At 49.0% G+C, this 71,937-nt stretch overlaps 1 long non-coding RNA gene across 1 annotated transcript; it reads left to right on the forward strand.

Moving 5' to 3' along the window:
* Positions 1-30,045: 30,045 nt before the first annotated feature.
* On the forward strand, positions 30,046-48,551 carry LOC133248294 (uncharacterized). The gene is made up of 3 exons (XR_009736659.1): positions 30,046-30,180; positions 32,553-32,628; positions 48,046-48,551. It is a non-coding gene; the product is annotated as an uncharacterized LOC133248294 (long non-coding RNA).
* The last annotated feature ends 23,386 nt before the right edge of the window (positions 48,552-71,937 follow it).

The raw sequence follows: 71,937 nt of genomic DNA on the forward strand, positions 1-71,937 counted from the left end.
TGCCTGTCTGATTTATGTTGGTCTATGGCAGAAACCAACACAACATTTGGTGAGGGTAATATTTGGTAAGGATAATTTGTAAAGCAATTATCCTTCAATGACAGTAAATGAATTTTTCAAAATAAAATAAACATAAGCTCACAGGGAAAAAAAAGATATTGCATCCTTGTTTGACTTTCATCTAGAATCAGTGAGAACTGGATGCATCCCAAAGGCCAGAGGGAGTCAAAGAAATTCATTATTCTCAAGTCCTATACTGCCAGTCCTGGAATCAGAAGTATTTTTGTCCCTCCCTTCCACCTCTTCAGATCCTATTCATCCAATCCGGCAATTCCACTATTGGGCATATACCATATGAGAAAACCATAATTCAAAAAGACATATGCACTGCAGTGTTCATTGCAGCAATATTTACAATAGCCAGGACTTGGAAGCAACCTAGATGTCCAGGGACAGATGAGTGGATTACGAAAATGTAGTACATATCTACAATGGAATATTACTCAGCCATAAAAAGGAATGAAACTGGGTCATTTGAAGAGATGTGGATGAACCTAGAGTCTGTTATACAGAGTGAAGTAAGTCAGACAGAGAAATACAAATATCGTATATTAAAGTATATATGAGGAATCTAGAAAAATGGTACTGATTAACCTATTTGCAGGGCGGGAGTGGAGATGCAGACATAGAGAACAGATTTAGAGACACAGTGGGGAAAGAGGGGCTGAGACAAATGAAGAGTGTAGCATTGACATATATACTCTGTCATGTGTAAAATAGAGAGCTGGTGGGAACCTGCTATAAGGCACAGGAAACTCAGCTCAGCTCGGTGCTTTGGGTGATCTAGATGAGTGGGGTGGGGGTGGGGAGGAAGGGAGGCCCAAAAGGGAGAGGATATATGTATACATGTAGCTGATTCACATTATTGTACAGCAGAAACTCACACAACATTGTAAAGCAAAAATACTACAATTAAAAAAAAAATACCCTACTCATCCTTCAAAGTCTAGCTCAAGACCGACTTCCTGGTGTAACTCACGGCGTCCTCTGAACTCCCGTCATCATCTTGATCCCCACTTTGGCATGTGATTGCTGACGCATCACATTGTAAAGGCTTGCAGGTCCCGCCCTAGCCTTGTTTCTTTCCCGGAAACAGGGCACTCTGCCTTAGATCCTTTCATAAGCTGCATCTAGTATTCTGCTGGGCTTAGTAAATCCTCACGAAATGGAGACAGTCATCGAGTGATATTGACATTCTCAATGGCCCAGATGCTTCACCAAACTTGGGTGCTGCCTGTCTGGCTCCATGCAAATAAACAAATGTCTGTGAATGGAAAGATTTTCCTAACATGTGTCAACTGGTAGAGGCTAAACGTAGTGCCAGTAGGAGAGACACACCGTGGAGCTTTCCAACTGAAGCAGCAAGTTAGGCAAAATCGATAGTTCTCAACCTTGAATTCCCTTTGGAATCACCTTTGAACTCTCAAAAGCTCCATTCTGGTTTAATTGATCCAGGATGGAGCCCAACCATGAGTGTGTTTTACAAGCTCCCCGGATAATTCTTACAGACAGCTGGGACTGAAAACTTTGTTTCATATTCTAAATCTTTTCTAGTGTTTTTCCTACTCTCGTGTCCAATCCCATCTGATCAAGTTCATTCATCCGAATGTCTAGCTTGTGTTTTCTACCCTTTTTGTAGAATTTATTTATCAGGTACTTAGTATATGGTGTGCCAGGCAGAAACAAAGAGAAATCTGGTGTCTGCCCACAAGAAGCCCACTGTCGAGTGAGAGACACTTTTACGAAAATAAGCAAAGGTGTAAGCAAACGTTGCCACCCAAAATTAAGAGCTTATGAGATTCAGATGAATTTTTAGATCTTACCTTGCTGCCTGGATTCTCACTACCTGCTACTTGAAATTCAGAAACAAAATAGATTAAGATAATGTAGGACTCCTCTGTACACAGATTTACTGTCCAACCTCTTGTTAAGACTCAAGAATTAATAGACTAAGAAAGCACACTCTTGTGAGTGCTGTGGAGGAGAATGAGTTGCAAATGAGCAGGAAGAAATGACCACCAAGAGGAATAAGGGTTCCCGGCCGTGGATTTTACAGTTCCCAGAGTCAAGCTATGTAAAAAGGAAGTTTTCTGAGTGAAAAGTCTCAATGCTGTGCTGAATCTCTGCTGGAGGCTTTTGGTTTGGTTTTTTTTTTTTTTTTTTTTTGAGATTTTGTTGTCTCCAGTAGTGCCTGAATGTGGTTTCAAAGAAAAGGCCAAGAATCTCCCCTGTCTGGTTCAGTTGAGTCCTGCAGCTTGATGGTGACTGGTCAGAAAAATTGAGGATATTTGGGAGAAGTAGGGATAGGTGAGAGGGCAATCAAGGGATGATGCTTAGCACTGTCCAAAAGACCGAAGAGAGGGACTTCCCTGGTGATCCAGTGGGTGGGAGTCTGCCTACTAATTCAGAGGACATGGGTTCGATCCCTAGTCCGGGAGATCCTATATGTCGTGGAGCAGCTAAGCCCCTGCGACACAAGTGCTGAAGCCTGGGCACCCTAGAGCCTGTGCTCCACAAGAAGAGAATCCACCATAATGAGAAATCCTTGAACCAGAACTAGAGAAAGACCCCGCGCAACAACACAAATCCAGCACGGCCAATTGAAAAAAAAGACCAAAGAGAAAGCTTGAATCAAGAAGCCAATGGTGGTCCCTCTTGAGTCCAGAAGCACACGGTCCTGATACCGTGCTCCACAGTCTCAGTTGTCTGGCATGCCTCTTCCTGAGACACCTGGATGCTTTCTGCAGCTGCTCATCTGCACATCATCTATTCTCTTAACCTTGACTTTGATATACTTGCAGGTACATCTGGGATTACTGATACTGTGAACGTGTCCATCACTCGCTCACCTCATGGTCTTGGGATAAACGTGTTGCAGGAAGGGGCTTCAGAAGTTATCTCCTTTGTGTCCTACCCAACAATGAGCAGTGGGAAGACTTGCCCTTGCTTTGTGAAATCTGTGGGGGTCTCACCCCATGTCCTCCTCCAATACTGCTGCTGAAGTTGGGCCCCCGGTTCTGGACTCCTAATATGTCTGCATTTCCCGAGGCATGGCTGACTCTGCCCCTCTCCACTCTCATCTCCAATTTCCACTGGCCTCCCTCCTGCTGTAATTTTTTAAATTTTTTTGGCCCCAACCTCCTGGTTGATGTTTATAGACTTTATTGTTTAGAGCAGTTTGTGTGTGTATGTGTGTTAGTCACTCAGTTGTGTCTGATTCTTTGTGGCCCATTGACTGTAGCCCACTAGGCTCCTCTGACCATAGGATTTTCCAGGCAAGAATACTGGAGTGGGTTGCCATTTCCTTCTCCAAGGGATCTTCCCAACCCAGGGATTAAATCTGTGTCTCCTGAATTAGCAGGCAGATTCTTTACCACTGCACCACCTGACCATAAATTTGATTAATGTGTATGCTTAGCTGCTCAGTCTGTCCAACTCTTTTCAACCCCATGAACTGCAGCCCCCCAGGCTCCTCTGTCCATGGGGAGTCTCCAGGCAAGAATACTGGAGTGGGTTGCCATGCCCTCCTCAGGGGATCTTCCCAACCCAGGGATTGAACCCAGGTCTCTTGCAATGCAGGCAGATTCTTTACTGACTGAGCCACCAGGGAAGCCCCCAAATTTTATTAATACTTTGTTAAAATAATGATAAAGGCAACAGTAATAATGAATGGCAGAGATTGTGCCTACCCAGCCAAGTGACTATCTTGGAGACTTTCAATTTTTTTTATAACCAACCTTTGGGAGGTTTAGTAACTATTAAACACCTACCAAGAAATCCTCAAGAGGACCTAGAAATTAAAAAAAAAAAAAAAAAACACGGATATTTGGGATTTCTATCTGATGGAGTTCACAGCATCTGAAAAGGGCCTCCGCCTGGTACCAATGTAAGAATGTGCTCCCTGAGTTATGTCCCTCAAAATGATTTCCCAGGCCCTTCATATGTTGGCCCACAAAGGGGGATCGATAAGAGAGTTCAAGGGAGCCGAAAGCCAGGAGCATTCCGCAGGCTGGGCCGAGGAAAGGTTGAAGCAGGCCAGGCACGAACGCTTCAGCTCCTTGTCAGCAGCCTTTGATCTGCGTGGCAGCTGACACGAAAGTAGAATTTGGCCCTCCAACTCTACAGGACGAGACTTGACAAGGAAATCAGTTTCTCTGACAATTTCAAAAGCCCCGACACTTTCGTCACTTGGCACTTGGCCCTGGGGAATGGTGCTGTGGACACAGAGGCACCCACCAGCAGAGCCACTTCCCCGGAAGGACTGACATTTCAAGTGCAGGCAGGTCCGTGAGGAATGAAGGACATACTCTTCCCTGCCCTTCGTGGAGGGCAGGTGTTGCAGGAAGCCGGAAGATTTGGGTTGGAGAACAGAAGGAACTTCCCACCTGTCCATCTGGGTGGAAAGGCACGAACAAGCGTGGCCAGGGAGTCAGAGGAAGCTACTGAAGTCTAAAGAATAGATATAGCTGCTCCTGGGATTGTAGGCTTAAGCAGATGATGCTGGAGCTGGTCCGTGGAGGATCGGTCTGCATTTGCCAGGGTACGTGGGATTTAGATGTGCATTTTCATCCTAAAGAAAATCAACCCTGAATATTCGTGGGAAGGACTGATGCTGAAGCAGAAGCTCCAATACTTTGGCCACCTGATATGAAAAGCCGACTCACTGGAAAAGACCCTGATACTCGGAAAGATTGAAGGCAAAAGAAGAAGCGGGCAACAGAAGATGAGATAGTTTGATAGCCTCACCGACTCAATGGACATGAATCTGAGCGAACTCCAAGAGATAATGGAGAACAGAGGAGGCTGGTGGGCTACAGTCCATGAGGTCAAAAAGAGTTGGATACAACTTCAACAACAACAACAAAAAGTTTACTCCTAGATAAGCAAGCCAAAATACACTGTATTTGGCCTTTTATTCTAATTGCATCTTACAATTTGGCTGCCTGAATGTTCTTATCAGTGGGCTTAACCTCTCTAAGCTGCTCTGCTTGGGATTAATGACAGATGCGAAAATGCCAGGATTGGTTCAGGACCCATGCTGGGCAGTGAGTCAAGATGACATCTGGACTATTCTTGATTCTTTTAATTAAAAAAATTTTAATTAAATTTTATTGGAGTATAGTTAGTTTATAATGTTGTATAGCAAAGTGAATCAACCATACACATACATTGATTTTTCTTGATTTAAAAGCCAAATAAAGTACAGCTACTTTTCAAGGATGCCCAGGACAACTCCTGTGACAGTGAGAAGTGGATGAAACATCCTCAGAAACTGACAGCCGAATCTTGCTTTGGTGATGGCTCAGAGCATCACTGAGTCCCAGAGGGTTCTGGAAGCAGGCTTGACAGGCAGCACCAATTATTGCCCCAAAGAATGAGTCTGCAACTGAGTTCACTGGGGAGATACATTGAGCATAGGAGACGCATTCCTCTTCCTTGGTGAAGGAGGGGACCGTGGTCCCAGCTGGCTGTGGAGTAAGAGGGCTTGGAGATCCAATAGCACATGCTTATCTGTTAAGGTGCAAACTCAACTCACAGTTGGTGTGTAGAGCTGCAGATGTGATGTCAGCCCACCCATGCAGGGAACCAAGTGCAAGAGTAGACATGGATCCTGAAAGTCACCTGGCAGCGGAAAGGTGAGTGTAGACCGCCCGGCAGTGGACGGGTCGTGAGTGTAGACTGCCTGGCAGTGGCTGAGCAGCAAATGTAGACCACCTGCTGGTGGATGGGTAGCAAGGGTGTTACACACCAACACAAAGTCACCTGGTTGTCAAGAAGGGGACCCCCTGTTGAAGGTCAGACTTCCCAGGAAGCAGATTCTGAAATGAAGAGTAGTGTGAAGGACATTCATTAGGAAGTGCTCTTCAGATCAACTCCTACGAGGTAAGAGAAGGAAACAGGTAGGAGCAGACGGTGGGCTGGGCTGCAATGCAGTCCCAAAGTCTCAGCCAGTCCATCAGTTACAGCAGACACGTCCTTCAAGGTTGACTTGGGCTGGGTCACGGGGCCACATCTTATATTCTTGTTGCCTCAGAAGGGAGCCTGTCCATGGAAGAGGCATCTCTCCTCAGCAAGGACAAGTTTGGAGATGGCTGCATCCCCTGCCGGGGATGGGAATTAATCCTTTAGTCTAGAACAGATAGCGGAGCAGTGCAATACAGCATCTCCTGCACTGGCCCGTCAGGCACTTCAAAGCTCATCTAGAGTCTGCTCTTGGGCTGGCCTTGGGAAACCTGGCAAGATTTTCCCATGGTGCCCCTCACATTCCTCCCCAGCATCCTATACATACCCTTCTCCTTCTAGCATTATGGAGCTGTGGTATCTCAGGATGAATCCATACTAAGGGCTCAGAACTCACTAGGTTGCCATCTTCTAAATGTCAAGGAGAATTTTCAAGGTGTTTCTGAGGGAAGGCGTGTTTAATACAAAGGAAAGGGCCATTAGTGGTGCAATTTCCCTATCAGTGTTGGAGGTCTCTTTGCCCAGGGAAGACTAGATTGTTAGAGAGACATCCAAGCCAGAATACTTTCCCTCAAAGGGAAAGTCTGGGGGGACTTTCTGGTATGAAAGCATGCTGTTTGGGGGGATTTTCTTTCCCTGGAAGACATGTTGCCTGAACTCCGAGTGGGATCCAAAGCTAGGAGAAGTTTCCTCCCCCCGGGTAAGTTCCCAAAAGGGTAATGACAGACTTGAGATGCTTGGCAGACATGGAGACAGGGCTGCCAGAGGGTGGGCCCTGGGCTTCTGAATTCCTCCCTTCAACACCATGTAAATGGCCAGCCTCCCAGCAGCACTGGCAGCATCCTCCCTAGTACCACCAGAACCACAGCAAGAGCCAAGAGAGGGCTTCCTTAATTAAAGCAACTATCTTGCCTAACCATCAGTGCAATTAGAGTTTAATGAACCCGGCCACTTCTTTCAAGGGTTCAAATTATAGCTGATCTTAATATTCACGTGCTGGCGGCGGGGGTGGGGGGAGCCACCATCCATTCTGAAAGCCTAAGAAGTGGCAGGGTGATTAGAATGAAAAAGATGGAGTTGTTCCATGCTGCAGAGAAGAACCAGGGGAGACGGCTTGAGAGGGACCAGAGGAAAGGTGATCACTTCCTTTTCTGCACGGCTGACTTCCTGGCATGGGGGCGGGGCAGGCATATTAATCAATTAGTCCATTAATAAGCATTTATGCAACACTACTTCGGGCATGCCCTGTATTAAGTCCCTGGGAGACTTAACAGGAAAGAAAACACAGAGATGAAAACACAGGACCTGATTTCAAGGAACTCACAGACTGCTTTGAATGCTGCTTCAGGCATGCGCACTGAAATGTCCGCTTAAAAGGCAAGAAAGTCAAGGACGATGTGAAGTTCCCAGGAGTTCCGAGAAACTGTGCTGTTTTGGAAGATGCAGAACCCTAAGAAGTGAGGAGGAAGTGGAACGGCTTCCAAGAGAGGAAATTTAAGTCGTTAAGTGCTCACAACAACCTTACGTTGAGGTTGGCCTCATTCTTACCCCCATTTTCCAGATGGGGAAATTGAAGCCCACGGGGATTCGTGAACTTGCCCGAGGTCACACATACAGGATGTGGCAGAGTGGAGTCTCAAACGCAGGTGGTTTTATTTCAGGCCTGAGAAATATAATGTGAGCTACAGATGTCAGCCACGCACATAATTTTAAATCTTGAATTTGAAGCAGGAAACCTAAAAAGGAATAAAAGGGGAACAGTTTAATAATATTTTATTTAATCCACATTTCTAAAGTATAATCATTTCAACATGTCGTCAACATACAAATTATGAATGTGCTATTAGATATTTTTTATTAGTGAGTCTTTGAAATCTGATGAGTGCTTTATACTTAGAGCACATTCTCAATTCGAATAAACCACAGTGGTCAGAGGCAGCCAAGATGGAGAAGATGAGCTGGAGCAGATTGGGGAAGGTTCCTTGGGAAGGTGAACGAGTATATGGCTTCTAGAGACTCCTCTGGACCGGAGATAACAAATGCTGCGCCTTATATGTGAAGCTAGCCTGCACCCCTCTTGTGTGATCCACTCGTTGGCACAAAGAAATACTGTGACTTGTGGTTTGCAAGAGGTCACGTGGTCTGCCCAAGGAAAGTCTTGATGTCGGAGCCTGGGGCGTGTCCCTGCCTGCACCACACGCCGGTTCTGTGATCTTGGGCAAGTTATTTAATCTCTTTAAGCCTCAGAGCGTACATCTATAGCTGTAAACTGGGAAGAAGCATGTTGACATCATCCTGCTATCATGAGGATTAAGCCATGTAATAGAGTCAAAGTTCTTAGGGCAGTGCTTGGCACATCCTAAATGTTCAAGAAAATGTGTTATGAGGAAGCCCCAGGTTATACAATTACCAAGCTCCAAGTCATTTAGCAAGCTGGTCCCTGGGTTGTCACCCAAGTTCCTGCACACTGCCTTTCAATATGGTACCAGGTAGCAGCTCATCAGACTGGAAATGAACTAAGAGAATCCACGTGGTGTCCTAGGAGGGGTGTGGTGGGAAGACCCAGAGGGCTCACTAAGAGCCTGTCAGCTTGAGAAAAGCATCCAAAAGACAGACGGGAGGGGTGAGTAACAAGAATACCTCCTGGACACGGATTCTCACTCAGCGAAGTAAAGCCATTTAAGACGCTTGAACAGGAGAGAGCTGGGAGGAGACCGAGAGATGCTTTGTTTTACAAAGGAAGGAACTGGAATCTGATGAGGTGTGGTTGCCCGTGCCAGGCAGCTCCTTAGGGGCAGAGGCCAGGAATTTCAGTTCCTTGTCTGGGAGTTCACAACTAACGAATCTCTTGGGACCGTGTTGCTCCAAATGAGTCCTAGCTTGGTGTCAGGATTACCTGGGAAGCTTTTTTTATTTTTTTAATGGCTCTATTTTTAATTGAAGGATAATTGCTTTACAATATTGTGTTGGTTTCTGCCACACACAACACGAGTCAGCCATAGACATCCTAGATGCGTGGGATGGGGTGGGAGGTGGGAGGGAGGGGACATATGTAAACCTGGGAAGCTTTTCAAACCTACAACTGTTGGGCTTCCCTGGTGGCTCAGTGGTAAAGGCTCTGCCTGCCAATGCAGGAGACATGGGTTCGATCCCTGGTTCAGGAAGATCCCCCATGTCGCAGAACAACTAAGCCTGTGCGCCACAACTATTGAGCCTGTGCTCCACAATAAGAGGAAGCCGCCACAATGAGGAGCCTGCACGCTACAATCAGAGAGTAGCCCCCAGTTGCCGCAGCTAGAGAAAAGCCCACACAGCAACAAAGACCCAGCACAGCCAAAAATAAATAAAGGAATAAGACCTAAGCTGTTGGCTTTCTCTAAGGAGGGTCATATGGACGTTCCACATGACACTGACCACTTCCCTGATCCCTCCCTAGTGGGCTCCCCATCCCCACCTTCAAAACCCAGTTCATGGCATGTCTCTTCTGTGAGGCTCTTCCAGTTATCTGTGATAATAACAGCAGCAATATTAATAATCATAATAGGAAATATTACCAGGGCTCAGAAATACCAGCCAGTGTGCCTGCCAGCATCTTATATGGATCAGGTTACTTAATCCTCCCGAGAACGATTCCATTTTTAAAAGCCTTGCTGTATTAGAAGGGGAAAGTAAGACTCTGTCAACGGTGAAGGAGTCAGCCCAGCTGTCGTCAGGGTTGGAGCCAGAATGTGAACCCGTCACCAGGCTTGAACTTCAGAGCCCTTGATCTTCATCCCAGTTCTCTATAATCAGCTTTATTCGAACTGATTGATCTGCTTTGAACCCCTGCCTTTTTCTTGCATCTCTAGCCGTCCTCTGTCTTCAATACACCGTAGGTCTCCGCATCTAGGAAGATTTCTTCTTCCGAGGAGTCTCTGCTCTTTGTGTAAGCCAGGGTCAGTGAGTCAGAGAGGTAAGGGGAGCAGACAGGACTTCCTGGTGGTCCAATGTTTAAGAATCCACCTGCCAATGTGGGGGACACAGATTCCACACCTGATCCAGGAAGATCCCACATGCCACGAAGAAACTAAGCCTGTTCACCACAGCTACTGAGCCTGCCCTCTGGAGCTGGGGAGCTGCAGCTACCGAGCCCACGTGCTGCAACTGCTAAAGCCTGAACGCCCAGAGCTCATGCTCCACAACACGAAGACCTGAGAAGCCTGAGCACCGCAACTAGAGAAAGCCCACTCAGAGCAACCGAGACCCGCGCAGTCAAAAACAAATAAAGAGCTGGGGGACAGAGGGTCACCGAGAAGGGGCTGCTATAGGTTATCCTGGAAGCAGCTCTAGAAACTCAATCAGCTACTTGCTAGGCATTTTTGAAACAGAAAAGTCATAAAAGCAGGAAGCTTATGTAATCACAGAGTTGGAATGAACGAAGAGCTCTAACTCTGTTTACAGACAGGTAAACTGAAGCCATTGAAAACTACACAACATCTTAAACATCATCTACATAGTTGGTGGCAGGGAGAACACCAGAGTCTTAGGAAATAAACAGAAGCACTCTCATCATCATGTAGTATCAGAGGGCTTCCCTGGTGGCTCAGAAAGCAAAGCATCTGCCTGCAATGCTGGAGACCTGGGTTCCATCCATGGGTGGGGAAGATCCCCTAGAGAAGGGAATGGCAACCCTTCCCAGTATTCTTGCCTGGGAAATCCCATGAACAGAGGAGCCTGCTGGGCCATGACATGGGGTGGCAAAAAGTCAGATATGACTGAGCAGACTAACCCTTCACTTTTCACTGTCATGTAGTAGCTACCTGACATGGCTCATCCTCTTCATACACATTATCTAATTTGGCCACATAATGAGGTAGATATTTTACCCACATTTTATGGATGAGGAGACCAAGGCATTGAAAGGTTAACTTATCCTGGCCCACAGAGCTGGAAAGTGACAGAGCCAGCTTTAGACTTGTGCATATTTCAACACCAGGTCTCCCATCTCCTGGTCTGTCCATTACGTAATATTCATAGAATTCATTGAGAGCTTATTGCAAGGTAGGTACTGAACATGTATTTTAACAATCATCTCAGCCATTCTTTGTAGCCAAGAATGCCTCCTCATTTTTTAACTTTTTATTTTGTATCGGGGTACAGCCAATTAGTAATGTTGTGACAGTCTCAGGTGACCAGCGAAGGAACTCAGCTGGACATACACACGTATCCATTCTCCCCCAAACCCCCCTCCCATCCAGGCTGCCACATAGCATTGAGCAGAGTTCTCTGTGCTATACAGTAGGTCCTTGTTGATTATTTATTTTAAATATAGCAATCTGTACATGTCTATTCCAAACGCCCTAACTACACCCTCCCATTCTTCCCCCTACCCCTGGCAACCATCATAAGTTCGTTCTCTAAGTCTGTAAGTATCTGTTTTGTAAGTAAAAACAAATCTCCTCATTTTTAAATTGAAGTCACTTAGAGAAGGCCGTAATGTGCTCAGGTTTGCTCAGTCAGTAAGTGGTGGAGCTGAAATTCATACACAGGTCTGTTTGACTCAAGGTCTAAAACTCTTCAGTACAGGTGGCTCAGTGGTAAAGAATCTGCCTGCCAGTTCAGGAGTAACAGGACATTTGGGCTCGACCCCTGGGTCGGGAAGGTCCCCTGGAGGAGGAAATGGCAACCCGTTCCAGTATTCTTGCCTGGAGAATGCTATGGACAGAGGAGCCTGGCAGACTACAATCCATGGGGTTGCCAAGACTTGGATACAACTGAGCGACTGAGCACACACATACACACACACACACACACACACACACGAAGTCACTTCTCTTTTGGGGCTGAAGACCAGACAATTTCATTTCCCTCTATTAGAAAAAATATATTAAAGGAAGCATCCATTTAAAAAGAAAAAGAACAGGGAAAGGAAATTTCCATCTCTACTTTTTCATTTCTCAAAACACATACCTCTTCTGTCCCATTGCTCTGAAAAAAAATTTTGCATTTTTCTATATATTTTTTTCATTTTTTTTTCTCATAGGTAGTCGAGGTCGCCTTTCCCCTCCTTTATGCTTTAATTCAGGTTCCTGCATCTTGGGCATCGTTTTGTCTACTCCCCCCAAATAACTCATCGCATCTCTTCTCTCCGTGTGTTTTTAATTGGAGGAGTCTCTTCAAGCTGTAAGACAACTCACCCCCTTGTCCGTTCTCCACTCTTTCCCTTTCAGCTGCTTTCCTGAATGGCTGTTGCACCAATTCTGTTTTCCTGACCACAATTGGTGCAGCTGGGACAGAGAAGGACCAACTGAAAAGGAAATGCTAATCAGACCTTTTTAGAGAGTACAGTAAACACACACACACACATGCATGCACGCACCCACTCACACACATGCACACAGATTAAAAGGGGGCTCTGATTTAAGGAGAAACATCTCTTTTCTCAGCATCCTACATCACTAGTAGGTCTTGGGGTTTCCTCCAATGACTTGAGGAGCCCCCAGGGGATAGCCATGCATCGCTTGTCTTCTCTGCAGCTCTCTCTTTCATTGCGTAGTTTCAGACAGAGCTTGAACATTCAGAGGGGGAGAAGGGCATGTACATTGGAAGACACGTTCGCCAGCTCCAAGTCTGGCCAGGGGCTGCCATAGGAACTGGAAAGGGCGTGGGGGGAGGCACCCAGGTAGCCCTGGAGCCATGAGCTCGTTCCGGGTGGGGAACACACAGAGAAAGTTCAGGCGGACCTTTGCCCTGAGACCTGTGATTTGAACCATATTTTGCAGAGGGTTTTGGGGTGGTTATTGGGTTTTTGCTTTTTAATGTGGGAGAGAGGAAGAGCAAGTGGCAAGGCCATAGCTGAGGCTTCATGTCCCGTGTGGCCAGATGTCCAAGGTGCCTCACTCACTGAATGTCTTGGAAGACATTGTCCAGTTCCTAGCTGAGAACACAGCCAAGGAGGGAGGAAAATCGAGAGAGAAGATGAGCAAACTGGAGAAAGTTTGTTGGAAAGGAAAGACCCCAGGTTTACAAACAACTTACATGTGGCTCTCACCAGGGGTGGGACATGTCGTGTACTCCCTCTGGGTGCTGGTATCTTCCTCTGCAGAAACAGGCTTACATGGATGACTTTCAAAGTGACTTTCCAGCTCTGATATTTACATTACTGAATAGTAGAAACAAAAGCTTCCCACCATCAAGGATCTATTGTATAGCACAGGGACCTACACTCAGTGTTTTTTTTAATAAGCTATAAGGGAAAGGAAGGGCTTGCCTGGTGGCTCAGTCGGTGAAGAATTTGCCTGCAGTGTAAGAGACAGGGTTCAATCCCTGGGTCGGGAAGATCCCCTGGAGAAAGGAATGGCAACACACTCCAGTATGCTTGCTGGAGAATCCCACGGACAGAGGAGCCTGGCGAGCTACAGTCCATGGGGTCGCAGAGTTGGACATGACTGAGCAACTAACACACACACACACACACACACACAAGAGGGAAAAGAACCTGAAAAGACTAGATATACATATAGGTATAACCAAATCACTGTGCTTGCACCTGAAACTACCATGATGCTGTGAATCAACTAAACTTCAATACAAAAAAATTAAACGAAAACCAAAGAATTCTCCTTAAATTAAAATCCTCTTTTGCTGTGGTCAAGCACACTGGGCGATTACTTACTGAAGCTTATTTCTCCACAGAGAAATGAAGACAAATGAGGTGTGATGTATGCTATGGTGACTCGAGTAATAACACTGTATTGTCAGTTTGAAAGTTGCTAAGGGCATAACTATTAAAAACGCTCATCACAGGGGGAAAAGAGGAAATAAAAGCATCTCCCCTGGTCTATTTTGTTGTAAAATGTTTATGAAGCGGGACTTCGTTTATTTTGGTCAGTGCCTCCAACCGAGCCAAAAACAGCCATCTTGGAATGCGAGCCTCCCTCTCTCCCCTCCCCGCTGACGTGGATGTGGCCGGTGACGGGGTGGGGAACGAACGGGGAGGCAGGGGAGAGGAGAGGAGGAGATGAGAGTTTTCTAATGATCTTCTTTAGTTAACAGGCACAAGTTGTTAGCTGGAGCTGAGAAGCCTTCTTTTCTGGTGTGCCAATCTCCCCCTCCTTTCTGTAATGGGTTTAGTTCCCACAGCTAATGCACTGCGTAATGAGGCCGGAGGGGAGCCAGTGCTCTGGGGGGTAGGGGGTGGGGGACGGGGTAAGGACACGGAGCCTCCAGGGCCTGACAAAGGACAGAGAGCTCCGTTGGACGGTCTTAATGACGGGTCCAGCCTCTCTCACTCCCAGCGAGTGGAGCCTCCTGCCAGGGCTCGTGCAAGCCGAGTGGCGTGGTGAGGCCTTGGTGTGAAACCCCAAGAGGTCTGGGAACAGGGCAGACCTCTGCCAGACCAAGCTCATTCCTTCCTCCAAGCCCTGACCTGACCTCCCCACCCCTCCCCAGCCACTGGTCCAGAGGCTCTTGCTCTCAGGATGCAGTACCTTTTCCCCATAAGACCCTCTCCTTGGGTGGTAAGGAAGGCCCCTGCCCCATTCCATCAGGCTTTATCGGGTTGCGAGAGGACGGAGGAGCCGCACGCAAAGGCGGGGGCGGGAAACGGCCACCTTGAGGAGGGGACCCGAATCCCCTCCGCCAATTCTGGTGGCTCGCACCTCCGGGTCCCCCAGCGCTTTGCTCCGGTGGAGCGCCGCCTGCTTGACGGTGCAAGGTCTCCCAGTGATGGGTGATGTGTGCATCATCACTCCCGTTCCACCTATGCTTGGGGATGGCCCCTCATTCACTTTTCAACTCCTATGGCCTCCAGTTATAATGCACAACCCAGACCCGGAGCTCGTGTTCAGAGTTGAAATGATTTGAATGTCCAGGAAATAGGCTCTGAATATTCACATCCTTGGGGTGAACCTAGGGACCCTTCTAGATTATTATTCCCTCATGCTTTCAACCCAGTGAGCTCCAGGGATTCCTAAAAGGAAGGGAAGAGAGGAGGAAAGGCAAAACCAGAATTGAGGGGAAAAAATATTTCCTCTTAGGACGAATCCACTGTTCACTTGTCCATTGAAAGAAGTAAAAATTCTCACGTGGAAAGTTCAGGAAGAGACAATTCAAATGATCAGGAGCAGGTTGGTGGGAGATGTTGCTGGTGTGAATGCGACCCCCTAAAGTGTACACTTCAGGGCTTATAGAATGGGTATAATACTGACTGGATCGTCCTAATGTCTAGTCAGCACCCTGTAAAATTCAGGGGTGAAACTTGGGCTCCCAGAGGCTGGGCTATACGGGTGCAGGGCTAGCAAACATTAGAGACATTGGCCCTGGCCCTGTGCTCTTATCACTATGCCATGGATCGGGAAGAATTCATCACTGGCAGAGAGAAGGCTGTGGATAAAGACAAGTTTACAGAGTCGCAAAGGTCCATGACTGGTGAAAACATTCTGCCTTCACAAACCGCTAGAGTGCTTTTCAGGATAACCATGGGAGATTTTTTGTTTCTTATTTTGTTTATTTATTTGGCTATGCCAGATCTTACTGGTAGTATGCGGGATCGAGTTCCCTGACCCGGGATCTAACCCAGACCTCCTGCATTGGGAGCATGGAGTCTTAGCCACTGGACTACCAGGGAGGCCCTGGAAACTTGAACAGGATAAAATGGGGAGCAAAGAAAAAGAGGACTCATGAGGTGAGCAGGAAGTAAGCTTGTGGAGCCTTATTAGAGAAGAAATAGCAGAGTCTCCCAGCCCCACTGTGCTAATGTTTGTTTCCCAGGGGAATTCTTTTTTTTTTTTTTAATATTTATTTATTTGGCTGCACCGGTTCTTAGTTGGGGCACACAGGATCTTTAGCTGCAGCACGTGGGATCTAGTTCCCTGACTAGGGATAAAACCTGGGTCCCCTGCATTGGGAACTCGGAGTTTTAGTCACTGGATCACTAGGGAAGTTCCCCCAGGGGAATTCTATGGTTGGACAGGGCCCCTACCCTCCTGGATCTACTTTAAGACACGAATTGGGGGAAATTTTTGCTATTGGGGAAAATCTTTAAAGGCAACTGGAAAGTCATACCTGATGATCCCAAGCAGTTTAGTGGAAAAGTGGGGAGTTGGGGAAGGCTCCCAGTTCTCAGAGGCTGATACCAGGTTCAATTTTTTCCTCCTCCAACCCTGCCTCGGATGCCGGACGGTGACAGATTCCAGACAGACAGAGCCACGTGGCTCTGTGTTCTGATCCAGCGGCTGTTTCTCAGTCTCCCTGCCACATCATGGGCAGTCCTCATGGCCTCTCCTCATCTCTTGGAAAGTCTCAAGATGCATGCAGGCCTCCCCCGGCCCCAGGTCTGTCTATTAAGTTCTCCAGGAAGTCTCTTAACAGTGAGTTGCTCATTTTCCTGCATCCAGGCTAGAGCAGAAGCTTTCCCTTTAGCCACAGATGGAGGCACATTCCAGACATGTGGTCTCCCTGTGGCTCAGAGCATCTCCCTTGGCCTGGTGTCCACGCCCTGCCCCCACCCCATGGTGTTCCCGTGACCATGTCCCGCCTCATTCAGGACTTTACCCAGCTGTCACCTCTTCAGAGAATCAGTCCCTCACCAGGCGGCCTTCCCTCCCACCATCCTGTCCCCTCGCCCTGATCCATTTATGTTCACACTTCTTTTTCTTTAAATTTTAGTTATTTTTTGCTGTGTTGGGTCTTAGTAGTTGCAATACTCACTCAAGGCTTAATTGCTCTGAGGTATGCAGGATCTTAGATCCCTGATCAGGGATCAAACCTGCATCCCTAGCACTGGAAGGTGGACTGTTAACCACTGGACCACCAGGCAAGTCCCAGGTGTTCATACTTCTCACCACAACCTCACAACAGATCTGTTTCCTTCTCAGTTTACTGCCTATACCGGGATGCTGCATTCAGGATTTTCCACTTTGGGAAAGGATCTTGTTTTTGTCGACCACCAAGTCGCCAAATCATAGGACAGCGACTGGCATGTAGTAGGTCCTCAGTAAATGTTTGCCTGATGAACCGGTGATGCGGACAGTTCCTAATCCTCAGATCCCTTGCGGCCAAAATCTGGAGCCGACTCGGGTACCAGGTCCCCAAGGCAGCCCTCCTTCTGGCCTCATTTCACCTGCAGTACCTAGAGCAGTCAGGGTCACCACTGCCACCACCACCACGGCGGTTATTATTTATTCATTAGCATGATGGCTAATCATTTCATAATGGCTCATTAGACTAATATGATCTTAGTGACTAATGAAATGCCTACAATAGAACAAGAGTGTGCCTGACAGACAGCAGCAACTCGGGTACAGTTTGCTCATTCACTCTCAAGATAGTAAACGCTCTTAGCCAAGGGCATCACAGTCATGGACTTCCCTGGGGGTCCAGTGGTTTAGACTCCACGCTTCCAATGCAGGGGGCACAGGTTCAGTCCCTGGTCAGGGAAATGCTGCAGGCCTTAAGGAGCGTGGTATGAGAGGTATGCTGCTACTGCTAAGTCGCTTCAGTTGTGTTCAACTCTGTGCGACCCCATAGACAGCAGCCCACTAGGCTCCTCTGTCCCTGGGATTCTCCAGGCAAGAATACTGGAGTGGGTTGCCATTTCCTTCTCTAATGCATGAAAGTGAAAAGTGAAAGGGAAGTCGCTCAGTCGTGCCTGACTCTTAGCGACCCCAAGGACTGCAGCCTACCAGGCTCCTCTGTCCATGGGATTTTCCAGGCAAGAGGACTCGAGTAGGGTGCCATTGCCTTCTCCGATGAGAGGTATAGTGCACCGGTATTATAGTGTTTACAGAACTGTGTACTTGTGGAATAGTACAATAGGAGATCTTGTGGAATTTCTGTTTCTACATTTAAATTCATATATGTAATGTTTGTTTTACTGATTACAATCTGAATTTCTAAGAAGCGTGTTGACTTTTGCAATAAAGATGCAATACGGAATGGTACACAATTGAAAAAAAAGATAAAAGTTATAAACTTAAAAGAATTTGGAAAATGTATGAACCATTCCAAAAACTATAGCAATCACCAAAAAAAAAATTATTTAGAAAAGGGCATCATAGTCCCAACAAAGGAGCTGTGACCATCCGTTAGATGGAATCTGTTAGGCACAAGCCAAGTTTGGGGGACTTTCACATACTTCTTTATTTACTTCTCTCCTTATTTACTTCTCTCAAGAGTCCCAAGACGCAGGAGATCACAGTTAGTAACTGAGGTACTGGTATTCCCACTCCAGTCAGTTTGACACAAGATCCCATGCTTTCCCCCCCAAATCACACTGCTGTACTAAACACGCCTATCTTAGAAAAAGCTCATTCAGTTACCCCTGGAATAAACCCTGGTTTCTTCACCTGTCAAATGAAAGCACTGGTCCAAAAGACCTTTTCTAAAAAAAATGCAAGCAATATTTTTTATTGAAATATAACTGATTGACATTATGTCAGTTTTAGGTGTGAAATGTAGTGATTCAATATTTCTATTTTTATTTTAAAAATTAATTTAATTGGAGTATGAAAGTGAAAGTCACTCAGTCGTGTCCAACTCTTTGTGACCCCATGGACTTCTCCAGGAATTCTCCAGGCTAGAATACTGGAGTGGGTAGCCGTTCCCTTCTCCAGGAGATCTTCCCAACCCAGGGATGGAACCCAGATCTCCTGCGTTACAGGCAGATTGTTTACCAGCTGAGCCACCAAGGAAACCCAAGAATATGGAGTGGGTAGCCTATCCCTCCTCCATCGGATCTTCCTGACCCAGGAATCGAACCAGGGTTACCTGCACTGCAGGCGGATTCTTTACCAACTGAGCTACCAGGGAAGCCCTTAATTGGAGTATAATTGCTCAATATTTTTATAGATTATACCCTAAAGTTATTACAAAATAATGGCTTTATTTCCCTGTGGTGTACAACGTATACTTGTTGTTTATTTTATACATTAGTAGTTTGTAGAAGATACAAACTGTTGTTTGTTGTTTAGTCGCTCAGTTCTGTCTGACTCTGCGACCCCATGGAATGTAGCCCACCAGGCTCATCTGTCCATGGGATTCTCCAGACAAGAATACTGGAGTGGGTTGCCATTTCCTTCTCCAGGGGATCTTCCCGACCCAGAGTTTGAACCTGCATCTCCTGCATTGGCAGGCATGTTCTTCACCACTGAGTTTCCTGAGAAGCCCAGTAGATACAAATTGCTGTGTATAAAATAAAGTACCCAGAGACTTTTAAGAGACCTTGCAGCTTTAAGTTCCAGAATTCTCTCCCCTCTGACTGGTGTGAGCAGACTCCTCGCATGCTGACGTAATGAGCTTTACCATCTGCCTCTCTCGGCAAGATCTGATGACTCTGAAAGACCCTCCCACAATCTGTCTCCTCACTTGACACCCCTTTCTACCTCTCAGAGCATCTTCCTCCTCTGGACAGGTCATGGGATCCCCTTTGGACCTCACTCCCCCTTCCAAGAAAAGGCTTCCCTCAGGCGCTGCTCCCCTGACACACACCCCCTCATCAGAAACCAGCGACGCCCTCTCTCAGTCAGCCTCATCACGTCCTCCTGGTTTCGCCCAGAGCTGCTGCCAAGACTCCCCACCTTGCCTGTCTGGCGAACATAACTCCTGTGTGCTCGGGCTCGGGTGTTGGAAAGAAAACGAGACACATTTCCACCGACAAACCATCAGTCCGTCAAGCCCAGGAGGTCGGGCCAGCTTCTTCATCGTCAGTCATCGAAGTGAGAGAATTAGGTCCCAAGTCCGCCTTCTCGAACCAAAATCTATTTATCGCAAACACCAGCAGGCACTAGCAGAGTGATGTGCTATGATTGGGGTAAAAAAAAGCTCCTGGTATTCTAAGCTGTGAGCATGAAAACCCAGTGAGGACTAACTGGTTGGAAGAACAGAGGGGTTTATGATTCACTTAAAATATTTGTGTCAGGAAAGCCCGGATTCGCCACCTGTTTCCCCTTCCACTGATATTTATGACAGCTGAGGAATCCTACCCTTCACAAAAGGCTCGGCTCCATGCCCGAACTTTCTAGCCTATTCTTTCTATTTACATGAACATTTTCGTAGAAAAAGCCTAAATCTCGCCCCATCATGAGAAAAAAAGTGTTCTCCCAGTTCCTGGAGAGGTAAGGAGAATTTTTCTACAGGTCTTCACAGCTCAGCCCCAACTTTCAGTTTGGGGCGTGAGAAGAACAGGTTGGCGTCTCGTTCCTTCTCCTCCAGATCCTGGGTGGTGTTTTGGACCGAGCAGCTCCCTATGGAGGGAGATAAAGAATGGGGCACACAGTAGGCATGCAAACAGGAGCCGGCAATCCCTCCAGCCTCTCCTGAGGCCTCTTCTTCCTAGAGCATCGTCAGCTTTCTCCTGGAAGGCAACTGGGTGGGTGGGTCTATCTCCCACCGTTCCACCCCCACCTTCAAGGGCTGGGCACTCCAGGAGCCCTGCAGGTGAGGGTCTCCCCTGCCTGAGGAACTCACAGTCTTTCTGGAGGGGGGCACCCCTGAGAAAGCAGAAGATGTCAGATCTGGAGGTACCCTTCAAGATGCTCTGGTCTAAACCTCCTTGAATCTCTTGGAGACTGAGGCCTGGAGAAGCAAAGCAAGACTTGATTCAAGGTCACACCAAAGTCACTGGGGCCAGGCAGGGACTCCACCAGAGCGTCTGACTTCCAATCCAAGGCACTTTTCATTGTATCCTCAGGACAGTGATTAAAAAAATAATAATAATTGATTTAGCACCTGTCCTTGAAAGGAGCTGCTGAACAATGCACAGTTGAGAGAGACCTGGTCCAGGTCCTTGGCCCCAAGTCTTGTGGGAAGACAGAGAGCTGAGCACATCCCTGCCGGCGGCTCTGTCGGGAAGGACGCTGTGGTCAGAGCATGTACACTGGATCAAGGGGAATGCGGTCAACCACAAGCTGCTGTACTGCAGGCATTCCTAGTGGGATGACAATGTTCTAGGGAATCCTGTAAGTTAACGGTTCCCAACCTCTGGATCTGATGCCTTGTGATCTGAGGTGGAGCTAATGTAATAATAATAGACATAAATTGCACAATCTGTGTAGTGCACTGGAGTCATCCCGAAACCATCTCCCTGCTGCTGTGGTCTGTGGAAAAACTGTCTCCCACAAAACCAGTCCCTGGTGCCCAAAAGGTTGCTGTAAGTCATGTCAGACCGCAGAGGTGGGAGAGTAGCTGTGGTTTATTGGGCGGTGACAGAGGGAGAGGGAGCAGCCTCTTGAGGGACAAGGGGGTCCAGATGCCAGATTCTGCATGTGCTCCCACGTCACCCTTCCACCCCCGACCCCTAGACGTCAGCACTTTAAATATCCGTAACATGCCGGGAAACAGGAGACCCAGGGGGTTCTCGAATGACTGCAGAATACATCCCCAGAGGTCAGCCCATCCATCCTGGAAGGTAGGGTTCCACCCACATGCTCCCACGTGACAGACTCTAGGTCCATCCATGTCTCTACAAATGACTCTATTTTTTTCCTTTAGGCAGCTGAGTAATATTCCATTGTATGTATGAACCACATCTTCTTTATCCACTCACCTGTCGATATATACACTACCATGTATAAAATAGCTAGCTAGTGGGAAGCTTCTGTATAGCACAGGGAGCTCAGCTCGGTGCTTTGTGATGACCTAGAGGGGTGGGATGGGAGGTGGTCCAAGAGGGAGGGGATATATGTATACACATAGCTGTTTCACTTCATTGTACAGCAGAGACTAACACAACATTGTAAAGCAATTATATTCCCCCAGAATGGCTAACATAGGCACCTATAGGCTTTTAGAATAAGACTTACCTATACTTTCAATTGAGAATTCTGCACTCTCCAGTACTGCCTCAGTCCTCATCCCCAGAAGCCTCAGTTCATTGTGCTTCATCCAGTGGCCACTCCCACTCACCACGGAGCGAGTAGCAGCAGAAACTTCGCTGCATTTTGTGCCCACTGCACCGTCTGTCTTTGAGTTGGAACGCATTAACTATGCCCTCTGTACCCCTCTCCATCCCCTCCAGCCGTTTCTTCTGCAGATTACAGAAAGCTGCAACACTACTCTGTGCTCTGTGGTGACCTAAATGGGAAGGAAATCCAAGAAAGAGAAGGTATACGTGTGTGTATAGCTGCGCTGGAGACGCAGGTTCCATTCCTAGGTCAGGAAGATTCCTTTGAGAGGAAATGGCAACCCACTGCAGTATTCTTGCCTGGGAAAATCCCATGGACAGAGGAGCCTGGCAGGCTACAGTCCACGTGGTTGAAAAGAATCAGACACAACTGAACGACTGAGCACCCACGCGCCCATAGCTGATTCACTTTGCTGTACAGCAGAAACTAACACAACATAGTAAAGCAACTATACTCCAATAAAATGTTTTTTAAAAAAAGAAATCTCCAGCTTTCCAAATGTCATGATCCTCCCAGAGCCCTAGGTTCCACCCTGGCCAACCTCCTGCAGCAGATTCTGGATCCCCTGGGGGCTTCCTGTCTCCAGAGTGAGGGTCATGGACTGGCTGCTCGCACTGCCCTAAGATTAAGCCACTAATTGTCGAGCGTAGTAAAGTAATAAAGTCACCAGCTCATTTTAAAGGAGCTCCTTTCCCCAAGAGTCCAAAGTGCTTTCTAAGTTTTATACCGCCCCATCCTCCTATTACAGGAAAAGCCAGGGTGATAGTGATGAAAATCGTAGCTGACGTCTCTGCCTCATCCTATCATAGCCTCCTTTCCCTTTATGTGGTTCATCGTAGTCCACTGAAGGCACCACTACCTTTATATGTGGGATGGCTATTTTTGTGGGTCTTGATTTGCTGCTGGCTGTTGCGTTGAGACAGGCTGGGACCTTTGCTGTAGTACTTGCACCTGGACAAATATCTCCTTGAGCATGAAAATACAAAAGAGGTCATAAAGGACTAAAAACAACTGCATGCATACACAGTTGGGTCAAATTATGGACAATAAGATACAGAAAGACCAAACATACAACTTCCACTTCTGGAGAGTTGGGGGAAAGCAGGGTGCTGGGGACAAAGGCTGGGGGCTGAGCATGCTGCCGGCACTGAACACGACCAAAGGGTGGGCAAACCACCTAAGCCACCCCTCCAGCCCGACCTCTGGACACACCCCCTACCCTCATTGCACATAAGGAGACAGACTGAGCATCCATGCTAGCTCCAGAGCAAGCAAGGGAACCTGTTACTTGTTCTCGCTTGCTCCTGCTGCAGCAGGGACCCTGTAAAGCCTAGCCTGAATTTCCTGTCTGGCCTGTGTGTGTGTGTGTGTGTGTGTGTCTGTGTGCAGGCGCGCACGTGCTCAGCCACTTCCAATTCTTTGCGACTCCATGGACTGTCTGGCCTCTAGGCAATTTCTATTGATTAAGGAGGCCAAGAACCTGCTCGGTATCACTGGCATGGACTTCTAGAAGCCAGGCCATTCTGCACAAACTATAAGCAGACTTCTGTGCAGTAGAGAGATGAACACAGAAACCTGGAATGGCCGAGCTCTGGACCGTTGGTCAGCCTCAGGGACCAGGCGCTGTGCAGTCAGCTCCTTGGACCTAAGGGAGAGGAAGGTCATCTGCTGGTCTAAGAAGGCTGAGTCCTGGGTGACGATGAGCATCCCCTGAACATGCTCACTGATGAGCAGGCATCATTAGTTAATCCATCTGTGGGCTCTGAACACCCACCAGGGATTTGAATTCCACACGACTGAAGCAGCAGCAGAGGCAGCAGCTGTCGAGCGGCACCTGCCACAGGGGAACTGGCCAGATTTCAGATAGGGTCCTCTGAGGCCAGAGGCAGCAGGAAGGAGAGATTCCAGGGGTGTTGGGGGGCAACAGCTGGCGCTGGCAGGGAAGGTGCAGAGAGGAACTTGAGAGGGAGAGAAGGAGGGAGGATGTGCAAGTAAAAAGCAAACAACCCTCCGTGAAAATAGGAAGAGAAGTGCTAAACAGTAAAGGAATGACCTCAAAAGTGAAGCCCGAGATCAGTTAGAGACGTCCTCGCAGGAAATCTCAGCCCGCCTCTCCCGAGGACACCCTCCTGCTCTTTTGGCCACCAGAGGGCTCCTGTATTCCAAAAATATTATGGAAAAGTGACAAACGTCTCCAATATTTTCCACTCCGAGCGTGCACACGTGGAACTGGCCATTTCTGTGTCCGCACACAGAAAATCATCTTGGAGAGTTGAGGGATTTCAGTTCCGATTACAACAGGGCCCCTGAGCCAACGTGGTCAGAAACCATCAACCTCTCTTCTCTGTTCTTCTCTTGTTACAACCCACAGCCACAATCGGGTGGGAGAGAAGGGGAGGGAGAAAAGGGGTCCAGCAAGTTAGACCTGACATTTCAGAGAGACATTACCACCTCGGCTCAGTGTTTATACATAGTTAAGGATGAGCAGGGCTGTGTTTTGGTTGTCTGGTACCACCTTTGTCCTGGTGAAACTTGTATATGAAGGAAAAAAATAACGCGCATGTGTTTGGCCAAAGGTTCAGGTTCAAGGTCCAGTTCTGTCCGTTTCTAACTATATGACCTTGGTCTAAACCCCTAACCATCCTCATGAGCTACAGTTCCATCGTCTGTAAGAGATAAAATGTTCTTATCACCAAGGTTGGATGCAGAATTAAATGAGATCCTGTCTTTGAAGGGATCGGGCACGTAGTCAGAGCTCAGGATCCACTCATTTACTCTGAATCTGAATTGGCCCCACGCGTGAAATTGACATTACGGAGACCAGCAATACAATTACAAAACTGGGCATGAGGAAGACAGATTAGGACTCCTGTCACCCTGAGTAGAAAGTAGACCCATGAGTGGCAGAATTGGGGAATCAGATCAAGCTTGCTAGAGAATTACTTCAACTACAGAACATGAAAGCTTCCCCAAAACAGAGTAAAACAGCCGTTGGCTCATCCCAGGGGTGTTCCAGGAGAGGTGGGATGAGCAATGGAAGGGAAGTGACACTGCAGATTCCTGCATCAGCTGGGAAGTGTTGGGTGACCCACAAGAACCTTTCCAACTCAGGAAATTCTGTAATTCTCTATTCCAAGGAAAGGGACAAGCGGGAAAGCATTGTTATGTCAGGTGGGTGGAAAGGATGGTCTGCTTTCCAACCTGGCGGTTGTGACATCTACACTTTCCCACATCATCGGATCGCTATGCATCCAGCCACCTCTCATCTTATTCCTGGGCGTCTCGATCAGTTGGTGGTTAAGCCTCAGACAATTACTTCTAAGCCAAGAGCAGGGTTATGCGCATCAAAGACGGTTGCTATAGATCCACTCCGCTGTTTTTGGAACAACTGATCAGTGTTTCTGACACTAGCGATGCTCCCCTCAAAGTTCAAGTTTGATCACATCAGGAACTGTGCGATTCAGAACACCTTCCTTTCCTATTTTCTTTTATCTGACACCAAGAACAATCCTTCTTCTCACAGCTAGGGAACTTCATAAAGAGGGAGGAGTCTGAACACACAGCTTTTGGAAATTCTTGCTCTGTGTGAGTCCCAGTGCAAGACCAAACTCCACGTAGACCTTCTCTTTGACACAGGTAGTTGAGTTTTCCCAGTTCTTCTAAGGTAGGAAGGGGTGAGAGAGAGAGAGAGAGAGGATATTCCCAGCTCTTGTGGAAGGATGATTTTGAAAAGAATCAGGAGATGCCGTGTGTCTCAGGGGTCACAGCATGGTTTACCATCTGGAGAAACTTGGTTTTGACACTCAACTTGATCATTCAGTAGATGCGAAATGTTTATCAATATCCAAGTCGCGGCGTCTCTCTCTGTAAAAGAGGATGATGTCTTCCGGAATTTTGCTGAATATAAAAAATGGCCAAGTTTCTATCTTAGAAAACCCAGGGAAAACTTTCAGGTTGTGCATTTTTTTCAGCTGACATATATTATCCCCACAGGACATCCCTGCACTCAGGTCTGTTAGACACTGGTATTACAGACCAGACATTGTGAAATCATCTCCTTCAACACTTTAAACATAAGGTTGTTACTCATGTGGCGGGGAGGTAACTCCCGTCTTTATTGAACCAGTACCCGGACACCAATCACACACTATCTGGGAACTGGGTACATCTGTTGGCCCCTAGTGCTGGCAACAGTGAGTGTGTCATGCTTCACCGGAAGAGTGGGAAGATACCATGGTTTTTAAGTCATCCCATCAGGATTCATACCAGAGTCATGTGGGTCAGCCCTGAATATTCATTGGAAGGACTGATGCTGAAGCTGAAGAGCCAACACCTTGGTAACCTGATGTGAAGAGCCGACTCATTGGAAAAGAACCTGATCCTGGGAAAGATTGAAGGCAGGAGGAGAAGAGGGTGGCAGAGAATGAAATGGCTGGATAGCATCACTGACTCAATGGACATGAGTTTGAGCAAATTCCAGGAGACAGTGAGGGACAGGGAACCCTGGCGTGTTGCAGTCCATGGGGTCGCAAGGAGTCGGACACAACTGAGTGACTGAACGAGTCACAGGATGTTCAGTCACAGGGGGCCTGGGGCAGAGGTTGGAAGGAACGGAATTCCAGCTCCTGGCCCAGTTGCATGCCCTGCCAATGCTGCAGGCCATCAAATATTCCAAGTGTCCCCTCTGTCCCCTGCAGGGGAGGCCTTGGAAGAGATCAGCTAACTGTCTTCAAAAGTTAAGCAATTTCTTTCTCAATAACAAGTGGGAGAGAATGCAGGTCGCAGGTCCTTTGCAAGAACTTCCTGTGTCGCCTCCTCCAGCCCACTCTCCTCTCTCCTTGTTACAGCCTAGGGGGAAGTGGGGCTGCAAATTCAACGGAGTTTTTACTTTTTAAGATCAAGACTGACAGTAACAAGGACCACATGTATCATGACCCAGAACGTACACACCATCATGCACACAAAGACACTTAATATTTCATGAACCAGAGCTTACTATGTGCATGGACTTTGATGTTTTCTATTTCATTCTATACTCATTCATTCCACTTTTAAGCTGTTCGTGACCTGAATTTCACCGTGTGACCTGACCTTTGAACTATATTCTTCACCATTGATCTTACCGACTGATGGGACTGCCTGCAATTTCTCTCCATTTCCTCTCAACTAGAGTGCAAATTCTTTAACAGGACAGATAAGACCATTTATATGATCTCATCTTCCATTTCAGTTCTGCCATCTTCACCCGAGCATCTCATGCTCCCAACACACCTGACACACGCCTCTCCAAGGTGACCCAAGCTCACTGAGCACTCTCCCATTTCTCTACCTTGCGTGTCCCCTACCCTCAGCCTTGACACGCTTCTTGCTGCAGGACAAATTCCTCTCCATCCTTAAGAAATATCCCAGCTGTCAGTTCCTCAGAAGACTGCCCCGACCTGCCCAAGCAGAACCAAACTTTCCACTAGGCTCCCACGGTCTTGAGGAATTCCTTTTTTCTTAGTATATATGATGATCATCTGGCCCTCCTTATCACAGCTGAACTGGCCTTTTCTATTTTTGAATTGGTAGAAATAACTTTTATGGCTTCCCAGGTGGCTCAGTGGTAAAGACTCCGCCTGCAATGCAGGAGACTTGGGTTTGATCCTTGGGTCAGGAAGATCCCCTGGAGAAGGGAATGGCAACCCACTCCAGTATTCTTGCCTGGGAAATCCCATGGACAGAGGAGGTTGGTCGGCTACAGCCCATGGGGTTGCAGAAGAGTCAGACATGACTATACAACAACAGAAATAACTTTAAAAGAACACCTTTTGTCTTTTTCTTTCCTTTGTGATTAGCCATTGCCTTCTTTTTTCTTTATCTTCCACCTACTTCTGGCCCCACCATCTCCACAAAACTCAGCACCACCAGGAGAATGGGAAGATCAGACAAGGAGAAAAAGGCATGGTCAAATTAGTGGTGGCAAACCAGTCTGGTTTCTCTACCATCAGACTGACGGGGAATCCAAACTTGGCAAAAACACAAGACATTCCATCTGAATGACAGGAAATTGGAAAAGGCAAGATGAGAAGGAGAAATCAAGGCAGAGTGAGAACACTGGCAGACAGCTGCACAATCAAGCTAGGAGCTGACATGGGGCACAAAATAAATGCTGATTCACAGGCCACAGCAAACCCTGATGACAAGCAAAGGCACTGTGGCTGTCTTTGAGATATAGGCAGTGGAGCATCCCAGGTGGCTCTAGTGGTAAAGAATCCGCCTGCCAATGCAGGATACATAAGAGACACCGGTTTGATCCCTGGGTCGGGAAGATCCCCTAGAGCAGGGTACAGCAACCCAATCCAGTATTCTTGCCTGGAGAAACCCATGGACGGAGGAGCCTAGCAGGCTACAGTCCATGGGGTTGCACAGAGTCAGACATGACTGAAGCGACTTAGCACTCACGCACACAGGCACCCATAGAGTTTAAACAAGAGACTCCCAGTGCTCAGTAGCTTTCAGAGCAATTATCCCATTATTCCATTTCATTATGGGGTGTCAGAGCTGGAGGGGATTTTAAGAGGCCAATTAGCCTTATCCATCCTCTAGCAGTAAATAAAAAAGGATACTGCAGCAGGCCAGCAATGTGCCCAAGGTCACACCTCTGAGTTAGCAGCAGAATGGGATGCTGTTTACTCAAACCTGCTACACACACACACACACACAGATGCCCAGTAGACTCTTGGGGCCCTTGGGGTTCCAGGAGGCCTGGCATTTCAAAACCCCTCCATAAAGCAGCCTGGCGCCTTCCAGATCTTTCCAAGACTCCCAGGCACAGATTCCACAGCCCCCCACTCCGGCCAACCCTCTTAAAATCTGTTGCCACAGGAGCTAGGCTGGTCTTCACAGCGTCTTATCCCTATGACCAAGAGTGCCTAAGCTATTAACTCACCAGCAACACATGCCAAGTTGCCTCTTCTTTTGCACAAGACGTTCATTTAAAATCAAATTGCACATAAATCCCTCTAGTTTCTGCTCATTTCCCTCAGCCCTCGGCCTTTTTTGGTCTTTTTTTCCCCTCTGTGCTCCTAACCCTGTCTACTGCGAGTCTCTGAGATGACACACGGGCAGGGAGAAGCTGGGCTGACTGGGGGAGCATCCACAGGGTAGTGCTGGAGCCGGCTGGCCAGCGGGAGAGGGTTACAGGGATGGCCCGGCGCAATGACCCTCATAGAACCGGGAAGCCCCTCAAGCACTCTTCTAGAACAACTCCCTCATCTCAAAGCTGTGGAAACAGGAGGCCTGGAGTGCAGAACTGTCTTGCCCTCGCAATTAAGGAATCCGAGTTAGGAGAGCGCCCCCTCCCCCGCCCCCCCCAAAAAAAGTGGCCCTCCTCCCGGACCAGTTCACTGCCTGGACCGCTGCCTTTGGCTCTGCAGATGGGGAACCTGAGAGTTTAGAGAGCTTAGAGAGATGGAGGGATTATCCGTGATTCCAGAGCTACTAAGTTCGAGGTCCAGTCCTGGACCCACAGTGAGGTGGGAGGACAGCGAAGGAACGGCGAGGTCTTTTTCACGCGGCAGGAGGCGCCAGCACAACTCCAGGGGGCGCTGTTCGCCTCGCCCCACCAATGTGTGCCCCGTGGAGACGGGACTGGGGTCGCAGGGATTGGGGGAAGGTGCCCCTATCCTCCACACGGACAGCTCATAGGTTGTTCCCGGGCATATTAGGGGCTCTCGTCCCTGTTGAGGTCCCTAGTCCCCATCACTGTCCGGGAAGCCGGGGACCAGTCCGAACGCCTTTCTCCATTCAGCGGGATTATCCCTTTTGAATTGTTTAAAAAAAAAAAAAAGGCTGCAGTGAGAGAACCCTGCCTGACAACACCAAAGGAATTTTTCCCAGGGATCGGCCGAAAGCTGACTCACATTTAAAGACTTGCCCAAAGTGGTCATGCCCCTCTGAGCAAATACCACAGGCATGTCCCACCCCGCTCCCCGCGGCCCCGCCGCCAGGCCCGGCGGCGGCCCGGCCCGGCCCTCGATTGGACGAGCGCCGCGCTGCTAAGCGAGGCCAGCCAATCACGGTGCCGCTTAGCCGGGCCAGCCAATCGCGGGGCCGCTTAGCCCCGGTGCAGCCAACCGCAGCGCCTCTTAGCCGGGCCAGCCAATCGCAGCGCCTCTCAGCCGGTTGCTATCCGGACCGCCGGGTCCTAGGGAAGCACGGCGGGTGGCAGTCCCCGCTCGCTTCCTGTCCTGAGGGTGGGGGCGGAATGGGAGGCTCCAGCTGTGTGTTTAGGCAGGTAGGGCCCGGGAGGGAACTGAAGAAAGGGGGCTAAGCCGCCTAGGAGGGAGGGAGACCTTGAGCCCCAAGTTCCCGCTGCAGCACGTGAGCTGCGGCGAGCTGCCATGGCCGGCGCTGGCGCATCCCTGGGAACCATCCTTGGGAGCCCAGACTGTCCGATTCCCGACAGCCCCTGAGCACCCGTCAGTCATCTCTCCCGCATCTCAGAAAGCAAAAAGAGGCACAGTCCACCAGATATCTGGAAAGAGATGTCAGACATCCGAGGTCTCTCCCGGTTCACAGCTGAATACACGTGTGAGCCTGACGGAGCCTCCACAAATGTGATTCTCGTTTTTTCCCCATGTTTAAAGACGAGAGGTTTGGACTCCCACAGCCGCCTCTTAAGATTCTGGTTCTTATCTCAACACCGAAAGGAGCATTGAGGTTTGATTCTCGTTTTCAGCCCAAACCGCTTTCCACCAGGCAGTGCAAGGGTTTTTTAACACATGAATGGAATAGTCACGCTCCCCGCCCCAACACACACAAGCACACACTTAAAACCTTTTGCATACCCCGCCTTATCGCCCAGCCCCCGCCGCCCCCGCCGCCCCCGCCGCCCCCCTCTTTCCTATACCTCCAGGGCCTTTGCACTGCTATTTCCTTAGCCACCGCCCCAACCCCTGCCTTAGGCGAGGTTTTGTCGCTCAGTCCTGTAGGAGGACTCTTGCTACCCTTGGATTATAGCCTGCCAGGTTCCTCTGTCCATGGGATTTCCCAGGCAAGAACACTGGAGTGGACTGCTATTTCCTTCTCCAGGGGATCTTCCCAACCCAGGGATCCAACCAGTGATTCTGGCATTGGCAGGCAGATTCTTTATCAGTGAGCCGTCACGGAAACCCCACCTCTCCCTTGGGTATGTCCTGACTCATCCATGACACCCTGATCTGAATTGGTACCACTGCTCTTCTCTCTTATGCACCGCCCCCCACCCCCACCCCCTGCAGTGGTTTTCCATCATAACACACACTGCAAACTGTAATTTTATTTGTATTTGTATTTATTTGCTGAATATCTCCTCCACTAAAAAGAACAGGGATGAGTTCATTTTTGTACCACATCCCTACCGTCTACCAGAGTGCCTGCCACTCAGTAAATGTTAGGCTGAATTCAGATTCAAGGAGTCTGCTTGCAGTGCAGGAGACTTGGGTTTGATCCCTGGGTTGGGAAGATCCCCAGGAGAAAGGAATGGCAACCCACTCCATTCTTTTTGCCTGGAGAATCTTATGGACAGAAGAGCCTGGCAGGCTATATAGCCCCTGGGGTCACAAAGAGTCAGATACAACTGAGTGACTAACTCTTTCACTTTCAATTTAAAAATTATCTTAGGAGAGTAAAGAATTCTTGTACCCATTTGACAGATGAGGCCATAGAAGCTCAGACAGCTTTGGTAACTTCAGTTCAGTTCAGTTCAGTCGCTCAGTCGTGGCCGACTCTTTGCGACCCCATGAATCCCAGCACGCCAGGCCTCCCTGTCCATCACCAACTCCCAGAGTTCACCCAGACTCACGTCCATCAAGTCAGTGATGCCATCCAGCCATCTCATCCTCTGTCATCCCCTTCTCCTCCTGCCCCCAATCCCTCCCAGCATCAGAGTCTTTTCCAATGAGTCAACTCTTCGCATGAGGTGGCCAAAGTACTGGAGTTTCAGCTTTAGCATCATTCCTTCCAAAGAAATCCCAGGGCTGATCTCCTTCAGAATGGACTGGTTGGATCTCCTTGCAGTCCAAGAGACTCTCAAGAGTTTTCTCCAACACCACAGTTCAAAGGCATTAATTCTTCGGCGCTCAGCCTTCTTCACAGTCCAAGTCTCACATCCATACATGACCACAGGAAAAAACATAGCCTTGACTAGATGGACCTTTGTTGGCAAAGTAATGTCTCTGCTTTTGAATATGCTATCTAGGTTGGTCATAAATTTCCTTCCAAGGAGTAAGCGTCTTTTACTTTCATGGCTGCAATCACCATCTGCAGTGATTTTGGAGCCCAAAAAATAAAATCTGACATTGTCTCCACTGCTTCCCCATCTATTTCCCATGAAGTGATGGGACCGGATGCCATGATCTTCGTTTTCTGAATGCTGAGCTTTAAGCCAACTTTTTCACTCTCCACTTTGGTAACTTACTTATATTCAAATAGTCAAAAGGTGACCAAACCTATCTCTGGTCTTCTGCTTCTGTTAGGCCATGGTATTATGAAAGCATAGGCCTTCCAAGAGATAGCAAATAAATCCTATAACAGACAAGTATAGCACTTTGGGTGCCCTGGTCTTCCTTCTGCTATCCAGGACTCTTTCCAGTCTAATGAAAGTTCATTCACTTGTTCATTCTACAGATATGAGTGGAGCACCTGTTATGATGAGCCCAGCAGCACAAGGGTAACCAGAAGAGTTCCCATCCAGAAGTTACTGGTAAGTGTGAACTTTGAGACCACAAGCTATCTACTAAAGAGCAGAATCCACTGTGTTCATTTATTAAAAAATTCGGATATTCTCCTGATATTTTGTTGATCTCTGTGTCTGTTCTAGTATGCAGTAGGATTAGCCTGTATTTTTAATTTACCTAAAAAATGCATCTCCATGCCTGGAATATATATTTTTAAATTAATCCTATTGTTTCTTTGGATTGGCAGTGAGGTCTGGGGACCAACCGTGGTTATTTCTAAAGGAGAAAGATGCTACAGTAGAGAAGTGTACACATGTCAAGAGACTCTTCTGGATACCATTCCCTTAACTGTGCTCTAGAAGCAGGCTCTGCTCTGTGTCTCCACCTGAGACACACACACACATCAGCACCACCATCACCGCCACGGCCAGCACTGTTGTTGCTGCCACCAAATTGCTGAGTCAAAATGACATAAAGGGGAGAGGAGAGAATACTCAGACCAAGTCCCAGCTCCTCACAATAGCCAAGCCATGTGACCTCTGTCTAGTGTCTGCCCTTCCAAGCTCCAGGCTCCTCCTCTGATCCCAACACTTTCCAGCTCTGAGGCATCTATGAAATGAACTGGCTCCATTACTTTATTCTTTTACTTATTCAGTAAACATTTATTAATCATACACCAGGCATTCTGCCAGTACGGGGACTACAACAGGGAGTAAAACTAACCAAAGTCTCTGTCCTCAGAGAGTTTATGGTCCAATGAGGGTACCAACCATCAATTAAACAGTCACTGATCAAACAACCACCACACACACAGAAAACTGAAGCGAATGCGTCAGGGTGATCACATTAGTGTGTGCACCAACCCAGGTGACAGGAAGGCTCCTGCAGAGTGGAGAAGAGATGAGGAGGAGGATGGAGAAGAAATAATGATGAGGAAGAGGTGATGATGGTGGAGAAGAGTTGAGGATGGAGAAGAGATGATGGTGGAGAAGAGATGATGATGGTGGTGGAGAAGAGATGATGAGGATGGAGAAGAGATGATGGTGGATAAGAGATGATGGAGAAGAGATGGTGATGATGGAGAAGAGGTGATGATGGTGGGGAAGAGGTGATGGTGATGGAGAAGAGATGACAGTGATGGAGAAGAGATGACAGTGATAGAGAAGAAATGATGGTGGAGAAGAAGTGATGATAGTGGAGAAGAGGCAATGAGGAGGATGGAGAAGAGATGATGTGGGGAAGAGATGATGATGATGGTGGAGAAGAGATGATGGTGGAGAAGAGATGGTGATGATGGAGAAGAGGTGATGATGGTGGGGAAGAGGTGATGATGGTGAGGAAGAACAAGAAGCTGTTAAATCGGAGAGTCTATCAACATTGGTCACTCTTCAAAGCCTAGTTCTTTATTTTTTTTTCCATTTTCTCCCAGTAAACACTGCATGTGAGGTTGTAAAACGCAGCCCTTCCCAAGCCTAACATTGCACCAGACTTGGTCTTTTGTGCTCACACTGGTTCCCATTCACTCTGGAATCTGGACACCCAGCGTGGATCCTAGGTCCGAACATCTGCAAATGTGTCTGTATCTTCTCTCACTGTCCCCTCGGCTGTGAACTGGTGTGGGGTGGTGACCATGCATTCTGGCCTCTGTGGCTCCTTGGGAGGGGAATCTCTTCCTTTCCCTTGGACTGGCTTCCAGCACAAGTATCACTACTGATCTTTGACTCCTCCTGCAGGCAACACGGGGGAGGTTGAGAGCCTGCCATGTGGACTCCTCTGTGGGCAGATCTGGTGGGGAAGGGCATGGCGAGCAGGTCCGTTTCCACGGTCACACTTGGCCCTGGACAGAGCCGCTTCCCTGAAGTCAGTCAGTCCCTGCTCCGGCCCATCCTTCCCTTCTGTTCATCCTTCCTGTGAGCCCCAGAAAGGCCCCTGGCCTGATGCACTCTAAGTTTCCAGTCCTTTCTTTCCCTGTCTTTCTATCTCTCTCTCACAAACACATACACAGCCTCAGGCTGTGGTATTTCCACTAAAGGGGAAACACATCAGTGCTCCCTGTTGTTCATCCCGTACAAAATGAGTCTTTTCTACATGAGACAAGTGGTTGTGTATAGATTCCAGTAGTCATGTATGGACGTGAGAGTTGGACCATAAAGAAGGCTGAGCGCCGAAGAATTGATACTTTCAAACTGTGGCACTGGAGAAGACTCTTGAGAGCCCCTTGGACAGCAAGGAGATCAAAGCAGTCAATTCTAAAGGAAATCAACCCTGAATATTCATTGGAAGGACTGATGCTGAAGCTGAAGCTCCAATACTTTGGCCACCTGATGAGAAGACCCCACTCACTGGAAAAGACCCTGATTCTGGGAAAGACTGAGGGCAGGAGGAGAAGAGGGTGACAGAGGATGAGATGGTTGGATAACATCATCGACTCAATGGATATGAGTTTGAGCAAACTCCGGAAAATAGTGAAGGACAGGGTGGTCTGGTATGCTTTGTCCATGGGGACAAAGAGTTGGACATGACGGAGTGACTGAACAATAACAACATGAGAAAATATGTGTGTTCTTGGCTCCTGAGTAGTTCACAGAGCTGCCCCCTTTAGTCAGCATTTTCTTGGATTCCTTCCTCTGACAGCACCTGAAAAGGTAGCCGAGCCCTCAGTTCCTCCTGTGGGAGTCCCAGTGATGCCCCAGCGTACCGCCTTGGGGACCAGGAGCTCCACACCAGAGAACATCATCCCGGTTCCCCTGGCCTCCTGCTGCCTGGGGCCGTGGCAGTCCCTGGTCCCGGGAGAGTCTAAGGGAGAGGATGTGAACAGCTCTAGGCCCTCCTGCCTGCAGTGTGTGTAGAAGGGTAAGCATCCTCTTTTTGATAAAGGCAGCACTGATTGAGAGCCCTGAGACCCCTATACCAGCCACTTAACCAACAGGCAGGGTGCGGGCATGGCTCTGGTCTGTGCTGCAGAGAGAGTGGGATGACTCTGATCAGAAAATGTGAACACAGGCTTGACCCAATCAGAAAGCAGCAAGCAAGATAGCCTGGCCCATCCAAGGTTCCATTCATTCTTTCCTTCATCCACTCAGCAGGCTGGAAGGAGTTATCCAAAAGCAGGGTCACACTGCTACATGTATCTGTGAATTCCTGCCTCGGAGCACAGTGCCTGTTCAGTGAGTGAGCCCATTTGGCATCTATCCACCCCATGCCATGCGTGGCCCTGGAGGAACCAAGGTGGGCACAGGACACGATCCTTGCCTTCTTGAACTCAGCCTGGGGGTCAGCGGTGGCACAGTGATGGCCTGAGCTGTAACTGTGCCAGGCTGTCAGTGACCGTGCTGAGGAACGGCCTGAAAACAGGCCCTCAAACCGTCCGGGGACTCCACTGTCCAGATGAGCCCTTCTCAGACCTCACTGATTCCAGCAACAGGATTCAAGTCTTGGCCACTCTTCGGCCTCCCTGGGGTCCCACGGCCCATGTCTGTGGCCTGCTTTCTTCGTAGAGGTGGGTACAGATCTGACATTGGAGTTGAGATGAATTTTCCATGCCCCAACCCGCTGCTGTCTGATTGCACGTGTTCTCAAGCCTTCTTGAGCCTCAGTTTCTTTCTCTTTTTAAAAAAGACTTTTTTTTTTTTAATGTGGACCATTTTAAAAGTCTTTATTGAATCTGCTAAAATATTGCTTCTGCTTTGTGTTTTGGCCTCAAGGCATATAGATCTTAGTTCCCCAACCAGGGATCGAACCCTCACCCCCTGCAAAGGAAGGTGAAATCTTAACCAATGGACCGGCCGGGATGTCCTGAGCCTCAGTTTCTTAACTTATGAAGCTGACAGCCAACATCGCAAGCCATTTCCCTGTGGAACGCTCAGTTTTGACTTATTGGGTCCTCTCAGCACAGCCGGTCTCGGGTTTCCAGATAAGAAAGTGAGGCTCAGGGAGGAAGCAGGCCATCCACAGGGGCAGGAGCCGACTTCCAACCCTGGGAAGCCGCTCCCACCCCAGGCCTGCCTCTGGCCTGCGCCCCGCTCTCGGGCCCCTTCCCAGGCCCCCTCGCTCTCCGCCTTGCAGGCCAGCTGCACCCAAGCAGAGCACGTCTCCTGGCATCACGGGCCTTTCAGAAACACGGGTCCCTCTGTCTCTTTCCCCAGGCCTCGACCTCAAGTCCAAGCCCAGACTCCAGGCGCGTCCTGCCGCTCCGCCCCGCCCCCTCCCCTTTCCTGGGCGCGCAGCCTCAGGTCAGTGGTCAGCGGTCAGGTCCTCTGACCCGTCCCCTGCAGCACTCCCCTTTTCCCCAGCCGGCCCGGCAGTCTTTCAACCTCAATTGACTCCTGCTGTTTTCTCCTCTCCGGCTCTCTCATTCGGCTTCCTTTGCCCCTTTCATCCCTGCCCCCTACTCGGCTCCCACATCCTGCCCCGGGGCCCTCTCCCCGGCCCCAAGAAGTCTGTCTCGGTATTGTTCTCCAATTTCAACATTAGCATTCTCAAAACCCGCATTTGCATTTTGATGGCTCCTGTCCCAGCTAGACAGGGGTACACTTTGATGCCTATATATTTTGGAGAGGAGTGCTTTCTGTTGTACAGCAGCTCATTTTCCACTTTGATTCAAGCGCATTCTTTGGTTCCGGCCCTGATATATACTCTGGGCCAAGACAGACTGTATGTAGCCAGCACCTTTAGGCTATGCTGGGGCCTTTCCGATAACTGGAGCCTCTGCCGGCAGGAGCACCGGGGAACAGAAGTCTCACTTCCCACGCCTCCCAACCCCGCTCGGAACATCAAAGCTTCTTGCAAGCTCGCATCTGCAAGCAGTGTTCTCTCCTCCCAGGCTCCAAGGCCTGGCCTCCAGCATTCCATAGCATGACTGGGAAGCCAGGGACTGGGGTTTGCGGCATCACCCCTAGCCAGGACACCCACCTGAGATACAAACCATCCAGGGCCTTGATTCTAGGAAAAGCCACAGGCTGGGATAAAGATGCCTTGTCGGCCCACCTTTCTCTGTCTGTAGCCTAAAGACCCAGGCTTCCCTGGTGGCTCAGACAGTCAAGAGTCTGCCAATGCAGGAGACACTGGTACGATCCCTGAGTCAGGAAGATTCCCTGAAGAAGGAAATGGCAACCCACTCCAGTATTCTTGCCTGGAAAATCCCATGGACAGAGGAGCCTGGGGGGCTACAGCAATGGGATCTCAAAGAATCGGACACGACTGAGTCACACACACACACAACCTGAAGACCCTCTGGGTTTGAACGAAAGCGAAAAAGTGACAGGGCCCAGGCTGGCTTTGCATCTAGGGCAGGGGTGTTGGGGCTTTCAGTTTTTCTGTGCCTCTGGGCTGCTGGGGTTCGGCCAGAATGACAACGGCCAAGTGCCAAGCAACAGAGAGAAAGGAGTCTCCTGCCAGGTCTCCGGGGGGTTGGAGGCCACTTCTTACCGAGGTTTGGGGAATTGTGGTTTGCATGGCACGGCTTCCTGGGGTTGCCTCCCAGCTTCAGAGTGATTCATGACTTCTGTTCCTTTAAGAAGCTCTCCCTTTCCACCTACAACTGAGTTATTTCATGCAGGAACCCTACATAGCATCTTATATGTATGGCATGGGGCCAGGGGGTGTGGATATGGAGGTACTTGGACTGGGGAAACAGAGGCAGACAGTGGGGGCGGTGGGATGGGACGGGGGGCGGTGTAATCCTGAACAATTGTGACTCCAGGGCGCCAGGGGGCCCAGCCAGGACAGCAGCAGAGGAGACAAGAGGAAATCTTGATTCCTCCAGTTTTGTCAGGATTCAAATCGCATTGCTGGGAAGGGTTCTGTGATCCTGTCTCTGTGTTGGTGACTGAGGTTGATGCCAAAAAAAAGGAAAAGAAAATAGAGCTTGGTCAGCCTAAAACTCCAGGTATTTATGTGGGAAATAAACAATGCATCATAATATTAATAATTACTGCCTATGGATCACTTGTGCTTCCCAGGTGGCACTAATTACCCGCCTGCCAATGTGGGAGACGTAAGAGACGCAGGTCTGATCACTGGGTCAGGAAGATCCGCTGAAGGAAGGCATGGCAACCCAGTCCAGTATTTTTGCCTGGAGAATTCTGGTGGGAGCCTGGTGGGCTACAGTCCATGGGGTCGCAGAGTCAGACATGACTGAAGCAACTTAACACACGCGGATCACTTGCTTGTGTGGGATGTTTTTATGTATATTATTTCTAACTTTCACAGCAAGGTTGTATTCTGGTGCCAATTTCACAGATGCGGGAAAAGGTTCCTATTAAAGGGTCCAAGGTCATACAACTTGGATATTGTCGAGCCAGAATTTAACACCCATTCCAAGTTCACAGCCCAGACTCCTTCCCTGGCACCGAAGTGCAAGACAAGGCTGGACCCAAGTTCCCCTGGATGTGAAATAACCATATTCAGGGGAATCTTGGGAAGCAGGGCCTCTATCCCACTGTGGGGATAGGAACTGCATCCCAGAGGGGTAGGTGTCTCTGGGGAGAGACACCCAGGAGGTCATGAGGTGTAGAAGCTCTGAGATGACCAAGAAATAGTGAGTCATCCTATTAACTGTTAGGGGAAGCACACTGATTGAAACCGTCCACCCTGGCCAGGCACCATAGTTACCATTTGCATGAGTTATTTTACACTAGGAGGTCTGATAAGGAACACAGAGCTAATAAGCTACCACCAACTGCAAGAGTTCGAAAAAAGTCAAAAGGAGACGAAACGTGTCCGACCACTTCCCAGAATCCTTCTTGCTGGTGTCTATTTTGGCTAAGCAATGTGTGTGCCACCAGGAAGGACCCTGAGTCAGAATGATTAGCCAAAGACAACGCAGAAACTAATCCCATCACCTTAAAACCCAAGACTGCAAGCCACGTGGCGGAGCAGTCCTCCTGAGTTCCCTTACCCTACTGCTCTCTGCCCAGGCGTCCCTTCCCAATAAAGTCTCTCTCTTTGTCAGCACATGTGTCTACTCGGACGATTCATTTCTGAGTGTTAGACAAGAGCTGGCTCTCGGGCCCTGGGAGGGCTCCCCCTTCCTGCAACAGTACTGAACCAAACTTGGGTTCTCTCCCCTGTGTAAAGCCAATCTGCCGACCCCAGGCTGTGGGGAAGGAAAGCCAAGTGTCTATTGCAGGTGCCAAGCAAGGAGTCCATGAGTTAGTGTTTGAACCACTCAGATTTCCTGATGGTGTTCAGCATCTTTAAAGGCCAGGTGAGGCAGGGGCATCCCGGGATCTGTGATCAGCTAGTGCACTGTTCTCTGATTGGTTGATGGTGAGGGGACAGGATAGTGTCACAGGCATTCACATGATCAAGCCTTAGGTTCCAGGAGGCCTGGGGGCTATGTGCTCATGGTCATCAAGTCGTTGTCTTCCTTTTGATGGTGGTTTTTGTATTTATAAGAAAAACTCAGGAAATGTGCATCAGATACTATTATCTAGGTCCTTCAGAGAGGAGCTACAGCAGAGGATATGGGGGAGGGATTTGGCCCTGGGAAGGCCCCATAGTGTCCTGTGTGTGTGTGCGTGCAAGCTCAGTTGTATCTGACTCTTTGCGACCCCATGGACTGTAGCTCACCAGGCTCCTCTGTCCATGGGATTTTGAGGACATGGGATTTTTCAAGATCACAGGGTCCTGCTCAGGTATAATCTTGGGGTTTAGGATCTGAAAAGAAGAAAACAGAGGCTAGGTTGGCACCAGAACACACAAGGCTCTGCAGGCACCAGGACATGTTCTGTAGGTGTTAGGGGACCAGGGAATGTGTTTGAATAAGACAGTGACGTGAGAACTCAACAAGACATTGGTAAGGGGTCTTGGGATGAGGAGAGAATAAATGACAACAGGAGACTCAGGTTGTTGAAATTCCAGCACGGGCCAAAGAGATCTAGAACAGAGTAGCCCAAGAATGGCAGGATGGTGTTAAGTGTCTGAAATGATTTGGGGTAGAATGGGGGTCTGGAGCACGAGGCGAGGTGTGAACTGGAGCTTCAGGTGTGGAGATGGCAAGTGAAGGTAATGCTTGAGCGGACTTCCCTGGTGATCCAGTGGCTAAAACTGTGCTTCCCAATGCAGCCAGCCTGGGTTTGACCCCTGGTCAGGGTACTAGATCTCACATGCTGCAGCGAAAGATCCTGCGTGCTGCAACGAAAACCCAGTGCAGCCAAACAAATAAATAAAAATATTTTCAAAAAGTGATCCTTGAAACCCTAGAAATGGATTTAAGCAACAAGGGTAACAGAAGACAAGAGAGGTCTTGTCACAAAGGTCAGAGAAGCAATGGAGATGGAAAAGAAGCTGTGTGGGTGGCTGGGAAGGGTAGAAATTCAGTTCCCAGGGGACTGCCTCGGTCAACCCTGTCTGGTCCCGACCTAAGACACAGCTACCAGACTGGGGTGTGACTTGGAGCCCTGACATGTGGCTGGCACTCGGAGCTCACGTCCTCTTTGGTGAAAGGTACGTAATGGCTGGAGAAGCAGAGCACCTTCTCGGGGCTCAGCCAAGGGCAGCTTGTGTGGTGCTGAGTGCTGTCTAGTTACCTGTTCTTTCCCAAGTTCAGGACCTCCTCAAGATCAGGGATCGGATCTTTGTATCAACCCCAGCCGACACCCAGCACGTCAGTCATTCGTTGTTACTATTTTTAATCTATCTCTCTGGCTGCTCCAGGTCTTAGTTGTGGCACTCAGGATCTTTTGTTGCGGTGCATGGGCCTCTGCAGCTGTGACACAGGCCCCAGAGTGCATGGCTCTGGAGGCTCCAGTAGTTGCGGCGAGCGAGCTTAGCTGCTCTGAGGCATATGGGATCTTAGTTTTCCGACCAAGGATCGAACTCCCGACCCCTGCACTGGAAGGCAGATTCTTGTTTTTTTTTCTTTCTAACTAATTAATTAATCGTTGGCTGTGCTGGGTCTTTGTTCCCGTGCGGGCTGTTCTCTAGTGTGGCGAGTTGGGGCTACTCTGTATTTGTGGCGCACAGGCTTCTCATTGTCATGGCTTCTCCTGTGGAGCACAGGCTCTAGAGTACTTGGGCTTCAGTTACTTGCGGTTTGTGGGCTCAGTAGTTGCAGTTCCCGGATTCTAGAGCACAGGCTCAAATGTGTTGGCTTAGTTGCTCCTCGGCATGTGGGATCTTCCCAGACCAGGAATCGAACCCCTTCCTGCTCTCTGCTTGGGTTTCTCTGCTTAGAATGTCAGCCTCCAGTTTCCATTGATGGGGCTGTGACAGCAGCTCAGCCATATGCTTGATGCCAGTTTCAAGTCGGGCAGAGGGTAGTTGGGGGCTTATGGGGCCAGCTGCGTCTCTCAGACAAGGTCGTGGAAGCAACCTGCTGCTTTCTGGACTTCCGTGATCTCAGCTGGTGAGGCATGGGTGGGTAGGCATGGCCCCACGGGCACTTCCCACCACCGCTTAGTGAGGGGAGGTGTGGTGAGCAGAGAGCTTGGACAGGACCAGGGCTTCAGGATGGGCACAGCTGCTCCCTGAACCTGAATCCAGGTGCCTTTTGTCTCAGCCTGGGGGTGAGAGGAGAGACCTCCATCCACGTGTCTGGTGAGAGGATGTGGGAAGGATTTCTTCCCTGTCATCAGTCCTTACAGAGCTGGCTCCAGGAGTCTGTTACAATGCCCCCTCCACTCCCGGTGGCTGTTTTGCCCGTTTGTTTGGGTGAGGCGAGTTGAAGGGCGGGTGATGAGTGTTTGGGAGCCCAGCCTCCCCCACCCCCAGGAGCTTGGCTGCCCCAGGCTCTGATAATGCCGGTGGCTGAGACAGCTACTGAGCTATCAGGCCCACTGCTCCCTGAGCTGGCGGCTCGGCTTTCATCTCTGTTTGTGGCCAAGGACAGGGACCCCGGGGACCAGCGCCCGGGCTGGCTAATGAGTAATGGGAGCCTCGCCTGTGTGTGGCCCTGGGCAGACCTCTGGGATGACCTTGAGGTTGCTGGACCTGGACAGGCCAAGGCCTGGGTCTATTTCCTCTTTATCCCCCCCTGGCTACTATCCCTCCCCGTGAGCCCCCCACCCCCTTCACCTAAATACTTTGGTTTGAGGCATTTATGAAAGTTATTCCAAAGGCTTTCCTCCTCCAAACTGTTTTGGTTACCCAGAAGAAAGAGATGGGGCTGCTCCGGGGAGCCCTGTGGCCTCCAGTTACCTTCTTCTGAGTGTTTGTGCAAGTCTCCCTCCAAGGATGGCGAGCAGAGCCACCGAGGGGTCAGGCGCACACCTTCGTGAGGGCCGCGTCATCCTGGTCTTCCTTCCTTGCTCTGGTCGAATGGCTTCCTGCCTTTCTCTCCAGGGCCTTGAACGGCCGCCCACTCGGGAAGGCAGCTGTCTTCACTTCCTCCTCTTCTTCCTCAGCGGGTGGCTCCCGGGCTTGCCCACGTGCGAGTCTCTTCCCTGGTGCCCGTCACTGGCAGCACTGGGCCCTGGGCCAGGTACCCAGATCCTCTGAGCCGCACAAAGAGGCCCCCAGCAGCCCCTCCTGGGGCTGGGGGGAGCGGCCCACAGGGCAGGGCAGGTGTCCAATGCGAACGAGAACAATAAGATAGTCCTTCTATGTTTTGCAGCCTGTGTTGGTCCTCCTCTCCACCAGACTGAATGCATGAAACACGTGAAAAATGTTTTCCAAAGGAATAAGTGAGTGAGTGAGTAAGCACGTCACTAGTGGCAGCAAATACACGTGGATGTCTGTCCTCAGGGACTGAACCAGTTCCGTGATTCTAAAGCATCCCTGGGTCATGAGGCGTTGAACTTGAGACAATACCCTAAAACAGTGGACTTGGGCTTTAAAAAGTACCAGAATGCTCTGTTTTATTTTGAGTTAGTTTTAGGGAGATTCCTATTTGAGAAAGGGCTCTGGCCCCTGACAAAACGTGACTTGGTTGTAGCGTCTGTATTTTGTTAGGGGCTGGATGGGTTTCTATGGGATGGAGAAACGGACGAATGGCAAGTTAGCCATCAGGGATGGGAACAGTGATTATTCGAGCTGTTGGGGTGTGGGGACTTCTCAGGGGTCTGCGTACCAGTGTGCCATGTGGTCTTAGCTATGCCCCTTACCTTCTCTGCCTCCACCCCCCTGTCCCCAGTCTGAGTCATGAAGTTCCACAATTCCCCATCTCCATGTCTTCTTACAAAGATCTAGAACTTGGAACTTGGCCTCATCACATCTGCCTTCAGCAGCCTCCCTGAGCAATCTTCTGTGAACATGACTGCATAGCTTTCTGGGGCTTTTAGAATAAGCGGAGTTGAGGGAGCGGGAAAGAAGAGGATGCAGATGCTGGGAAAGATAGAGGGCAGGAGAAGAGGGACACAGAGGATGAGATGGTTGGATGGCATCACCGACTCAATGGACATGAGTTTGAGCAAGCGCTGGGAGATAGTGAAGGACAAGGAAGACTGGCCTGCTGCAGTCCACAAGGGGGCAGAGAGTCAGACATGACTTAGCCACGGAACAGCAACAGAAGAAGAGGATGACGAAGGAAGAATGAACTGGACAAGTCAGCCCAAGGCAGTGAGGCCCGAGAAGGCCCCTCGGTCTCCCTCCCTGCTGTCCAGTCTCCAGATGGCATGCACTATGCTTCCTGCACAGTTAGGCTGTCTCCTAGGGGCTGGGGCCTGTGGGGTGCAGAGGAGAGGTGGGCAAAGCTTGGTGGATTAACTTGCAGAGCTCTTCCTCATGCCCTGCTTTAGGGCAGCTGTTGCTTCAGGAAGTTCTGATATGCCTCTGGGAGTTGTGGCCAGGGCCTGCTGCTGGCCGGTGCTCCTCCGGGCTGCCTCAGCCCCTGGGGGCTGCTGTTTCTCAGCTGGGAGCCGGAACTTTGTGACGCATCCTGCCAGGAATTTCAGGAGGGTTGGTGACTGGCTCTGGAGCTTAGAACAGCTGCTTGGTGATGGCAGATGTTCCAATCTCACTTCCTCCAGGAAGCCTTCTGGAGTTACCCAGCCAGGTGCTCCTTTTCCAAGTCCTAGGGAGCTTTTTTAGAATTCCTTTGGAACACTTAACACTCTCCTTTTGTTGTCTCATGCTTGCACTGCTTGCTGTTTGTGCCGTGTGCTTAGTTGCTCAGTCGTGTCTGACTATTTGCCACCCCACGGCCTGTAGCCCGTCAGCCTCCTCTGTCTGTGGAATTCTCCAGGCAAGAGTACTGGAGTGGGTTGTCGTGCCATCTTCTAGAGGATCTTCCCAATCCAGGGATCAAACCCAAATCTCCCGCATCGCAGGAAGCTTCTTTACCGTCTGAGCCACCAGGGAAGCCCTTAAGCTTTTTAAGTACCTATTTTGGCCACTGGTGTTGGTGTTGACTTCGCAGCCTGGCTGAGGGTGCAGTGCCCCAGGGGACGGAAGTCCAGGAAGTAAAGCCATGGGGGGCAGTTTAGGTGAATGGACTTCACTGGCCTGCTAACCCTTAGGTCTCCTTTTCTAGTTTCTTGGCCCATCACAGCACCTTGCTCTGTGAAATACTAGTTGGAACAAACATGCTTTTTTACAACCTCGTTTTGGACTTCAAAGAGCAAGCCCCTCGTTAAGTTTCAAGAGGCACGCTATCAAGGTGGGTGGGCTCTCAGGTTTTAGAACTCACTTCTTAGATTCACCTGAGTCATCACTAAATGGCTGTGGGAACATGAGCAAGTTACTTAACCTCTCTGTGCATGAGCAAAAGAGGAAAAGGTTAGAAGCTGCCTCCTAGAATAGGAGGTTTGAAGGATGGAGCTCACATAAGTCTCTTTGAATAGTGCTCAGCTGTGCTCACCCACCCCGATGAAAACATCTGTGCTCACAACAGCATCGTTCGATCCTAAGTTACTGAGGTCCTGCTTCTCGACAAGCTGAGCTGACACACCTGTTAACAGAGACACTTTTTCTGGGTCTTCCCAGAATGCAAGATATACTGAACATCCACATCCACCTCCTCCCTACCATCATCATCCCTTGAGCCTTTATCTCCAGTGACCCCCTGACCCTGACCCGGTCAGAATGTGGAGGCTCAGCCCTGGGGAAAGATAGGCTGTCTTCAGCCCAGGTGTGCCTGACCCTGGGTCAGCCTAGGCAAACATCTGCCTTCCGGGGAGGCCAGGCAATAACATTCCTGGGGCCCGAGTGCAATCCGGTCTGCTCCTGCCGAAAACCCTGTGTCAGGTGATCGGGGCATCCTCGCCAGCTCCGCAAGGCCCCTGGCTTGGCTAGAGGAGCTGCAGGCACTTTGGGCATATACTCCCCAGCCTGGAGTTACATGGCATGCCTGTCTACGTGCAATGCCAGCTTTGCTTATGATACCCCCTTCCAGAGAATGGACGAAGCTCACGGCCTAGAGTGGGTGAGTCAGTGGTCAGGGTCATCTCCAAACTCTTCTTGAAAATATGCAGTTTCAGGGACTTCCCTGATGGTCCAGTGGTTAAGACGTTGTCTTCCAAGGCAAGGGGTACAGGTTCGATTCCTGGTTGGGGAGCTAAGTCCCACGTGTCTTGTGGCCAAAAATCCAAAACATAAAACAGAAGCACTATTGTAAGAAATTCAATGAAGACTTTTGAAAATAGTCCACATTAAAAAAAAATCTTAAAAAAACTGCAGTTTTATGGCTGATGCATAGAACGGTTTCAGAAGGAAGTCCCGTGGAGCTGTTGACGAAGACCTGGGTGAGAAAGCCAAGTCCCAGTAACATTCCAGCCTTTATTTCATCCCAGGCGGTGTTTCATGTGCTGTGTGCGTGCATGCACAGTCGTGTCCGACTCTTTACAGTCCTCTGAACTGTAGCCCACCAGGCTCCTCCGACCATAGGATGCTCCAGGCAAAAATACTGGAGTGTGTTGCCATGCCCTTCTCCAGGGGATCTTCCTGACACAGGGATCGAACCCATGAATCCTGTGTCTCCTGCATTGCAGGCAGATTCTTTAGCGCTGAGCCATCGGGGAATCCCTAGGCAGGTGTTAGGTGTCATGCATAATTTCACCACAGCCCCCCCACCCCCCCCAGGTGTGCTGGAGGACACAGGCTCAGACAGGGGCCATCGCACAACTTGTAAGTGGAGGAGATTTGAACCCAAGTCTCCTGGCTTCTGGCCCAGTTCTTAGTCCTCTTTTCACATCTGTTCATCCTGGAAGGGACCCCAGAGCTCATCCTTCCAGACTCGAGCCAAAGTTTTGTAAACATTAACCTCACGGGATGCCCCCCGAGCAAGGGTTCTGTACAAGCCATCAACCTGTGAGGCACGGTGAAGGTGTCCTGCAGTAGAGACCCACGTGTCCTGGTGTTTCTGAAAGGTTCTTAACCACAGAGGGCCTGTGCTCGTGTAACAATCATTAACCTCCTGAGGAAGTGTCCTTCAGAACATCTCCTGGGAAATATTAATCAAGTCCAAGGTGTTTGCTTTTTAACAGGGGAACTGAAGCACTCAGTGAGAAAGGAACTGCCTGGGGGCAGCCGGCCAGTTAGCGGCAGAGCCGGGCAGACAACCCAGTCTTCCGGACCCTCAGCTATTTCCTTCTTCCACGCCTGACTGACGGTGTTCTTTAACGTGGTATAGACCCGGAGGGGACCCAGGGTGTGGGAAGACAGAGAGATTTTACCTCCGGCCGAACCCAGGTCGTGAAAAGGTCTGGGGAGTATTTGCATTCAACAGGTCAGCAAATGCGTGTCTTCAAGGGCTGTAGGATGTCTAGTGGCTGAGATCAAAGGCAGGGCTGTGAGTTGGGTTGTAGGATTCTAAGAAGGATTTCTGAAAGACAGAAGTGTGGAGACAGATTTTGAGAGCCCGAATCACTTTTCTTTCTTTCTCCATTTTAGTCTTTTATTGAAGTATAGCTGATTCACTGTGTTGCACTAACTTCTGCTGTGTAGCAAAGTCATTTGTATATTATATACGGCACCCACTCCAGTACTCTCACCTGGAAAATCCCATGGACGGAGGCGCCTGGTAGGCTGCAGTCCATGGGGTCGCAGAGTTGGACACGACTGAGCGACTTCACTTTCACTTTTCCTTTCATGCATTGGAGAAGGAAATGGCAACCCACTCCAGTGTTCTTGCCTGGAGAATCCCAGGGATGGGGAGCCTGGTGGGCTGCTGTCTATGGGGTCGTACAGAGTCGGACACAACTGAAGTGACTTAGCAGCAGCAGCATATGCAATCTTTTAAAATAGTCTTTTCCATTATGGCTCGTCTCAATATATTGAATATAGTTCTCTATGCTATATAGGAGGACATGGTTGTTTATCCATTTATATATAAAAGCTTATATCTGCTAACCCCAACCTTTCAATCCATTCCTCCCCTGACCCCTCCCCTTGGCAGCCACCAGTCTGTTCTGTCTGTGCTGAGTCACTTTTTTTTTTTTTTTTTGATACTGGCAAACATTTGAAATATCTATGTGTTTATTTTTGACTGCCCTGGGTTGCGGTGAGCGGGAGCTACTCCCTAGTGATGTACAGACTTCTCATTGTGATGGCTTCTCTTGTTGCAGAGCACAGGCCCTAGGGTGCGCAGGCTTCAGGAGTTGTGGCACACGGACTAAGCTGACTCGAGGCAACTCAGTGGAATCTTCCTGGACCAGGAATCGAATTTGTGTTCCCTGCATTGGCAGGTAGATTCTCAACCAACTGGACCACAAGGGAAGTCCCCAAGTCATTTTTAAAGGGAAAAATAATTAAATGTCGAATGTGAAAATCTTACTTTATTCATTTAAGAAAACAGTTTTGCACAGATAGGATTCCTATCAAAGAGCAGTTGACCCCCCACTCCCCAGGTGCCTTTCCCTCTCGTCCCCAGATGTGCTGAGTGTCTTACATGACCCACCATGATTCACCCACCACAATTGGCCCTGACTTCCTCTGCTCCAAAGTGAAGCATCAAGGATTCAGAAGTAACAACAGTACGCTTAGAAGGAGAAAAATCCATGTTTGAGTGCTGGCTCTGTGATTTGGGATCCTTCCATTTATCTTTCTGGGTCTCAGTTTTCCTGATGAAAAAAGAGAGGATTGAACCCAAAGGTGGGTCCACAGGCAGACAGCATCAGTATCACCTGGGCTCATTGAGAACGACAGCTCCTGGTCCTCACCCAAGATCTATTGCAAGAGATTTTCCAGGGAATTCGTGATGCAGAATCGGGCTTAGGAACACTGGACTAGATTATTTTTGAGTGCTTCCAGCAAATGAATTGCTTATGCTTTGTTGTTGTTCAGTCGCTAAGTCATGTCTGATTCTTTGCGACCTCATGAACTACAGCACGCCAGGCTTCCCTGTCCTTCACTATCTCCTGGAGTTTGCTCAAATTCATGTCCATTGAGTCGGTGATGCCATTCAACCATCTCATCCTCTGTCACCCTCTTCTCCTCCTGCCCTTGATCTTTCTTAGAATCAGGGTCTTTTCCAATGAGTTAAGTTTTCCTATCAGGTGGCCAAAGTATTGGAGCTTCAGCTTCAGCATCAGTCCTTCCAATGAATATTCAGGGTTGATTTCCTTTAGGATTGATTGGTTTGATCTCCTTGCTGTCCAAGGGACCCTAAAGAGTATTCTCTGTTTATAGAAGGTCAATATTCTTGTCATAAAATGGAGATATTAATATTCTTCTTCCAAGTCATATACTGTATCAACATATCGAGGACTTCATAAACTGTAAAACTGCCTACAAATAATATCAATATTTGTAGGAAACAATTTTGATGCATAAAAACTTACTTTATAGGGAAAATATAGAAAACTTGCACCCAAGTCTGCGGGAATCTTTCCTGCATGATATTTGCACCAGACCTTAAGCTGGTCCCAAGCACAACTATAAAACTGTTGAACTTTTTACTTGGTCATGTATTTAATCTTTCACTTTTCTGGATTACCCACAGAGAAAGCTGTGAAAGCAGTTACACAAAGTCAATGTTTCCCAAAGTGTGTCCCATGGAACACTAACAGGTGTTAGGGGAGAAATAGCAGAGGTTTCTGGATCAACTCCATTTGGGAAATGGTGCTGACCCAGTTTTACTAAGAATTCTGGGAACTTCCCTGGTGGCCCAGTGGTTAAGCATCCACCTTGCAATGCAGGGGACTCAGGTTCAATCCCTGGTTGGGGAACTAAGATCCCTCAGACCTGGAGAAACTAAACCCACGCACCGCAACTACTGAGCCCGAGTTCAGTAACTAGAGAGTCCGTGTGTCCTAACGAAAGGTTCCCGCGTGCCCCAGCTAAGGCCCAGCGCAGACAAGGAAATAAATACATAAACATTTAAAGAAAGTATTCTGAGAGCTTTCCCCACACTAATATGAACAGCAAATTTGCAAGAAAGCGAAAAGTGTGGTTAGCACTGCCACACATATTTGATCAGGAAGCCCCTTCATCGAGGGCCATCTCTCAGAACCAGGACAGTTTTGCATTAAGGTTCCAGCCACCTGGGGTTCATTCTTCTGAGGTGTCCTTCCTTTTCAGATTAGGACAGCTAGGAAAGCAAGACTCAAAGCAAACTGAGTTAAAACCTGGCTGTGGGCCACATGGGGAGCGTTGAACAAAGATGCCTCCTGGGGCATCAGTGTGCAGCCAGCCCCGGAGCATCCTTGGACCTGTGGTTGGACTCCTCCAAGGAATGAATCACTTCAGGCATCTAAGAGGGAGGAACGCTTTTGTGTGAAGATGGCAGAGAAGGGGGAAGAGTGGTTGGTCCCTCAGCCTTCCTTGCATTGCTTCAGACTGTCAGGGATTCAGGGCTTCCCTGATGGCTCAGTGACTAAAGAATCCACCTGCAATGCAGGAGACACAGGAGATGTGGGTTTGATCCCTGGGTCAGGAAGATCCCCTGCAGAAGGGAATGGCAACCCACTCCAGTATTATTCCCTGGGAAATCCCAGGGACAGAGGAGCCTGGAGGGCTACAGTCCATGGGGTTGCAAAGAGTTGGACATGACTGAACAACTGACATACACCGCACATGTTAGGGCATAGACTCTCTCTTGGGAGGCTGGACCCTCCCCAGAGCATGGGAGAAGGCTTCTCAGATGTCTTCAGATGAACCTGAAACCACAGTCCTCTCTATGTCACGGAGGAAGCAGTCCTACAACCTCTCTGAATTTCATATTCTCCATGTGAATTGGTGGTACTCCTGGATGCCTCGGGTCCTTCATGGAGACATGATGGAAACCCAAGAGGCTAGATAGACAACAAGAATTTACTGTACAGTACATGGAACTCTAGTCAATATCTTGTAATAACCTAGAATGGGTAAGAATCTGAAGCTGTACACAGGAAACTGACAATATTCTCAGTATTGTAAATCAACTATAGTTTAATTAAAAAAAAAAAAAAGGCAACAGACAATGCTATATTTCTGGCTTTCCAAAGGTGACTGCAAGTGAGGCTATCAGGATTTTTTTAAAACACTTTCAAACAGTTATTTATTTGGCTGCACCAGGTCTCAGTTGTAGCATGTGAACTCTTGGGATCTAGTTCCCTGACCAGGGATAGAACCCGGGTCCCCTGCATTGGGAGCACCAGGGAAATCCCAAGGCTATTATTAATATGATCATTGATCTGGATTTAACATCCATTTTAAAACTAGAACTTAACATGCTAAGCGACTCAATCTCTTTCTTTCCTCCAAAGAATCTCTGTGCTACCTTCATACAGTTTGAAATAAATAGTGAATCAACATTTTATATATAGAGATATATGTATATATAGATACATGTATTTTAAAAATATATTAAGCAAAGGATCTGTGAAAAGGCAGGTCTGCATTGGGCAAGACGGGGCAGAGACCAACACAACTGTTCTGATCACTCAGCCTGGGCACCCCCGATTTGGGGTGGGGATTATCTGGAAAATTCCCTCAGCTGTCCACTTCATTTTCAGTGCTTGCTCAATGAACCACTGTTACAAACATTTTTTAGAACCTTCCAGCCTGCTGCTAAAACTGGAGGTTATGATGACAGTCCTCAGACCTGGATTGTGGAAAGAATTTCATTTTTTTTTTTAAATGCATGAAGTCCATTGGGTTAAAACTAATTGGGGGAAGACCATACCTCTCTCAAAGAAAATAAGATTGGTTATGAAATCACTGTTTACCAAATACCCATCATGTGCCAGGTATCAAACTAGCTCCCTTTAGAAGTGTCATCTCCTTTAATCCTCAGATCTGTTTAATTACTTTAAAAGTAGATAGGTGAAGAACTGGAGATGCCAAACAAACAGAAAAACAAAAACCACGACCTGCCCAAGGACTGCAATTGCTGGATTTGAAGACCAGTGTTTGCATTGTTTGTTGCTACCTTCATTCCTAGCTCCTTCCTTCTAAAATTTGAATCTTAAAAAAACAAAAACAAAACCACACTTTATTGAATTTGCCACAATATTGCTTCTGTTTTATGTTTTTCCGTTTTTTTGGCCACAAGGCAGGTGGGACCTTAGTTCCCTGACCAAGGATGAAATCCACATTCCCTGCCTTGTGAAGGCAAAGTCTTAACCACCGGACCATCAGGGAAGTCCCTGAATCTTTTAAACTTAGAAATCTCAAGGAGGCACAAGATATATTCTCCATTCGCCTTTCATGTGGAGACAACACAAGGCATGAAAAATTCTTAATTCCATTCTAACTGTGCAAGAAACAGCAGAACTCAGGCGTCCTAATGGCCACCATTCATGATTCATGATCTGTCTGTTGTACCTTGTTTTCCTAAAACCAGAAGAGAGATTCAGTTAGGACGTATTTCAGAGCAGATGGCTTCTCTGTGGAATTGTGGCGAGGTCCTGGGAGGGGCAGGAGACAGGACTCCCCGGGCAGACCTGCTCCTCTCTCTATGTCTGACCCTGTCCATCTGGGGACAAAACTTACACAGCCATTCTCCCCGCAAGCAAGCTGGGAATGTCCCCGTGGATTTATTCTGCAGGATCTCAGGCCTCTGAGGTTCTCCGCCCACCCTGGAAGGCCTCCTCCCTGGCCACTGGGCCAGTTCCCACCTCCTCTCCTTGCTGGGGCAGCCTCTCCCTTGGGCCCCCTTGGTTTGGTGGTATGAAGATGATGGTGTAACAGAGAACTCCATCCAAGTGAGGTGGGGTGGGGTGCAGTGACCCTGTTCTTGGAGGATTCTTGGAGAAGAGAAAGGAGAGGAGGGAACTGTCTGGATCTGGTGTGAAGAAGGCGTCCTCCAACCTCTTCTCCAGGCGGGTGGTTTTGTCAGGAAAAGAGGGCTCCGTGTGCAGCCGTGGACCAGGAAGAGACACCCTGAACTGACCACGGGGCTTCCTCTGGGAAGGGGAGCGAAGAGCGGGTGCCTGGGCAGGGACATCAGAAAAGACTTTGGGCTTAGAGGCGAGGGTTTCATTGTTTCAAAGGCAACACTTTCATGAAGAAGGAGGAGGAGGATGGGGAGGGGAAGGGGACGAGGAGGAGGAGGGAGAAGGGAAGCCTGTTTAATAGGAAGGAAGCTTAGCTTAACTGTCCTGAAGAGTTAACTCTCCTACGCTGGACTTTTCAAAAGAGAGAGAGAAAAAAAAAGGAGAATTCACCACTGCAGACCCAACACGAGGCCTGGCCTCGATGGCGGCCCAGCAGCCCTGTAGAAAGGGTCGCTGACCTGATGGAATGGAAATGATACCCCTGCTAATGGCCGAGCCCCCATGTCCTCCCCTGTGAAAGGGGCTGAGGATAACTTCCTGGTCTAAAGTCAGGAGATGAGCATCCCGCCCAGGGAGGGAGACTGACTTTCCTAAGGATGGATGCTCAGAGAGCTTCCCTCCCGCATTTGGATGGGCTCCACCCTACCTACCTCCTCAAGGTAGGTACCTTGAGCTTGACAGCGCCTTTCTTCAATTGTGGGTCCACACAATCCTGAACAGGACCCAGGTCCCCCCACCTTCCAGCCCAAACTAGTCCTGGCTCTGGCACCTTCCCACCACCCCAGGATACTGCAAGCCTGCATGTGCAAGATCTTTCAAAACCATCACCCCCACAGTCTGTGGGGTGTTCAGAGGACCCAGCACCTGGGGAGAGGAGGCAGGCAAACCGCCAGCCTAAATACCTTTCCTGAGGCCCTGGGGAGGGAGGAGGAACCATCCGTAGGAGGGCAGATCCTACTCAGGGAGCAGCATCAACACTGGAGGGGCTGGGCCAGATGCAGGGCGATAACAGGAAAGTCTGCACGTAGCCACCCGCCCAGGCAGGGATGCCTTGCCTGGGAACTCAGGGACCCCATGGATGGATGTGGCTGTGAAGTTTGCCTCTTGGGATCCGAAGCTCCCTGCCAGGTGGCAGGAGACTGCCAGGGCTGGGGCAGGCACTGCAGGTCTTGCCTTGGAGGAGAGTGGGGAACCAAGGGGCAGGATGACACCAGGAAGCTGCAGTCCGTGTGCAGCTGGCACGCAGCACCACCGGATGTAGATTTCTTATCTGCAGCTTCCTGGGGTTGCTCTCCGCCAGGACTCCCACGCCTCTCCTGGTCCCTGGCATCCATCAGCACCCAGGGCTTTGTGCAGTGACAGCCTCCCTTCCTGGCTCCTGACTCAGACCCAGCTGAGCCTCCTAAAGCTATGACTCCGTGGGGCTGGGGGTCGGGGCCACTGTGTGTCCCTGCTGCCTTGGCTTATGTTGGCTGCACGTTTTGAGACAATCACCTGACCTGCTGTACTTTGGGTTCCCCCAGACCTATTTATGCAAGAGACCCGGGTTTGATCCATTGGATGGGAAAATCCCCTTGAAAAGGAAATGGCTTCCCACTCCAGTTTTCTTGCCTGGAGAATTCCATGGACAGAGGAACCTGGTGGGCTACAGTCCATGGGGTTGCAAAGAGCTGGCTATGGACTGAACAACTAACACTTTCACTTTCATAGTCCTATTTAAACTCCTGCTTTATGAAAAGCAGAAGTGAACTTAGAGATTCCCAGTCCTGACCATTGAGGAATGAGAAAAATGGTCTCTCGAAGGTGGAAAAGTAATTATTCAGGACAGAAAGTGGAGCTGAGTCTGTTAGTTGTCCCAGCAATCATAACCTGCTTCTTCCATAGAAATGCAACCCAGAAAACCAGGATCTATAACGTCAGCAGAATAAGGATGACATTTATCGACTTCCCTTGTGGCCTCTAAAATTTAGGGAAAGTGCTGTGGGAAAGTTCCAGGAAGTGTCTTTAAAGGGAAGGAGTATGCCCCTCTTCACTGCTTCCTTGCTTCTGCTGGTGGGATGCTGGCCTGAGAGCTGGAGCTCAGCAGTTGTTCTGAGCCATAAGGCAGGAGCCAAGCTCTGAGAAAAGCAGACCACGTAGAAGGACCCTGATGACTTTAGGAAGCCCCTCTGGCACCCCTGTATTAACGCCTCTGAACTTCTTCCACGCCAGATCTTTTGGTTATGGCATGTGAACTCCTAGTTGCAGCGTGTGGGATCTAGTTCCCTTATGAGGAACTCCCGTATTGGGAGTGCAGAGTCTCAGCCCCAGGACCTCCGAGGAAGTCCCCTCCTCTCTCCTCTCTAGAGAATGAATCACCATAGAGCCACGAAGGTTCATCACCACCATGCCTGGGATGCATGTTTCCATGCCCAGGGTCCACACTTAGACGTGACTGTGCCAAGGGAGGCTTTGTCTTTAGTTTGTGAGTAAAATGAGGCAGAGGGATGGGGGGTTGGTGATCATTAAGAGAAGCATAAATGCTTCCCCCCCACCCCTAACCCTTTGCCTCCTTTCGCAAGAATAATGAGAGAAAAAACTAGACCTCACATGGTGAAGTGCTTGTGGCACTGGAGAAGAGCGTGTCTGGGGGTGGGGAGTGAGGGCACATTTTACTGTTCTTCCCTGAGACCTCTTCCTAGAAACAGGAAGTTTGTTTGGCCCATCGTACCTGCCAGGGTCACTCGCTATCTACCTGGAGGCACAATCTGCCGTTTGTAATATCACGGCCGTCGCCGTGGAGACTGTGACGTAAGCAGCACATTGGCCTCCTGGCTGGAGGATGGGAACAGTTTGCCGAGAAGGGGCCCCATGTACAAATAAATACATTCCAAAGCAACAGGTGAGCCTCAGAGAAGCCAGGTCTCTGGTTTCCCCTGAAATGTTTCTACCATTAAACAAACATGGCAGGAAACACAAGCATCTGTTGGAAGCAAAGCCTGGAGCCCATAGATTCCCCGGGCGGCGCCAGGGCCCCTGCATCCGATTTCCTGTGTGGGCCAGGACCACTGACCCAACCTCTCTGTGAATCTTGGTGGACTGGCGCTCTCTGCCCCCTGGCTTCCACCCTCTGCCCCGGCCTCGAGGTGGGATTAAGAGGGCAGATGCAGTTGGAGTGCAGAAGGAAGTGTTTCATTCCACCGTGGCACTAGGCAGAAGTGGGCAGGAGGCATGTTCACCCTGCCAGGGCTCATAAAAATCCTTCCAACCAGCAAACTCCACCGAGGGTTAACCCCTTCCACTCTGCAGTCATCTTGCTATCCTAATGCAGGAAGAAGTCCACAGGACTTCTTGAGAATGACCTGTGTCTTAAGGGCAATCGAGGCTCTCCTTGGGGAATTTGGAACATGAGATAGTTCCTCGAGCTCATGTGTTGGGTTTCACTGTGTCTTCATGTGCCACTGGATACCTGGTTTAGTTCATGTGCAAGACACACTCTCTGAGCTTACTAATGTGTGCTCAGTCGCTCAGTCGTGTCCAATTCTTTGTGACCCTGTGGACTGTAGCCCAGTCATACTCCTCTGTCTATGGGATTCTCCAAGCAAGAATATTGGAGTGGGTAGCCATTCCCTTCTCCAGGGGATCTTTCTGACCCAGGAATCAAACCCGTGTCTCCTAGATTGGCAGGTGGATTCTTTACCGTCTGAACCCCCTAGGAAGCTTAGTAACAGCTACCATGAATGTGAGGACCCAGCATTTCCTGCCTGCCCAAGTCACTGATAACCTGTGCTAAATTTCCAGCCCTCTTCTTGGCACACATAGACTTATATACTAACATAAATAATTTGGTTTACTTTGAAATTCAAATATATGTCTAGCTTATGCACGTCTTTAAGTCATAACTGGGCACTGAAATTGCTTTGCATTTAACAGGCAACTACTTAATGAATGAATGAGTGTTGACATTCATAATCTGGGTGCAGTGGTCTGTGTGTGTGTGTGTATGTGTGTGCACATGTGAACACAGATGAATTTTTAGTCCTAAGGTTTTAGAGCCAGAAGGGACTTTAGATCCATTTGTTGCAGCATCTTATTTTATGCAGGGCAGGCCTGGGGCTCAGACTGATGGAGTGATTTTCCCCAGGTTGCCGATAAAAGCACAGTTGGACGAAACTCCAAGACCATGGATTCTTCCACCTGAAAGCATAAAAGCCCTAGAAGAGAACATAGGCAGTACACTCTTTGACATCAGTCTTAGCAGTATTTTTTCTTTTGAAATATTTATTTATTTACTTGGCTGCACCGGGTCTTAGTTGTGGCACGTGAGCTCTTAGCTGCAGCATGAGGGATCTAGTTCCCTGACCGGTGGTCGATCGAACCCAGACCCTTGCTTTGGCAGTGCAGAGTCTTAGCCACTGGACAACCAGGGAAGTCCCAGCAATGTTTTTTTTTTTTCAATTTTTCAAAACACTAATTTGAAAAGATATATACACCCTTGTGTTCACTGCAGCCTCATTTTCAACAGCGAAGACATGGAAACTACCAAAGTGTCCATCCATGGACGAATGAATAAAAGAAGAGGTGATATATGTGTAGAAAACGGAGTGGTACTCAACTGTGAAAAAGAATGAAATCTTGCTATTTGCAACATGGATAAACCTAGGTCCATCCCAGGTGGCTTTGCAGATGGTGCTAGTGGTAAGAATCCGCCTGCCAATGCAGGAGATGCATGTTTGATCCTTGGGTCAGGGAGATCCTCTGGAGGACAGAGTGGCAACCCACTCTAATATTCTTGCCTGGAGAATCCCATGGACAGAGGAGCCTGGTGGGCTACAGTCCGTAGGTCACAAAGACTCAGACACAACTGAAGTGACACATGCATGGATGAACCTAGAGGGTACTATGCTAAGTGAAATGAGTCAGAGAAGGACAAATATTTCACTTATACGTAGAACTGAAAGAAAGAAATGGAAAAATACGTTGACTCCCCCGCCCCCCTCCCCGACTCCCCAGAAGCAGACTCATAGATGCAGAGAACAAATGGATGATTACCAGGGAAAAGGGAAGGGGGGATGGGCAAAATGATGAAGGGGATTACAAGGTGCAAAGTCCTAGTGATAAAATTTAAATAGATCACAGAGATGTAACGTACAGGCATAGGGAATATAGCCAATAACATTGTAATAACTTTGTATGGGGACAGATGGTAACTAGACTTATCGTGGTGATTGTCTTATAATGTTTGAAAATATTGAATTACTATGTCGTTCCCCTGAAACTAATATAATACTATAAGTCAATTATACTTCAGTTGAAAAAAAAAAGACTATGGATTCTCAGCCCATCACTTTTTCTTTCATTATTTCCCTCTGCACTCCTCTGCTGCAACCCCATCCTTCCTTCCCTCTTGCTTCTGCTTCCTTAAAGCCACACAAACTTGCTGAAGTTGTGGGGAGCCTGTGTCCGGTGTCCCAGCCTGTGCACTGCACAAGTAACTCTGTACTGGACCGCCTTTACCTGGAGCTCTGGTGGCTCAGACGGTAAAGAATCTGCTTGCAAGGCAAGAGACCTGAGTTCGATCCCTGGGTCGGGAAGAACCCCTGGAGGAGGAAATGGCAACCCACTCCAGTATTCTTGCCTGGAGAATCCCATGGACAGAGGAGCCTGGTGGACTACAGTCCACGGGGCCTCACAGAGTTGAACATGACTGAAGTGACTTAGCACAGCACCCAGCAAGGGCCTCAGAGAAGGCTGGGAGGCCAGGCTGCTATTCAGGCTCTTTCACTTCCTGTCTTTTCTTTTTATTTATTTATTTATTTATTTTGCACTCGGGCTTAGTTGCTCTGTGGCATGTGGGATATTCCCAGATCAGGGATCGAACCTGAGTCTCCTGCATTGGCAGGCAGATTCTTTACCACCAAGCTACCAGGGAAGCCCTTCCCAGCTTTTCTTACCTGGAAAGAAAACTGGGTAGAGATGGAGTCAGGATTCCCTGTTTGAACTTCAGCTCAGAGCTGTACCAGCTGCATTACCTTGATCAAACCATTTCAGTACTCTGGGCCTCAGTTTCCTCCTCCGTGAAACAGAAATAATTCCTGCCTTGTTTGTGTCCCAGGTATAGGGGATTAAGTGAGACAATACGTGTATTACACACAATATGTGTGCAATATGTGTACAGAGACCAGGAAACGGGGCTTCCCAGGTGGCGCTAGTGGTAAAGAACCTGCCTGTCAACACAGGAGACATAAGAGGCATGGATTTGATCCCTGGGTTGGGAAGATCTCCTGGCGGAGGGCATGGCAACCCACTCTGGTATTCTTGCCTGCAGAATCCCCATGGACAGGAGCCTGGTAGGCTGTAGTCCATGGGGTCGCAAAGAGACATGACTGAAATGACTTAAGCGTGCACGCATGTCAAGTTACTGTAACAGGACAATAATTGTTGCTATCGTTTTCAGTGATTTCTTACCTGAGACGGGTGATGGATCCAGTTAACTGTGTCCTACCATGTTGCTAAAACATCTGTGGGACAGAGATTGGCCCTTGCCCCCCACAACTTGGCGTGCCGACTCCACCCACATTTACAAGGGCTTCTCTCCCCCGCCATGCCTCCCTCTCCAGCTCCCCCAGGTCACAAGAAACCCAGTGCTTCCAGCCAGGACCCTACAGACTCCTGTTAATATTAAGGAGTGCTGCATTCCTTGCTGGTGGGGAGGAAGGCGCTGGACCACACTTATTAGTGCCCTTCATCCCTTGACGTAGCTCCTTTCAGGCTCGGTACACAGAGGGTTTTAGTTGTTTTTTTTTTTTTTGCCATGTTGAAGTCTAATGAACGCTAAGCATGAAATAGCCTTCAGTCTCTACCTCTGAAAACCAAGACTGATGGCGTCTTCCCTTTCCGCTCTGCCTTTCAGCTCTGTAGCCCACAAGCTTACAGCTTTTGAGTCCCCTCCTACCCACAAGGACTGGGGCTGTTTGGGGGCACTTATGGGGAAGATCCTGCCCGAATCCCCCAACCTGAACTTTTTGCCATCTTTGTGTGGAACCCAGGGAACCTTGTTTGTTCCCACCAGTGCCTTCTACCCATTTATTCCAGGGCCACTGGCTGTGAAATCAGAAAATGGGAGAAACAAGAGGATGCTCACCTGTGTTTGCTCCAGTCTCATCTTTAAAATGGGCTTCCCAAGTGGCTCTGTGGTAAAGAATCTGCCTGCCAATGCAGGAGACTCAGGAGACATGGGTTTGATCCCTGGGTAGGGAAGACCCCCTGGAGAAGGAAATGGCAACCCATTCTAGTATTCTTGCCAGGAACATCCCATGGGCAGAGGAGCCTGGTGGACTGTAGTCCACGGCGTTGCAAAGAGTAGGACACGATTGAGCTGCTGAGCATACAGGCACATGTCTTTAAAATGGGGCCGCCCTGCTCTAGTCGACCTCACAGTCCATCCTGAGGTTTCAGTGAGCTGCCGGACGTGGAAGTACTTCATAAGCGTCACACAAATGGAAAGGGTGATTCCTACTTGGATGTCATCATTCTCCCTTGCTGTCTGACACCTCCCTTGCTCCCTCTTATAGATTCTAGTCCACACCGTGCTCAGCCCCAGGAGGCCTGACCCGACTTTACACGTAGCTGACTTTCTGGACTTAGTTTTGTCCCAGTGGGTCCCTGTGTGCGTTCTGCTGGGTACCAATGGGCTCATCACTTTGTAGTGAAGTGTAAGTGAAAGCTGCTCAGTTGTGTCCGACTCTTTGCGACCCCGTGGACTATACAGTCCATGGAATTCTCATGCCCAGAATACTGGAGTGGGTAGCTGTTCCCTTCTCCAGGGGATCTTCCCAACCCAGGGATCGAACCCAGGTCTCCCACATTGCAGGCAATTCTTTAGCAGCTGAGGCACCACGGAAGCCACTGAATTGTCAGGTTGGAAGTGGAGTTGGTGAATTCAGTTCTCCTATTTATCAGCTGAAGTAACTGAGGTCCAGAAACAGTCAGGGGGTGAAGGACATCCCCCATTTATTACCCTGGAGAGGAAAGTATTCTTTCCCAGAGTTTTGGAGGAAAGGAATGCAAGCCATCAGCCTCCTCTGGTGCTGATCTGCATGCAGTCGGTTGGGCTGAGGGGGCCCCAGGGGAGAAGTCCTTGCGGGGAACCAGGGCAGGCTAATTATACCCGGCTCCCTCTCCCTCCCGAATGCACAAGTGCTTGACAGCTGCTTCTTTGTACCCTTAAATATTTGAGCAGCCTGCGATCCTGGCCGGGCGCTCCTCCCTGCCCGCTCCCTCCACCCGGAAAGCGCCCAGGTCTTGCAGAGCTGCCCCTCATTCCCGAGATTAGATATGGTGCCTGTCAGCAGATAAAGAGGGGTCAGGGGCCCCAGGGGAAGAGGGGAGGGGGCGGCATCTTCTTTCCCAGAAAACAATCCCCACGGTTTCTGAATGTTATTAAGAAGGTATTAATGTAGAATTCAAGTTCATTCCAGCACGGAGTGGGTTTGCCAAGTCCAGCCAAGGGGGTTTCGTGGGTCAAGGACTATGACCTCAACTGTCCATCACTGAAGTGTATGTATTGACTGAAGGCAAGTCATTCTGCTTTGACAGATACCGCAGGAAGGAGCTGATGGTGGAGAGGAGGAACAGAGAAGAGTGTGGGCTGCAGGATGCGCACGTGCACACACACACACACACACACACGTATTAATTGACAAGTCACCACTGCCCTCTACTGGCAAAGCTGTCACCTCCTCCCTGTGTGAGACACAACCTGGAACCTTTGCTGCTTCTGAAAATAATTTGATGGCTTGTTGCAAATGATTTTTCACACAGCTCACAAATAAACTATATTTCGTGGGTTTTAGACTATGCATTCATTCATTCGTTTATTCCACAAGTAGTGGAATAAGGAGTGGAAAAGCAGTGTATGTCCCTGCTCTCCAGGAAGTTATAATATTCTATTTCTAAAAGGAGGTAAGGGGACTTCCCTGGTGGCCCAGTGGTTAAGAATCTGCCTGCCAATGCAGGGGATGCAGGTTCAATCCCTGGTTCGGGAAGATACCACGTGCCTCGGAGCAACTAAATCTGAGCCACAACTGCTGAAGCCCGGGAGCCTTGAACCTATGCTCTGCAACGAGAGAAGCCTGACAACCACAACTGGAGAGTAGCCCCCACTTTCTGCAACTAGAGAAAAGCCTGTGCAGCAACGAAGACCCAGCGCAATCATAAATAACTTTTTAAAGAGATTTGCTTTAAAAAAATAAAAGAAGGAAAGTGATGCTTATTTAACAAGTACAACTCATTTCACTTTGTACAGATTTGGTACCCAAGGCACAAGCCCCCTGACCCCTGGAGCTCAGCTTCAGACTTGCCAGTTTTCACCCGCAATTAGGATCTGGCTGGAGAAAGGAACTCTTCCTCGCTGTCAAGGAGTATCTGGACTGGAATAATTACCTCAGACTCATGGGTCTGGAAGCTCAGTCAAGACTCACCCAAATCAAAGCGTGAGATTCCTAAGTCTCGATGGAAACCCATCCTAGCAGTTCCTAGAGCTTAACGCCTCCTTCAGGTGTGGGAGCCTGTGTCTCCCACTTGGCCCCCGCAAGCACCAACGTGGCTTCAGATTCTTGGAAACCTCGATAAAGCACTGCCTTCACCTCACCTCCTTCCTAAGATTTTTTCAAGCTCTTTGTAAATCCTGGGGTTTTCCCCAGGCAACTGAGACAGGCATGGTTCCATCCAAAGCTTCTGATCCTGGTTTTTCTTCTTGTGCTTTTTCTTTAATCAAGTTAGGCAAAGTACGTATCCTTTCTCCCCCACCCCCAGCGTTTTTTTGGATTAGGTAATGCAATTCACATGGTCCAAGATCAAAACAATGAAAAAGCTTATGGTAAATATCAATTCATCCTGTCACCAGCCGACCCTGGCATCTCCCTTCCCTCTCTGCTCTGCCAGCAGAAACTGTTGTTGTTAATTTCATGTGTGTTCTCTCCGTGTTTTTTTATGCAAATACAAACACATGTAAGTATATATTATTGTTGTCCTTCTCCATTAGACAAAAAGGAAGCGCCCTTTGTACACATTTTAAACTCTTTTTTACAGAACAGTGTACATTGGTTAACTTTCCATATCAATGTAGTTTTAAAACTTCCTCATTGTTTTTATGGCTGTTAATATTCCATTGTGTGAGGATATTGTGGTTTATAGAACCAGTCTCCTATGGATAGGAAGTAGGGTGTTTTTTTTTTTCCGAATAAGGGCTCTTTTTAAATTTTTTATTTATATTGGCTGTGTTGGCTCTTAGTCGCGGCTTGTGGGATCTTCAGTTGATTGTGGGATCTAGTTCCCTGACCAGGAATCGAACCCTGGCCCCCTGCATTGGGAGTGAGGGATCTTACCCACTGGACCACCACCAAGTCCCAAGAATAAGTATTAATACTCTTGAGTTCATCTTAGTATACTATTTTTGCTCCCTTCCTCTCCCCAGCCTTTTCACTATCTAATAAGGTTTAAAATAGTATTACTGAACAATTGGAGGTTTACCTGCCTGGGGACTCTGGAGCATGAACTCCACACTAAGAGCTCTGCGAACATCCTCAGGAGAGCAGATTGTGGGACCTAGCTCTCCATGGCCGTGGGCAGAACACTGCACCTTGGGGCTCTGCTTAGACCTAGCAGCTGGCATGACGGAGTGAACTTTGACTCCAGTACTTAGTTGAGAGAAATGATAGGAGTTTCTAGGGAGACAGATAAAAATGATGACCCTGGGCTGAACTAGAAATCACCTGCAGGGAATTGAAACTATATGGTCCTTGGATGGCACTGGAATACAAGCAGGGAATGAGCCAAAGAAGCGAGGATGGAAGGGAACAACGTCAGACTTAAATGTAGGGCAACCACTTTTCCTTTCCAGAGATGCACTGGAGCTTTCTAACACACTCCTGATCTTGTCTACAGGATCAGGCAGTTCTCCCAACCACGAGCATCACAATGCCTAGGTGACTCTTTCTTCTGAGGACTGAGAGAGTCCTATGGTCTGCAGCCCACACAGCAGTACATGATAGACTGACCTTGAAAGATGAGCAAGGAAGTGATGGCTCCACTGGTGTTGGGTCACAAATACAATCACAGAGTATCTCAGAGTGTCTACTGCTGTGTAACAAACAACCCCAGCACTTAGCACCTTAAAACGACAATTCTGTGGGTCAGGAAATTGGGCGGCACTCATGGGGCAGTTCTCCTGACCATGAGCAATCATCTGGGGTCACTCATTGGCTGCATTCTGCTGACTACTTGGCTGGTGAAAAGCCAAGATCTCAGACCTGTGTCTGGGACCTTGACCTTCCTGCAGTGACTTCTCCTCTGCTGCCTTTTATGACAAGAGTCAGAGTAGAGGCAGGAAATGGTGGGCGTCAGCCCTCTGCCCGGGATCCAGGCATCCATACTCTGGCCACCAGCTTGCATCACCCACGCCAGCCAGAGGCTGACTCTCCCACTATACTGGGTGGGGTCCGGGAATGCCTGTTAAACCCAGTTCCAACCCTTCAACCAAGAGGTCTAGTTCCTCTTTTCCCTTTCTGGACTTGCACCTGGTGTTAGCGCCTTTGCCAGAAAGGCTTAAACCTTGTCAACTTCCCAACGGTGAGAAATCCCACTGCCCCAGCCCTGATGGCCTAATCAGACTTCAGGAAGAAGTTGCAAAATCCTCAGAGACATCTGTCCTAACTTCCAAAGGTGGAGAACACGAACGGAATCTGGGTGTTGGACAGATGCAGATGGAGCAGAGTCCTCAGGATGAACCGGATGGTGCAGGAGAGAGATAGAACCCGAGGAAGACGAAAGGGAGACAAAGGAGAAGGTGAAGGAAGAGCGCGGGGACTCTCCCTCTGCTGCTGAGAGCACGACTGAGCCAGGGTGGCTGTGAATAGGGGTCCCTGGGCCCCGAGTTCCCTGAGAAGGCAGGGGAGGCGCTATGGGGTGGGGAGACATGGGGCCGGGTAGGGGAGCCCACGATGCTGTGCCCGTCTAGTTCGTCTCCAAGGCCCGCTGGGGCAGGACAGGAGCCCCCGCGCCGTCTGGGGCCCCGCAGCAGCCCCGGGCCCCAGCCCCAGCCGTGCAGCCCTGCTCCGAATTTCACACCATGTCTAATCCAATCACCCGGCAGATTGCAAGCTCTCTGCCTACCTCCCAGATAGAGACTTCTTGGCCGCCTCGAGCACTCGGCTCCTTCCCAGCCAGGCCGGCCGGCCGTCCTCCTCCTGCTCACCCATGTAAACCGTTCGGTGGCCCCCTCCGACCCACACCTCCCCTTCTGGGCTGCAGAGTTAATCCTGTTTGCCTGGTCTGTCAGTTTAAACAGCTTTAAATATGCCTCCCCAGGTCCGGGTGACAGAACCCTGATGCTTCAAAAACAGAAGCCTCTCCTCCAAGGGGTTGGTGGGGAGGGGGACACGGGCCACAAGGGTGTCGTTCAGAGACACGAAACCCACCCCTTGTTCAAAACAAAAAGAAGCAAGCCAAATGAATCACACACACACAAAAAGAAAAAAAAACAAAACCCTTGCCACCCCGCAGAACCAAGCGCCCTGTGCTGTGATCAGAAATAGTCCCAAAGCCGGCTCATGTGGGGTGGGCAGCCTTCTCCATGAGGAACAGAGATGGAAGGACCCACTGCCCGGGGACCACTCCCACCTGCCTGCAGGGAACGAGGCTAACGATGGATGGCTGGAATGGTTTTGGAGTGGAGCCCAGCGTGCTGGGGGGCTCGGGGAAGGGTGTGATGAGGTCGGACGCTGACACCTCCGCACACAGTCTCGCTCTGGGTTGAGACTCCTGCCCCGAAGCTCACAGTGAACAAGGACACGAAGCCCTAGTCCGGGCGCTTCTCAGACTTAAATGAGCAGATGAGTCCCTGGGAGACCTTGATAAAAACGCCGAAGCAGAATCAGCAGGTCTGAGGTGGGACCCGGGATCCCACATTTTTCCTTGGCTCCCAGGGGAGGCGGACGCTTCCTGCCCGTGGACCACACTTTGAGCAGCCAGCATTTAGACGGAGCCAAGCATCCTCAGCCTTGGACTGGACTGCCTTGGTTTTGACTTCAGTCCCTCCCCCTGGTCCCTGCTCCAGTCCATGACTCTCTGTTCCCGTCTCTGCAAGAGATAAGACAAGAGAGATGGGTCTCATGTGAGAGCAGGTGACGTCTAACCCAGATCTCAGAAAGGCATCTTTCCCCAACCCTCCCGCGCGCAGGGAGCTGCCCATGGCTGGACTGTTAATGAGCAGGGGCTGCTGTAAGGGGCATCCGGCAACCAGGATCTATCTGCAGAGGAGGACAGAAAGCCTCAGCTGGACGTAGGGGGGATGCCAGAGATGACCTTTGAAGGGGGGCCTTCCCAGCCCAAGATGCCCTTATCATCACTCCCGCCCTTGGCTTTGATAAGAGAAAGGCACCCGCCCTCCCTCCATCACGCAGGGAATGACCCAGGGTGCTGACTGCACACTGATATCTGGGGAGACTTGTGTGCCCTGTGGAGCAGCCAGGGGCCTTGGGACACGCAGGAAGGCTGTCTGTTCTCGGTTTTGCAAGTTCTGTTTTGACTGCTAGAGAGAGGCACAGGCCTGCTGTCCCACCACTGCTGGAAACAGAGCCTTCTAGCGGGGTCGGCGGGGGTGGGGGGGGGCACCCGGCTGGCCTCTTAGCATTCTCCCCCACTGCCCACCTGAAAGGGGCGGCTGGCAACCAGGGTCTATCTGCAGAGGAGGACAGAAAACTTTAGCTGGATGCAGGGGGACTAACTCCACCTCTCACCCCACACCCGCATCTCCAGGGACAAGGCCAGTCAAGTCCAATCTGCTCAGGGTCCCTTTCTTGTTTGAGTCCATGCTGCCTGGGCCTGACAGGTGACCCAAGCATAGCACGTGAAGCTGGGGAAAAAGAGTGGACATACCCAAGGAAGCACCACGCGGCCAGTGCTCGAGTCCTCCAGGAGCATCTCTGATCAGCGTGTTGGGGGAGGCAACTCCAGCCACGGTGGACAGGGCTCAGGGCAATGGCCACCCTGGGGTGCCTGCAGGGCAGGGGGGCAGCAAGTGGAGGCAGGGAAGATGGGGGAGGCTTTGGTGGAGGAGGCAGGGAGGCTGATATGAGCGTATATTTTCATCAAAGGTAGACCAATTAATCCTAAAGGAAATCAACCCTGCATGTTTATTGGAAGGACTTACGCTGAAATTAAAGATCCAGTACTTTGGCCACCTGATACAAAGAGCTGACTCATTGAAAAAGACCCTGAGGCTGGGAAAGATTGAGGGCAGGAGGAGAAGGGTGCGACAGAGGATGAGATGGTTGGATGGCATCACCGACTCAATGGACATGAGTTTGAGCAAACTCCAGGAGACAGTGAAGGACAGGGAAGCCTGGCGTGCTGCAGTCCATAGGGTTGCAGAGAGTTGGACACAACTTAGCGCCTGAACAACAGAGTCCAGACCAAAATCACATGAGAGGAAGCTGCTGAGTGGAGCTCCGAGCTCTCAGCTGAGATCTTTACCTGGATCTTCACCTCAGTCCCACACCACTGTCCCCTGGAAGCAGGCAAAGTGCCACGCCTTCGAGATTGAGGTGGCCTCGCCCTGGTGCTGGTCAGAGTGCCTCAGGTGCCCTCACCCTAGTCCCGGCCCTGCGCTCCAGTCCTGAGCTGGTTTTCAAAGAGGAGAGAGAGAGACACATGTTGATGAGAGGGATTTTTTTTTTTCCATCTGTTTTAGGACAGATGGTAAATATGGTCCCTGCTGCTCTATTTTGGCCAAAAGTGGAAGTCCCGTATGATGTTTCTAGCCTTTAGTGTCTTCATTTGTAAAATAAGATTGTTGGATTAGAAGGGGCCTGTGCATTTCTACTATAAAACCGTTAGCCTGGCAATCATTAGTTCTTAGAATAGATCACGGATCAGCAGAACTCTCAAGATGTGCTCATATGTATCCCTGATGAAGACCCATACACTTTTGCTAATGACGGGGAGGAAAGAAAGAAAAGTGAAGTCGTTCAGTCGTGTCCAACTCTTTGCGATCCCGGGGACTGTAGCCTACCAGGCTCCTCCGTCCATGGGATTCTCCAGGCGAGAATACTGGAGTGGGTTGCCATTTCCTTCTCCAGGGGATCTTCCCGACCCAGGGATAGAACCCAGGTCTCCCGCTTTGCAGGCAGACACTTTACCCTCTGAGCCACCAGGGAAGCCCCCGTGAGGGGGAGTCCTCAATAATTCTGCCTCCCTTTCCCGGAGTCTGTCTCTAGATCTCTGCATATGGGTGCTGGCCAGAAAGGTCAAGCTTGAGGAGGATACGTTATCCTCTCCTGATGCTGATGAATCAAGGCTGGGTTTCGTCACCCCTTCCTGCTTCCCTCCCTCCTTTCTTTACTTCCTTCCTCCCTTCCTTTCTTCCTACACATTGACAGCCTACCCTGTGCAACACTTAGTGAAAAAGTCTCCCTTCTTCTGAGGAAACGACTGCCTGAAACATAACTTACGAACATCCAAGAACCGACCTGAAGCGACCCTTTGTGAACCTTGACTCACCCGACACCATGAGCAGTGCGTAGAAACCCCATCTCCTGGGTTTTGGCTTTTGTTAGTCTCAATCTCCACGTGATGAAGGGGAAAGAGGCAGCAAAAAACAAAACAAAACAAACCAACAAAAAACTTCAGGGAAAGTCCGATTTTAGTTTGCTGACTGTCTTGAAAAACATGCTTCACTGTTTTGGTCTCTAGAAAATCTGATGGGAAGCTTCCCAGTGAGAAGACATGGCCTCTATTTTTCCTCTTTAAGAGAGAAACCTGTTTTGAGGATTAGAGCTTCATCTTTCTCCTTTTGAAGTACTGTTTCCTTTGGGGACCTTGGGGTGTGATGTGATTCTTGCCAAGGTATCCTGCAGCCTCTTTGGGCGAGAGTGATGTCTGAGTCCATTGTATGTACCTTTTCAGGCATAGATGGAAAAGGAACACATCTTCCTGGCTAATTATTGGCCACTCTTTTGGGCGTTTATGGGTTTGTGTGTACACTTATGAACGTGTGTGTATCTCAGCATATATATCTCTTTCTCGTAGCACCCCACCACCATTGTGTGCAATTTGGCGGGACCATCCCTTGTCCACCCCTAACTAAGTGGTGGTGTGTGAACTAAACTAAGCCCATCAGATTCTCTTTCCCGATTCTCGACATCTTGAACCAAGGATGAACCACCACCATGGCCACAAAGACTGTTCATTCCCAGGCCGGGAGCCAGATGAGGGCTCCAGAGCTGTGATGACGCCAGTGCTGGCTCCTCCTCTGTGTCCACACCTAGGTCTCTGGCTGCCTGTCCATTTGACCCCATCTGCAGATGAAGGGGGACTTCCCTGGTGGCTCAGACAGTGAAGAGTCTGCCTGCAATGCAGGAGACATGGGTTCAATCCCTGGGTTGGGAAGATCCCCAGAGGAGGAAACAGCAACCGACTCTAGTATTCTTGTCTGGAGAAGTCTGAGGACAGACTGGGGCCTGATGGGCTACAGTCCAGGGGATGGCAAAGAGTCGGACACAACTGAATCTACTGAGCACGCACACACACACACACACACACACACACGTAGCTACGGGGATGTGTTGATGGGTTACCCAGGTTATTCCCAGTCACCATAGAATGAACTCATACAGAAAACTGCCTGGACACAGTGATGAGCAATTCTTCTGTCAGGGACCTCATAGTGTTCACATCAGCCCATATCGGACTTTTAAGAGAAGGTAGAAAGTTCAAAGTGAAACCAACCCTCTTGCTTTCTTTCGAGTCTCTTTCACAGAAAGAGAGAATAAGTGTTAGAATATCTATCAATCATCATTCTACCCGCTCCCTCCCCCTTACCTGTCTCCGTTCTAGACCCAGAAGTGTTGAACAAATACAGTAGCAGAGATGACTAAAGTCACGCTGCTGGTTTGCAACTGAAAGGTCATGGTCTCTAAAAATTCAGAGAAAGCCTAAAGTTCAAGCCATCGGCTCCCCTCTGCTGTCAGATGAGAAAACTGAGGTCAGGGAGGTAACTGGGTTGTTGAAGGTCACAGAGCTGATGTTCGTTATGCCGTCACCTGAACACACCACCCTTGTTGTCAATGCTGGGATGTTGACAGTCATTGAAAAGGCTGGAGGTCACGAAGCAAGGCCGGGAGAAGCTGGAGAGTTCTTCCTAGCAGCCTCTGTCACTTGGGGATGATCCCATCTCAATAGACTACGGTACCTGCCAGGTGGCTAGAGGCCTCATGTTTTCCCTATAGGTGAAGATAATTTTAAAAAGTGGGATCAATTCCTTTGTGCATTTTCTACAAAAATGTCATTCTTTATGAAAGTCTTACTGCCTGTTGGAATCACTGCCTAATATCTGTGCTTACTCAGTCATGTCCAATTCTTTGTGACCCCATGGGCTGTAGCCCACCAGGCTCTTCTGTCCTTGGGGATTCTCCAGGCAAGAATACTGGAGTGGGTTGCCATGCCCTCCTCCAATGGATCTTCCCAACCCAGGGATTGAATCTAGGTCTCCTGCATTACAGGCAGATTCTTTCCTTTCTGAGCCACAAGGGAAGCCCAAGAATACTGGAGTGGGTACCCTATCCCTTCTCCAGGGGATTTTTCCAACCCAGGAATTGAACCGGGGTCTCCTGTATTGCAGGCGGATTCTTCACTAGCTGAACTACCAGGGAAATCCCCCCTAATGTCTACTAACCCTAATATCTACTTGTGCCAATTAGATCAAAGTTTAAAAATGATATAACACACAGGAAAACGCACAGGGAAACATTAAGTATCTTCGTATCTAACCACATTAAAAAAAATTTTATTGGAGTCTAGTGGATTTACAGCGTTGTGTTAATTTCAGGTGTATAGCAAGGTGAGCCAGTTATGCGTATATCTACTCTTTTTTAGATTCTTTTCCCATATAGATCATTCCAGAGAGTTGAGTAGAGTCCACTGTGCTATACACCAGGTCCTCAGTGGTTATCTGTTTATATGCTGTAGTGTGTATGTGTCTAACTTCACATACATCAAACAGTTCTGAATACGGTTTTCACCGACTTCTGCGATCAGATTTATTTTTAACAGCCACGAACTAGCCTTTCTATTCCGCTGTGGTTGGTTAGGAGGGTGAATGAGTCTTTACCTCTTTTAACCCTCTGCTCTGCAGTTTGCTGCCACCAGACTCTTCTCTTAATGTTCAGCAGGAAAGCAAATCCTGCTTATCTCGCTGGGTTGAGAGCTCGGCTGACCCCGATCCGTGTCTGCACTGCAGAGAATGAGATTATGTCATGTCTTTGTGCTGATTTTCCTCTAGAGAGATTTCAGCTTCACTGTACACTGTTAACTTCCCTCGATTTATTGAGGAAGATTGTTTAATTTTTAAATTCAAAGGCATGTTTTATTTATATAACTGTAATCACGGTGTATCCGTGTTCTTTTTTTAAATTGAAATATAGTGGACAGCATGATGCTAGTTTCAGGTATGCTGTGGTGATTGGCCATTTGCACGCATTATGAAATGATCACCATGATAAGTCTAGTAACTATCTGTCCCCATACAAAGTATTACGATATTATTGGCTGTAATCTTTTCTCGGTGTATCACATCCCTATGGTTCATGTATTTTCTGTCTAGAGGTCTGTGTGTCTTAATCCTCTTCATCTCTTGGCCCCCTACTCCCTCCCTTCCCTCTGGCAACCACCTGATGATTCTCTGTATCTAGGAGTCTGTTTTCATTTTGCTGTTTTTGTTTGTTCTGCTTTTCAGATTTCACATGTAAGTGAGGTCATAAAGTATTTGTCTTTCTCAGTTTACCTTGCATAATACCTTCTAGATCCATCCTCGTTGTCACAAATGGTAAGAGTTCATTTTTGCTGACTAAGTAGTATTTTATTATATACATGTGTATATAATGAAATACTATTTGTGTGTGTGTGTATATATATATATCTTCACATCTTCTTTATGCATTTATCTGTCAACAAACAATTTGCTTTCACATCTTGGCTGTCATAAATAATGCTTCAGTGAACATTTGTGTGTATATATCTTTTCAAATTTGTGTTTTCATTTTCTTTGGATAAATACCCAGAAATGACATTGCTGGATCATATGGCAGTTTTATTTTTAATTTCTGGAGGAAACTCCACACTGTTTCCCACAGCGGTGTTGTGTGTTAGTTGCTCAGTTGTGTCCGACTCTTTGTGACCCCATGGACTATAGCCCTCCAGGCTCCTCTGTCCATGGAATTCTCC

The sequence above is a fragment of the Bos javanicus genome, chromosome 5, assembly GCF_032452875.1.
Source record: "Bos javanicus breed banteng chromosome 5, ARS-OSU_banteng_1.0, whole genome shotgun sequence".
NCBI lineage: Eukaryota > Metazoa > Chordata > Mammalia > Artiodactyla > Bovidae > Bos > Bos javanicus.